This window comes from Salmo salar, chromosome ssa27 (genome assembly GCF_905237065.1).
Source record: "Salmo salar chromosome ssa27, Ssal_v3.1, whole genome shotgun sequence".
NCBI classification, from domain to species: domain Eukaryota; kingdom Metazoa; phylum Chordata; class Actinopteri; order Salmoniformes; family Salmonidae; genus Salmo; species Salmo salar.
Window position 1 is genome coordinate 9285921 of NC_059468.1, and position 52515 is coordinate 9338435.

General features: G+C 43.7%; 3 protein-coding genes across 11 annotated transcripts; 2 read left to right on the forward strand and 1 right to left on the reverse strand.

The window, feature by feature from the left end:
- Window positions 1-4258: 4258 nt before the first annotated feature.
- On the forward strand, window positions 4259-23204 carry LOC106588439 (solute carrier family 2, facilitated glucose transporter member 1). Of its 2 annotated transcripts, XM_014177444.2 has the most exons (11): window positions 4259-4716; window positions 5161-5347; window positions 14229-14330; window positions 14633-14793; window positions 15590-15830; window positions 16606-16768; window positions 20601-20788; window positions 21244-21348; window positions 21438-21536; window positions 21816-22019; window positions 22163-23204. In XM_014177444.2, the coding sequence occupies exons 2-11, from the start codon at window positions 5333-5335 to the stop codon at window positions 22439-22441; spliced, it is 1557 nt and encodes a 518-aa protein (XP_014032919.1). In that variant the 5' UTR covers window positions 4259-4716; window positions 5161-5332; the 3' UTR covers window positions 22442-23204. The 2 variants fall into 2 exon arrangements, with proteins under 2 accessions (XP_014032919.1, XP_014032920.1); XM_014177445.2 differs by lacking the exon at window positions 5161-5347.
- Window positions 23205-25718: 2514 nt separating this feature from the next.
- On the forward strand, window positions 25719-37388 carry LOC106588438 (polyhomeotic-like protein 1). Of its 6 annotated transcripts, none has more exons than XM_014177442.2 (15): window positions 25719-25798; window positions 26834-26952; window positions 27190-27300; window positions 27550-27627; window positions 27869-28006; window positions 30560-30724; window positions 31021-31102; window positions 31195-32207; window positions 32315-32438; window positions 32726-32901; window positions 33139-33253; window positions 33337-33424; window positions 34058-34211; window positions 34508-34718; window positions 35093-37388. In XM_014177442.2, coding segments are annotated over exons 1-15 (2727 nt in total). In that variant the 5' UTR covers window positions 25719-25797; the 3' UTR covers window positions 35245-37388. The 6 variants fall into 6 exon arrangements, with proteins under 6 accessions (XP_014032917.1, XP_045565804.1, XP_045565805.1 ...); XM_045709848.1 differs by having other exon boundaries at window positions 33139-33229; XM_045709847.1 differs by lacking the exon at window positions 25719-25798 and adding an exon at window positions 26052-26322.
- A 2020-nt stretch (window positions 37389-39408) lies between these two features.
- On the reverse strand, window positions 39409-52308 carry LOC106588437 (tyrosine-protein kinase STYK1). Of its 3 annotated transcripts, XM_014177437.2 has the most exons (11): window positions 51932-52308; window positions 48442-48497; window positions 45827-46042; window positions 42448-42681; window positions 41845-42026; window positions 41196-41273; window positions 40655-40869; window positions 40521-40561; window positions 40281-40377; window positions 39898-40123; window positions 39410-39805 (listed from the first exon to the last, which is right to left on the reverse strand). In XM_014177437.2, coding segments are annotated over exons 1-10 (1317 nt in total). In that variant the 5' UTR covers window positions 51934-52308; the 3' UTR covers window positions 39410-39805; window positions 39898-39927. The 3 variants fall into 3 exon arrangements, with proteins under 3 accessions (XP_014032913.1, XP_014032912.1, XP_014032911.1); XM_014177436.2 differs by having other exon boundaries at window positions 39411-40123; window positions 51932-52306; XM_014177438.2 differs by lacking the exon at window positions 51932-52308 and having other exon boundaries at window positions 39409-40123; window positions 48442-50832.
- Window positions 52309-52515: the final 207 nt, after the last annotated feature.

The window sequence follows — 52515 nt, forward strand, 5'->3', positions numbered from 1 at the left end:
AAGAATAGCATAGTCAGTCAAGCGTTTTCACACATTCACACGTGTAACCCCACTTCCCCTGTTATTTCACGAAAAAAAAAAAATGTATGAAATGTATGCATTGTAAGTCGCTCTGGATAAGAGCGTCTGCTAAATGACTAAAATGTAAATGTAAATGTTGATACGGGTAACTGTGGGAATGCTTTGTTAGGATTAGCCTAACTCTAGGCCTAACCCAAATGCTTAATGGGCTCCTGCTTTTGAGTATTTTTTTATCCTTTGTGATTCGCATTTTGGATTTATTTGGGCCATTCACAACATAATTTGCAGTGTGCACAGTATAAGGCCTCACCTTCCCTCTGTATTATGTAGCCTAGTACAATGTGAACACTTTAATTGTCAACAGACATTTTCAACTGTCACTGACCATAAAGAGCACTCATCTACTCAAAATGCTATTGACTACTGTTGTTCCCTACTAACTTGAATACTTGAAGTATCCTTGCATATAATCTGCAAAATACTGGCACTGTAAAGGCTAAATTAATGAAAATATCCCCTACATCTGTTCATATACATTTTGTTATTCCGCAATATGTCCCTTCCTCCGTCCAGACTTCCACAGATCTAACAAGGCTCTGTCAGACCAAGGCCAGGATGTTGCACCCTGTGAGTGGTACCAGAGAGTCTACAAGAGCCTGTGCCCGTTGAGCTGAGTCCGTCTCCCTCGTTCACATGTTCTCTCTGCACCATACTGCCTTACAGTTAGCTTTGAACACTCTAGTGTATATTCGCTTTCAATCATGTACCCGCTGAAGAGACTTCTATTCAAATCAGTGGTGCCAGTCATCAGTTCTAAAAAAACTTGCTTGTTAATGGAAAGTTAAAGGTGCTGTGGCTGGTCACAAATTTCAAGATGAACTCCCCCTCTTCCCTTCTCAATTGTCATATTTTATCTGTCATTGTGTTGTCTACCACGGGACATTTACTGAGTTTCTCTCTCTCCATTTGGCAAAATGGGATGATCAGATTGAAGCTGGAAGTTTCCCCGGAAAAATCTAAATGGACACATTCCATGACCTCTTCCACTGATCTCGCGCCCATTCCCCCGACTTCCCTTATGCACATCTTAATGTCTCTGTCAAGCATTTGGATGTTTCTGTAAAAATGACGAATAAATATTTAATGTTATGATGATATTTGGTCATGTTGACTTTGGTGGTTTAGTGTTGGACAGTTCCATTAGATCAATCCACTAGACAGGATAGGTCTGTGTATTAAAAAGGTACAAGAGAATAAAAGAATTGCTGACATTCACAAAAGAGCTAAGACTGGTAACAGAAGATAGTTCTCATTGAAGAATGTCATGAATATAGATATACATACTCTACTTCTGGGACCAACATCTATAGCATCATTTTTGCCAATTGATTTCTAGTCTACGTACTCTCACATGGTTGGTCACCAGGTGTCATTGTACTATGTGGGTTGTTCACATTCTCTCTTCATCCCTGAGTAGTCCTGGATGTACTATACTACGTAAGAAGAATGAATAAGCCTCAGCCACTTCATCCCTGAGTAGTCCTGTTTAATGTAACATTAATGTAATGTAACACCCAGTTTAATGTAACATGGATAGGTTTAGGCTACTACATGATACTCTAATTTTCCCTATACCCATCATGAGGTTGCTACAACCTAGCCTACGAATTAAATTGTCGTTGAAATTCTTATACAGGGACACTCGAAGTCAATCTTAAATGAATATTTGTCAACGCTCTGGAGAGGTTCCAACCAACTCATTGCACCAAGTACACATGTCGATCAGGAGCTCCACCGGGGCAGTCCTGTTAGTTCCCTTGGTTACAGACACGTTACATAGGCATAGTTCATAGAGTTGCTTCCTACATATGTCTGGCACCATCTCCTATCTTAACTTAAAGAACATATTCTGGGCGTTCTGCCAGATGGTCCTTGGGAGGAGGTCATGACGCCCCCCCCCCATACCTTCACCTGGCAAAGGCAGGAACCAAGGATTGTTTATGAAATCAAAGACAAGATGAACATTTTCAAGACTGTTTCTTCACACAGTAAAATTTCCTTCACAAAAGTTCACAACATAGGGGCACAAAGGTTGAGCGAAAAATTTGAGGTGCTACCCACAGAGTGCTGTTGAGGCTACTGTAGACCTTCAATGCAAAATAGTGTGTTTTAATCAGTTATTTGGTGACGTGATAATATTTAGTATAGTTTTATCTAAAATGGATAACTTTTTTAATGTTTACCAATTTTTATATTCTGAAAATCACTGAGGAGGATGGTCCTCCCCTTCCTCCTCTGAGGAGCCTCCACTGCTATCCACAACCCGGTGAACACATCAAACATATGGAAACCACACGTTTGACTATTTTCCATTTATTCCATTCTAGACAGTATAATCAGCCCATAATCCTATAGCTCCTCCCACCAGCATCTGTCCCAACCTGTTAAAGACATTCTAAAGGATACCACTATTTTCTTCCACTAACCCATCATAGCATGGGTTGAAAACAGTGTATTCAGGCCTATGTGGGCCTATGGTTGAACATTGATTGGCATGTGCATTGCTAAAAAATATGTGTTCAACAGAAACTACAAAATGAAGTTGTTAGAACAATAAAATTAAATAAAATCCCTAAATGATGCAACTGACCATGAGGGTTGTAGGAAAGGAATTGCAATGAGGAAAGGGTCAATTACAAAAGAAAAGTGGTCAGAGACTAAATACAAGCACAACCAGCGGTGGTTTTAGGTATAGGCGACATGGGCAGCCGCCAGGGGCGGCATCTTGCCGGGGGCGGCACGGGGCGCCCACACCAAAAAAATGTGGAACCGTGACATTTGCGCGATCGGTTTTCTATTGCTCATTTGCACGTCACGTCAATGATATCATGTCACCATGTGGGACTGTGGGTCAATTAACCTTGTCGGAGTGGGCGCCCTGATTCTAGTTTGTGAGCTAGGCAGGCTACTGCCTGGGAAGGTCTTCCACTCAGAAGTACGAGATGGGGAGGGGAGCGGGGGTAGGTTGACTTCAGGTCTCCCCACTGGAAGCCTGAGGTAGGGGGAGCGGGGGAATCTATCAAATAGCGCACATCTAACTTTGTACAATACTAATGCAATTAGTAAAATCAGTCACACGATCAAATGCTACCAAATAAACCACAATTCATTCATAATACTGTGAATATATAGTTTCACAGACATATTGTTGCATTTTCTTCTGGTTTGTGCGAAATCGTTAAGAATAATATAAAACCAGTCTGCACACCACCAAGGTGAATTGGTTTAGTCTTGACTCGTGGTTGACAGTGTGGGGTGATGGGTAATGTATTGATGCTGGAGTGCCAAATCAGCACAAATTCGTTTCTATTTGTCTTTGTTACTTCTTTTTGATATTTATGAGTCTTATTTTTGTATATATTTGTATATTTATATCGTTTTAAATGTTAAGATTATTTATTTGTGTTGTTCCAAATGTCTGAATATAAATGACAGTGCAGAATGGGGCTTTTCTTTTGTTTGTTGGGGTCGCTGAAGGGGGAGGGGTTCGACCAGGGAGCCACACAATCTTGAACCGCCACTGGGCTCAACCTTTATTAAATGACCAGGATGATGAAAGGACACAACCTGGGCCAGTACCATCAAATTCAATTGACATTGATGCTGCAACATCAACTGTTTGTGCCATGTTACTCCAACACACATGTCAAAAGTCTTTTTGGCCTGTATTGGCCATAATATTGTAGGCCTTCTTTTATATTGAGAATAATGGGGCACTGTGTAAGGGCGCATTTATTTTGGCCTATGGTCTGCATAATTACTAAGAGGTTTGCTCTTTATTTGGGAACAAAGCCTACAAGTTAACAATGTAAACACTTATGAACAATATTTGTTTCATTCTGCTTGTACATGTTGACTGAATAACCCTGAGGCATGGGCTACTCTGTTATTTTCCTCACACTGGGTCACAGATTACTGACAGCCATGTGATGTAAAACCCAATACAGTTATTTCGTTTCAGACCCACTAGCTCTTACAAATTATGCTTGAGAACAAGATACGGGAGTCAATTTATTCAGCATATGTCTATAAACCTTATTGTCGAACTGGCCTATGTTACAACTTAATCCATTTAAACAAATATTAGAAGGAGGAATAGGTCGCACGAAAGCGCATCCAAATGGATGGATTTACTATCCGTATAGCGTTCGGTGACAGGCGCGTGATGCGTTGCTTTGGTACACGGGTAGCTGCAGCAGCATACATCAGCTGATCACTCTCAAGGTCGACTTCGCAGAGCATCATGGGGAGGACACTGAATCCACTGGTTCTACCCGGGGACCGCTACATCCCCAACAACTAAAACAACGCTGGTTCACCATCACCACCATAATTGGAGAATCACGCCTTTGCCCGTGAAGGCATAGCTGTCACGAGATGTGATGCAAAATAGCGAGTCACCGATAAATCAGAAAGGAGGTTGGTTACGCAGAGAGCACCTCGTTTTTCCTAGGTTGATGGAAGCTGGGCTATTGTCAAAGGGGAACGTGCGGATTGTCGCGCATCCACTCCACGAACCTGAGCTATAGGAAACGAATAACGTAGACATTTTCAAGAGGCTGTTTTTAAAGTGCCGCATTGGTGCCAGTGGAATCGTTAAGGGTGAGAGAGGAATAGCACGTCTGGTCACGACAGGTGAATTGCGCAAATTGCTTGATTTATACTATTGTATAACATATGTAGGGCATTGTTGACAAATCGTCCGTATGAAGGATTGATAGTAGGTCAAGTGTAGTGCTTGTTTGCCCGTTAAGAAGGCACCCGGCATCGTGTGGTAATGGCTCCGTTTGACCGCCAAGTGTCTTTTTTGCATTTTATAGTGATTTTTAAGCGAGGTATATTGTTTGCTGCTATCGGATTCATTATTGTCTTTTATGCATTGTAACAATGTAGCCTAACAACTGGACATAAAATAAACAAATTGAATGGAATCGTAAACGATTGAAAACATTGCTATCTATGAAGATGTTATGAAGTAAGCTAGTCAGACATGAAATGATAAAACAATGTTATTTTAGGGCTACTTGAGATGAATTCGTACAAGCAGCAGGGCAACGTTGTTGTTCTACTTGTGATCAGTTTCAGCACCAAGGACAGCGACGTATCAGTTCCTTATTTCTGAAGCTGCAGCTTGGAAGACTGGGCGGTTCCGCAAGCCTTTTCCACCTGAAGATCTTTTCTCTTGTCCTCCTGTCCTGTTTGTCAACTTCTCATCAAGAGCTGCTTTTTGTTATTGAATATCGCACTGAACATGGTGGAGGAGGAGGTAGGTGCTGCTCCCTAATATAATAAGGTGGACATAATAGTAGCCTTTGCTGCTGTTACTATATGCCGACCAAGCACTAGTCAGCTATACTATACTTTGACCATACAATGTGTGGCCCCTCAAAAGGTCCCTTAACCTTTTTATGAGTACAATCCACCAAATTATTTCCAATTCTGTTGCATGCAGTCAGAATGTCATGTGACTGTTCAAAACCCACTTCATAGTGGTGGGTGTTGTACTGTCTGATGCTGTATATCAGTGAGTCATCCTCATGTTCTATGCTGAGTTTCCATGAGCGAACCAGTGATAGAATTGGACAGTTTACTGTTCTATGAATTATAGGGTCCAGAAATAGCTTTTTGTTGTTGTTTTGTTATGCCTTTTCTATAATGCAAAATGGATGTCATTTAATTTAGTTGAGAGAGAGAGAGAGAGAGAGAGAGAGAGAGAGTATTTCCCCTTCAACAATGCATTGGTGCAAGGACCAGCAATGCCATGTTTTATCGCTGTGTGTTTTTGGTCTATTTTAGCAAGTGCCAATTTAACCATCACCTCCAGGCAGTTGTTATGACAACGAGGAAGAGACAGATTCTCTTGGATGAAGGGGGCTATGGAAGAAGCCATGTGTGCATCCTTAGAAACAGGGAGGGTGAAAGAGATGCAGTCTGGGAGGGGGCTGTGGAAGAAGTAGTGTATTATATCATTAGAAAGAAAGGGAGGGGAACAAAAAGAGGGACAGAGAGATGAAGCCCTGAGACAGAATCAGAGTGTACAGCTCACTCAGATCAGATGGATAAGTTCCACTTCTGTGACTCTGAAAAGGACTACAGCCCTGTAGCATGCTTATTTTTTAACTGAGCGTTTGCTCACTTTGCAAACAACCCTATTTCTAGGCTAATAGCACGGAGTTGCATTGTAAACATAACTGAGGTATGTGTAATGGCTGTCGGGAGAGAGAGTTGACCAAGGTGCAGCGGAGTTAGTGTTCATCATTGAATATTTAATAGCAGAAAGAACACTATACAAAACAAAACGAGAAAACTGACAGCCAAACAGTCCTGTCAGGTGCAAAACACTAACAGAAACAATTACCCACAAAACCCAAAGGAAAAACATGCTCCTTATGTGTGACTCCCAATCAGCAACAACGAACTTCAGCTGTGCCTGATTGGGAGCCACACACGGCCCAAAACAAAGAAATACAAAAAACCTAGAAAACGAACATAGAACGCCCACCCAATGTAACACCCTGGCCTAACCAAAATAAAGAACAAAAACCCCTCTCTATGGCCAGGGCGTTACAGTATGACGGTGCGTAATCGTGGAATGAACACCCAGCATTTGAAGAGCTCTTTTACCACAGTCTTATTTTAAAACTCTCTCAACTCTAATCTTATTTCATGACTTGGGTGTTCTTTTAAAATGACACATTCAATATTGATCAAATTATTGTACTAATCAAGAGAATTTTACAGATTAGTTCACTGTTTTGAATGCATTTCATGGCTGCTTGTTTCTACTGAGTAATTGGGACTTGACAGGCAGCGAGGGGGGTTAGGGTAAGAGAAGAAGGGAGATGGGGAGTGGTAGAAGGTGCACTTCAGTATATAAACAGAGTGATAGGGGGAGGGAAGAGAGAGAGAGAGAGAGAGGGGGGAGCGGGTATGGTGGGAGCTATGGTGTATTGCTCCTCTTTGTTTAGAGTGTGTTAAAATACCACAGACTGTCACAGTGTACGTTTTGCGGACACACACTTTGCCTTGTGATGCATCCCTGCCTACTTCAGTTCCTGTTTTTCCTTGGGATGTCTGTTAGTGATTTGTATGGCTTTTGTGAAAACAGTTCCACTATTTAATGGAGCCACCATCACTTTGGGAGACCTTCCCGTCAAAACAGAGAGGTACAAACACAGCAAATATATACCACCATTTTGGAAATATGACAAATGGTAATGAGTAGGAGAAGAGATGGAAAGGCAGTGTTTATAATGGACCAGAATTGCATCATTCAACTATAGTTAGATGTAAGGTGATGTAAAGATCAAATAAATTATACTGATGCCAAGAACATTTTTATCAGGTATGAAGGGAAGACAAAGGGCTGTGAGAAATAGGTTTAACTCGGGACACATGAAAGCTGGGGTGTATACGAAGGGTACCAGGCAGCAGAAGATGAACAGCAGAGGGACTAATCAGTTTAGAGATGGAAAACGGGCCAATTAACGGGGGATAGAGTTTGCGGGATTCCACCCGGAGGTGCAGATCCCGGGTGGATAGCCATACCTTCTGTCAGAGACGATACCAAGGAGCCAGGGTCCGATGGCGATCCGCTTGTCCTCCAGGTACGACGACAGCGGCGTACAAACATCTGGGCAGAAGGTACGCCGACCTCTTCCTCCTGCTCGGAGAAGAGCGGGGGCTGATACACCAGGGAACACCAGGGCGAATGGCCCGTGGCAGAACAGGGAAGGGTGTTGCATGCGTATTCCACCCACACAAGCTGCTGGCTCCAGGTGGTGGGGTTGGCGGAGATCAGGCAGCGTAGAGTTGTCTCAAGGGCCTGGTTGGCTCGCTCCAACTGCCCATTGAACGCAAAGGACAGCCTGGCCGACGACCCAATGAGGGTGCAGAACGCCTTCCAGAACATTTTGGTATCCTGCATGTACCCTTATGTATCTGCATAAGGCTATAAAGTGGTCTGCTGATGTTATAATGTATACTCTAACAGGGGTGGGCAACTCCAGTCCTCGAGGGCCTGATTGGTGTCACAGTTTTGACCCAGCCCCAGTGAACATACCTGACTCCAATAATCACCTAATCAAGATCTTCAGTTTAGAATGCAATTTGATTAATCAGCTGTGTTTGCTAGGGATGGAGAAAAAGTGTGGTGAAAGACTGGTGAAATACCTTTTGTATAGAAATGTCCCCGAGTGAGCCCTCTTCATAAAGGTGGAAACTCCTTAGACCCAAATAACTATAGACCTATATCAGTAATATCTGTTCAATAGCAAAAATCTTTGAGAAATTAATATATTCCCAATTTCACCCTTCCAATCTGGCTTTAGACCCAACCATTCTGCTACTACAGAATTAGTGAAACTTACTAATGATATCAATTCTTCATCTGACCAAGGCAAACGAACTGTTGCCATCTTTGCTGATTTTACAAAAGCATTTGATTCAGTCAATCATTCTATTTCACCAGGAAAACTTTAAACATCGGTTTCACTAACAGATCACTAAACTGTATCTTAGCAATATATACTGCTCAAAAAAATAAAGGGAACACTTAAACAACACAATGTAACTCCAAGTCAATCACACTTCTGTGAAATCAAACTGTCCACTTAGGAAGCAACACTGATTGACAATACATTTCACATGCTGTTGTGCAAATGGAATAGACAACAGGTGGAAATTATAGGCAATTAGCAAGACACCCCCAATAAAGGAGTGGTTCAGCAGGTGGGGACCACAGACCACTTCTCAGTTCCTATGCTTCCTGGCTGATGTTTTGGTCACTTTTGAATGCTGGCGGTGCTTTCACTCTAGTGGTAGCATGAGACGGAGTCTACAACCCACACAAGTGGCTCAGGTAGTGCAGCTCATCCAGGATGGCACATCAATGCGAGCTGTGGCAAGAAGGTTTGTTGTGTCTGTCAGCGTAGTGTCCAGAGCATGGAGGCGCTACCAGGAGACAGGCCAGTACATCAGGAGACGTGGAGGAGGCCGTAGGAGGGCAACAACCCAGCAGCAGGACCGCTACCTCCGCCTTTGTGCAAGGAGGAGCAGGAGGAGCACTGCCAGAGCCCTGAAAATGACCTCCAGCAGGCCACAAATGTGCATGTGTCTGCTCAAACGGTCAGAAACAGACTCCATGAGGGTGGTATGAGGGCCCGACGTCCACAGGTGGGGGTTGTGCTTACAGCCCAACACCGTGCAGGACGTTTGGCATTTGCCAGAGAACACCAAGATTGGAAAATTCGCCACTGGCGCCCTGTGCTCTTCACAGATGGAAGCAGGTTCACACTGAGCACATGTGACAGACGTGACAGAGTCTGGAGACGCCGTGGAGAACGTTCTGCTGCCTGCAACATCCTCCAGCATGACCGGTTTGGCGGTGGGTCAGTCATGGTGTGGGGTGGCATTTCCTTGGGGGGCCGCACAGCCCTCCATGTGCTCGCCAGAGGTAGCCTGACTGCCATTAAATACCGAGATGAGATCCTCAGACCCCTTGTGAGACCATATGCTGGTGCGGTTGGCCCTGGGTTCCTCCTAATGCAAGACAATGCTAGACCTCATGTGGCTGGAGTGTATCAGCACTTCCTGCAAGAGGAAGGCATTGATGCTATGGACTGGCCCGCCCGTTCCCCAGACCTGAATCCAATTGAGCACATCTGGGACATCATGTCTCGCTCCATCCAGCAACGCCACGTTGCACCACAGACTGTCCAGGAGTTGGCGGATGCTTTAGTCCAGGTCTGGGAGGAGATCCCTCAGGAGACCATCCGCCACCTCATCAGGAGCATGCCCAGGCGTTGTAGGGAGGTCATACAGGCACGTGGAGGCCACACACACTACTGAGCCTCATTTTGACTTGTTTTAAGGACATTACATCAAAGTTGGATCAGCCTGTAGTGTGGTTTTCCACTTTAATTTGAGTGTGACTCCAAATCCAAACCTCCATGGGTTGATAAATTGGATTTCCATTGATTATTTTTGTGTGTTTTTGTTATCAGCACATTCAACTATGTAAAGAAAAAAGTATTTAAGAAGATTATTTCATTCATTCAGATCTAGGATGTGTTATTTTAGTGTTCCCTTTATTTTTTTGAGCAGTGTAAAATAATGTGTTTTCATAGGACACAAATCACAACTTCTTGTACTCAGTATAGGTGTACCTCAAGGCTCAGTATTGACCCCCCCCTTATTTTCTCTATATTCATTCAAATTTTTCAGAATACACATGTTCACTGATTCGCTGATGATACAGTGCTCTATACATCAGGTTCAAAAATTTTGCAGATAAAAGCGACTCTCCAAAATGATTTTACCACTTTACAAAAATGGTTTCTTGCAAATAATTTGGTTTTAAATCAAACAAAGTCCTATATCATGCTGTTTGGTACACAGCAAAGAATAAACTCCACAGCTGACAATTTCAAAATTCATGGAACAATGCTTGAAAGTGTTGAAATATCTGAATTATCATTTTGAAAGCATATTGATTATATTGGAAAAACAGTTAACAATAAGCGTGATTTACTGTATCCATTAGAAAGACTTTAGTTAGCCCAACTGCTGCTTCCTATCCTAGACTCTGGTGACATTATCTATCAAAACACCCCCAAGACCTTACTTTGTGAATTAGATGTCATTTATAACCATCTTTGCAGATTCATTCTTGGATGCCATTTTAAGACATCATTACAATAAATGGTCTGCCACTCACAAACAGAAGACAACTGCATTGGTACCACTTTATTTTTAGATGTATCAACTTAAATGTCCCTGTATAGGAACACCTAACTTCACAAGACTCGCACTGCTCCTTTCGACAACAGCAGCAATTGTAAGGGCTGTCGTCGTAATAAAACCAAGGTGCAGCGGAGGATGTGTGTTCATCTTGATATTTAATGAAAAAAGGAGAACACTATACAAAAATTAACCAAAGACAGCAAAACAGTCCTGTCAGGAAAAACTCTCAACAGAAAGCACTAGACAGAAACAGAAAACAATCCCCCACAAAAACCCAAAGGAGCCACACACGGCCCAAAACGAAGAAATACAAAAACATAGAAAAATGAATATAGAACGCCCACCCAATGTAACACCCTGGCCTAACCAAAATAAAGAACAAAAACCCCTCTCTATGGCCAGGGCGTTACAGTACCCCCCCCCCAAAGGTGCGGACTCCGGCCGCAAAACCTGACTCTGAAGGGGAGGGTCCGGGTGGACCTTCTTACGCGGCGGCTCAGGTGCGGGACGTGGCCTCCGCTCCACCCTCGGCGTCGCCCACTTAGGTGGCGCCCCTGGCCGCGCCGGAGGACTGGTGGGCGACCCTGACTGCGCCCGGCTGGCGATTCTGGTTGCGCCCGGCAGGCGGGCGACCCTGGCTGTGCCCGGCTGGCGCTCGACCGTGGCTGCGCCCGGTTGGCGGGCGACCCTGGCTGCGCCCGGCTGGCGGGCGATTCTGGTTGCGCCCGGCTGACGGGCGACCCTGGCTGTGCCCGGCGGCACTGACCCAGGATTCACCAGGCTGGGGAGACATGAAGGAGGCCTGGCCCTGGGCACAGGCACAGGACTCACCAGGCTGGGGGGCTGCTCTGGCGGCTCCGGACAGGCGGGCGGCTCTGGCGGCTCCGGACTGGCGGGCGGCTCTGGCGGCTCTGGTGGCTCCGGACTGGCGGGCGGCTCTGGCGGCCCAGGACAGGCGGGCGGCTCTGGCGGCTCCGGACAGGCGGGCGGCTCTGGCGGCTCCGGACAGGCGGGTTGCTCTGGCGGCTCCGGACAGGCGGGCGGCTCTGGCGGCCCAGGACAGGCGGGCGGCTCTGGCGGCTCTGGCGGCTCTGGCGGCTCTGGCGGCCCGAGACTGGCGGGCGGCTCTGGCGGCTCTGGACTGGCGGGGGGCTCTGGCGGCTCCGGACTGGCGGGCGGCTCTGGCGGCTCCGGACTGGCGGGCGGCTCTGGCGGCTCTGGTGGCTCCGGACTGGCGGGCGGCTCTGGCAGATCCGGACTGGCGGGCGGCTCTGGCGGCTCCGGACTGGCGGGCGGCTCTGGTGGCTCCGGACTGGCGGGTGGCTCTGGCGGGAGACATGAAGGAGGCCTGGCTCTGGGCGCAGGCACTGGACTCACCAGGCTGGGGAGACCCACTGGAGGCCTGGTCCGTGGAGGAGGCACAGGACTGACCAGGATGGGGAGACCCACTGGAGGCCTTGTCCGTGGAGTAGGTACAGGACTGACCAGGATGGGGAGACCCCCTGGAGGCCTGGTCCGTGGAGGAGGAACAGGACTGACCAGGATGGGGAGACCCCCTGGAGGCCTGGTCCGAGGAGGAGGCACAGGATAAACCGGGCTGTGGGGGAGCACTGGAGTTCTGGTATGTAGGCTCTTTACCCACACTCCAGGCTGAATGCCCACTTTGGCCCGGCACGGGCAGAGCGCAGGCATTGGGCGAACTGGGCCCTCCCAGCGCCCTGGAGACACAGTGCGCAGAGCCGGTGCAGGATAACCTGGACCGAAAAGGCGCACTGGAGACCAGACGTGCTGAGCTGGCACAATCCGTCCTGGCTCGATGCCTCGATGCCATGGCACTTGCGGGGGGCTGGCCTATAGCGCACCAGGCTATGAACGCGCACTGGAGACACCGTGTGCTTCACAGCATAACACGGTGCCTTACCAGTACCACGCTGCTTCCGGTAAGCACGGGGAGTTGGCTCAGGTCTGCTGCCTGACTCCGCCAATCTCCCCGTGTGCCCCCCAAAAAATGTTTTGGGGGGGCTGCCTCTCGTGTCTGCTGCGCTCCCTCGCTTCATACCAGCGCCTCTCAGCTATCGCCGCCTCGATCTCCCACTGCGGGCGGCGATACTCCCCAGCTTGAGCCCATGGTCCTTTACCGTCCAGCAATTTCTCCCAATTCCACAACTCCCAATAGCTCCTCTCCTGGTGCCTCTCCTTCCTCCGCTGCTTGGTCCGTTTCTTGGTGGGTGATTCTGTAAGGGCTGTTGTCGTAATAAAACCAAGGTGCAGCGGAGGATGTGTGTTCATCTTGATATTTAATGAAAAAAGGAGAACACTTTACAAAAATAAACCAAAGACAGCAAAACAGTCCTGTCAGGAAAAACTCTCAACAGAAAGCACTAGACAGAAACAGAAAACAATCACCCACAAAATCCAAAGGAAAAACAGGCTACTTATGTGTGACTCCCAATCAGCAACAACGAACTACAGCTGTGCCTGATTGGGAGCCACACAGGGCCCAAAACAAAGAAATACAAAAACAGAAAAATGAACATAGAACGCCCACCCAATGTAACACCCTGGCCTAACCAAAATAAAGAACAAAAACCCCTCTCTATGGCCAGGGCCAAGGGTACATCCTGAGATTGGAGTAAGATCTTTCAGATACAAAGGCCCAACTGACTGAAATACTTTACCTATAGAAATCAGGGCATTAAAATCCCACAGTGAATTTAAGAAAGTTATTTTTCAAATGTTAAGAACAAACTGTTTGTGTTTTTAACTAATAAAAACATCACCATGTGAATATATTTGTAAATATATACCTGTCTGTATGTATATATTATAGGTACTTAGTTGTATTAGTAGTTTTAGCAGTAGTTTGTATTAGTTGTAAGCCTATTAGTAGTTGTACAACAACTTGTTGATGTTGTCAATATATGTTTTTATTGTTGTTATCTCATGGTTATTATTATTAGACAATAGTTGACATATTACTCTTGCTACTAAGTATAATTTGTTTTAAATATTTTTTTCATTTGGACACAAGAGATTTCATCCTGCAAAATATTGAATAAATAATGAAATATTCAGTGGTGGTACAGGTCAAGAGAAGAATAAAGGTGGTTCAGTAAACATGTGTAAACTTGTCTGAGACTTCAGGAAGTTTAGGCTTTACCTCAGCGAGCTAATGCTGTATGAAGTCACGTAGGCTGCAGATGACTTGGGTTTGACACCCCGGGCCAGAGACATTTAGAATAGCTTAACCTTTAACTGTATGATGTCATTCCCAGACAGTGCATGTACAACAGCATTAATGCCTCTGACAGAGTTTTAGTTTTACACTGTAGGGGCTCCTTGATCCGAATGTACTGTGCATAATCCCCTGATAACATACACTCTCCCCACTCTGTCTCTAACAGAAAAAGCAGGTGACAGGGTACCTCCTTTTCTCCCTGGCCACTGCAGTCATTGGCTCGCTGCAGTTTGGCTACAACACAGGGGTCATTAATGCACCGGAGCAGGTTTGTAGGTTTATCTTGTGTTTTCTTATAGCAGTGAAAGCATGTGTGGGCTTTGGTTTTGTTCAACTGTACGTTATGTTTACGTTATGTTTACGTTATGTTTAATCACTTTCCATCGTTGCCTGTGGATATTGTACTATTACACTGCGCTTCATCAAGCGTTAAATCAAGAGATAGTATCTTGATAACGCTTTATCTCTCTAATCATTCTCTCTCTCTCTCACTCGCTCGCTCTCTCTCTCTCCCTCTTCTTTTCTCTCCCTCTCTCTCCCTCTCTCTCTTTCTCCCCCTCGCCTGTTTAGAAACTGCGGGCGTTCTTCAACAACACGTGGGTGGAGAGGTATGGCGAGCCCATCAAACCAGGAACGTGCACCATTGTGTGGAGCTTTTCGGTGGCCGTCTTTAGTGTGGGCGGCATGGTGGGCTCCTTCAGCGTCGGAGTGATGGCAGACAGATTTGGGAGGTGAGGGGGTCACCCAGTATTCACCCATTTCACCCCGGTGCCATTTTTCACTGACTATTGTTTGTTTTCTAACGTTAACATTTCCGAACAGGGTAGCAAGTGCAGTTCTCAATGCAAAAACCAAAAACGTTGACATGTAGATTAAAAACCAGTGCACCTTCACACAATATAATATTATTTGAGTCAGGATACTTAGAATAACATTGCTAGTGAATTGTCAGTCATCTGCACTGATTTTAAAAGACACAACCATTTATCAGCTATCCACACGTTGTCGATGGTACAACAATCAGCTGTGAATAAGGTTTATTAAAAGTATTGGGAATGTTTTCCTCAGGAGTGAATTTAGTCACTCTCCAGTTCTGGTCCTTTCCTTCGTCTATTTCTGTTTCTACCTCTGCTAAGCTGTCAGAACCAATGAGTCTCCAAGGAGTCAGCGGAGTGTGATTGGAATCGCTGCAAACTATTAAACTATTCCTCTGTTTCCTTCTCCCACTACTTCCCTCTACATCTCACTCTCCCTCCCTCTTAACCTCTCTCTCTGTCTATCTCTTACTCTACATGTTGTCTCTTAACCCTCCAATCTCTGTGTGTGTGTGTGTGTGTGTGTGTGTGTGTGTGTGTGTGTGTGTGTGTGTGTGTGTGTGTGTGTGTGTGTGTGTGTGTGTGTGTGTGTGTGAGTGTGTGAGTGTGTGTGTGTGTGTGTGTGTGTGTGTGTGTGTGTGTGTGTGTGTGTGTGTGTGTGTGTGTGTGTGTGTGTGTGTGTGTGTGTGTGTCTCGGGGTATTGGGATAAAGGAAATTGTCCATGTTCCTGGTCAACATCCTGGCTGTGATTGGAGGCCTCCTCATGGGTTTCTCCACCCTCTGCTCCTCCTACGAGATGGTCATCGCCGGACGCCTCGTCATCGGCCTCTTCTGCGGCCTCTTCACCGGCCTTACACCCATGTACGTGGGGGAGCTGTCCCCCACCCCTCTACGGGGCGCTTTCGGCACCTTGCACCAGCTGGGCGTGGTGATTGGCATCCTCGTGGCTCAGGTCAGTCCTCGATGGCTGCCATCTTGATTTCTGCCCATTAACTTAGGAATAGTCTTAACATCTACATTACCATACAATATGTCTACTTGTGATGCTGGGAAAAAAGTCCCCATATAAGAATACTATGTTTTATGTGCGTATTGGGAGTATTCTTATATGCAGTGATGTAGTGGTAAAAAATTTGCTGGGTAAACGCTGATCGCCATTAGCGATAATAAAGTTATGGCCCCTATACTTTCAATGCATTTTCCCGCGAAAGGTGGGTAAATGCTCATGCTGAATAAAAAAAGGTGCGTAAACGACGTTTACTTGCGTTTACTCTCCACTACACCACTGCTTATATGATTAAGTTGTAACCGGCAGACATTCTGACGTCTGATCACGCACCCTTGCCTCTTAACATTGGAGTAATGTCTTTGTCTAATTATATGCTAATTACTGTAATTATTTAATGAGGATTAAATTATATTTTAATAGGCGAATACATCTTGCTCTAAGAATACAATTAGTAATATTCCTCCCCTTCATTTTCTCCCACACACTGTCATGAAACCTTCTCCATTTGAATCCCTTTATAGAACTGCCTCATCCATTCCATACCACCAATGGATTAGTGTATTGTTTATACTATCAACCATAGTGTATATCCCATCAGTGCTTCCCATCCCATCAACGTACAGTATATCCCATTGATGTTTGCATGTAAGCTGTGGTGCTGGGAATGAAACATTCCTGGTAGTAAAGTTAATCCTATCTAAACCTCTCTGTGTTGTAGATCTTTGGCTTGGAGTCTCTGCTGGGGTCGGACAAGTTGTGGCCTCTGCTGCTGGCTCTGACGGTCGTCCCGGCCGCGCTGCAGTGTATCCTGCTGCCCTTTTGTCCCGAGAGCCCTCGCTTCCTCCTCATCAACCAGAACAAGGAGGAGCAGGCCCGCAAAGGTGGGTGCTCCACACCATAGAAACCATCAAATTGTTGAGGTTTGAGGGGCTTTGCACATTCCAGTAATTCTATAGCTACACTCCAAACGCAATCATTTACTCTGGATGGTCAGGAAGATAAATGGAAATGCTTCATTTAATACTCCTATTTTAGCTTGATACCTGGTATTGTATCTATTTGAGGAGAAATAATGTAGTAAAATGTAGTAATTTGGCAAGTGGTACATAGACGCCAATACCAACATACGTATGTCACAATAAAACATACACTCAGTGGTCAGTCTATTAGGTACACCACCCTGTTCATGAAAATGGTTTGCTCCTACAGACAGTGAGTCACGTGACAGTGGCTTGCTATATAAAGCAGGCAGACAGGCATGGAAGCATTCAGTTACTATTCCACTGAACGTTAGAATGGGAAAAACAAATGACCTAAGGAGCTTTGAGTGTGGTATGATTGTCGGTGCCATGCAGGCCGGTTTCAGTAACTCAGAAACGGTCTTTATGCTTTTTGGACACGACAGTGTCCAGGGTTTACCAAGAATTGGTGCGACAAACAAAAAACATCCGGCTTGTGGGCGATAACAGCTTGTTGATGAAAGGTCGGAGGAGAATGGCAAGAAACGTGCAAGCTAACAGACAGGCAAATAACGGCACAGTACAACAGCGGTGTTCAGAGCTTCATCTCGGAATGCACAACTCGCTGGTCCTTGTCACGGATGGGGTATTGCAGCAGACATCCACACCGGGTTCCACTCATCAGCTAAAAACAGTTGGCCTGCGATCACCAATACTGGACAATTGAGGAATGGAAAACCATTGCCTGGTCCGACGAATCCCGGTTCCTGTTGAGTCAGGATTTGGAGTAAGCAGCATGAGTCCATGGCCCCATCCTGCCTGGTGTGAACGGTACAGGCTAGTGGAGGTGGTATACTGATTTGGGGAATGTTTTCCTGGCACACTTTACGTCCCTTGATAACAATTGAGCAATGTTTCCATGTCCTGAAGAATTCAGGCTGTTTTGGAAGCAAAGTACTATATGGGTGTACCTAATAAGCCTTCATTGGACACTATATATACAAAAGTATGTGGACACGCCTTCAAATGAGTGGATTCGGCTATTTCAGCCACAGCCGTTGCTGACAGGTGTATAAAATCGAGCAGACAGCCATCTCCATAGACACATATTTGGCAGTAGAATGGCCTTACTGAAGAGCTCAGCGACTTTCAACGTCGCACCATCATACGATGCCACCTTTCCAACAAGTTAGTTTGTCAAATTTCTTCTCTGCTAGAGCTGCCCTGGTCAGCTGTAAGTGTTGTTATTGCGAAGTAGAAACGTCTAGGAGCAACAACGGCTCAGACGTGAAGTGGTAGGCCACACAAGCTCACAGAACGGGACCGCCGAGGGCTGAAGCTCGTAGTGCATAAAAATCGTCTGTACTCCGTTGCAACACTCACGACCGAGTTCCAAACTTACTCTGGAAGCAAAATCAACAGAGCTTCGTCGGGAGCTTCATGAAATGGGTTTTCATGGCCGAGAATCCGCACACAAGCCTAAGATCACCATGCACAATGCCAAGCGTTGGCTGGAGTGGTGTAAAACTCGCCACCATTGGACTCTGGAGCAGTGGAAATGCGTTCTCTGGAGTGATGAATCACACTTCATCATCTGGCAGTCCGACGGACAAATCTGGGTTTGGCGGATGCCAGGAGAACGCTACCTGCCCGAATGCATAGTGCCAACTGTAAAGTTTGGTGGAGGAATAATGGTAAGTGGTTCTTTTTCATTGTTCGGGCTAGGCCCCTTAGTTCCAGTGAAGGGAAATCTTAACGCTACAGCATATAATGACATTCTAGACCTTTCTGCGCTCCCAACTTTGTGGCAACAGTTTGGGGAAGGCCCTTTCCTGTTTCAGCATGACAATGCCCCCATGCACAAAGCGAGGTCCATAACGAAATGGTTTGTTGAGATCGGTGTGGAAGAACATGACTGGCCTGCACAGAGACATGACGTCAACCCCATCGAACACCTTTGGGGTGAATTAGAACGCCACCTGCGAGCCAGGCCTAATCGCCCAACATCAGTGCCCGACCTCACCAATGCTCTTGAGGCTGAATGGAAGCAAGTCCCCGCAGCAATGTTCCAATATCTAGTGGAAAGCCTTCCCAGAAGAGTGGAGGCTGTTATAACAGTAAAGGGGGGACCAACTCCATATTAATGCCCATCATTTTGGAATAAGATGTTTGACGAGCAGGTGTCCACATACTTTTAGTCATATAGTGTCTGTTAAATACCCTTGAATGTGAATTGTGCATGCCAAACATAGGCCTGTGGCATTATTGCCCTTCCTCTGACTGGGCATGAATTTAACGCATACAGTGACAGGCTTAGACAGGCCAGGCGAGACAGAAGCTTGTTGAGCCAAGAAAAGAGTCCTTGACTGACGCACGGCATAGGCCAACAGCAGGTTTTGAAATCGGTCCCTGCAGTATTTCACACTGTGGGGGTCACCTGAGTGCATGTCCTAATCTCCTTTACACTGTTTTGTTTCAAACACACTGCTTTGGTGAATAAGATAATAAAAAAGGGAACATTTGTTTTGGTCAGTCTTTTATGTGATGGGTACCGTAATGAAAGAACTGGCAGGACCATGGACAGCTACTGAACAAACAACTACAACGCTGGCCGGTTTTAGTGTTGGTGCTGCTGTCTATTCTGCTAGAAAATGTACTCAACTAGTGTTTTTAAAGGTCCAATGCAGTTTTTATCTCATTATCAAATCATTTTTGTCTGACAATTAAGTATCTTACTGTGATTGTTTTAAATTAAAATGGTCAAAAAGAAACAAAATAGCCTCTTGGCAAAGAGCAATTTTTCAAGCAATAATTTTGCAAGGACTGTCTTGGAGTGGTCTGAGTGGAGAAGGAAAAATTTAAAACGAGCTGTTATTGGCATAGAGGTTTGAAACTCTCTTATTGGTCTATTAACTCATTTACCTCCTGGTGATGTCACCAGACAGGCCAAAACTCCATCCCACCAAAACAGGCTGAAATTTCAGGCGGTCTTTTCAAACAGCTCTTATGCTAAAAGGGCATTATCATAATTTTCACAATTTAGGGGCCTCCTGAGTGGTGCTGCTGACTAAGGCACTGCTTTGCAGTCCTGAGGCGACACTACAGCCTCGGGTGCGATCCCAGGCTGTGTCACAGCCTTCCGTGACCGGGAGCCCCATCGAGCGGGCCACAATTAGACGGTTTGGCGGGGGGATTTCCTTGAACCATTGCGCTCTAGTGACTCCTTGTGGTGGGCCGAGTGCCTGCAAGCTGACCTCAGTTGTCAGTTGAACGTTGTTTCCTCCGACACATTGGTGCGACTTGTTTCCGGGTTAAGCTCGACTCGACCTTCACCTCTCCCAAGCCCGTTGGCGAGTTGCAGTGATGAGACAAGACCGTGACTACCAGTTGGGAGGAACAAGGGGGTTATAAACATAAATATGAATAATTTTCATAATTTCACAGTATTAATCCAACCTCATAGTGTGGAAATATAAATAAAACACAGGAAATCACATTTTTGATCACGCTGGCCCTTTAAAGATGCTTTGCGCTACATTTCTTACTTCAGTCCTCAAAGAAAAGGATATCTGTAGGATATCTTGTACAAAACAAAGAAGGTTTTATGCACCTAAAGTATTTCAATATTTTCTTTAACATTTTCTTTAACACCTAACGATTTTACAAATACATCCTCTCCTTTTACAACTTGTATGTCCTTCACATTAAAGTGTAACCTATCGGGCTCTCTCACTCTGCCATTTTCTCCCCCCAGCTCTGGTGCGTCTGCGTGGCACAGAGGACGTGAGTAAAGACATGCAGGAGATGAAGGAGGAGAGTTCCAAGATGGCCATGGAGAAGAAAGTGACCATCCCTGAGCTGTTCCGCACCGCAGCCTATCGGCAGCCGCTCCTCATCGCCGTCATGCTCCACCTCTCCCAGCAGCTCTCCGGAATCAATGCTGTGAGTGAAAAATGACTCCCAGGAGGCCACAGTGCAAACACATTCTAAATAGTTGAAAAGTCACCAAGGATATCTCAGAGGACAGCTTAACAATACAGGGTCGCATTCACTAGGCACGGAACTGAGGAAAAAAGGCAGCGACGGGGAGGTACTATCTGAATTTATCCAATAATAAATGATGTGCTACGGTGTGCCCTTATGAAGGCGACCCAGGCCTATGTAAAGTTGAATAATTGAATAACAGCTGCGTTCAACATGCCTTATACTCTCAATGATTGCATGTTTGGGAGATTTGTTTGGATTATTCGATGGATTAAACATAATTTAATGGACGTCCGTTTTACAGTATGATAAAAATACCACTTGGATAAGATGTGGCTTCCTATTCATGGATTATGGCCTTGTTGCAGATGAAGAACCTAATCTTATTGTCGCCCTCCACCAACCCTGTTCAGGTGTTCTACTATTCCACTGGTATCTTTGAGTCAGCCGGTGTCACCCAACCCATTTACGCCACTATTGGAGCAGGAGCTGTTAACACTGTCTTTACTGTGGTATCTGTAAGTATAACATGCTGCATTTATTCGGGTTTTTGTGTTTCTGTAATGTATGTTTACGGTACGGTGACTCCTTTCTCTGTCTTTGTCAGCTTTTCCTGGTCGAGAGGGCGGGACGAAGGACTTTGCATCTCGTCGGATTGGCCGGAATGGCCGTCAGTGCCCTGCTCATGACTATTGCCCTCCTGTTGGTGGGTGTCAGTTTCTATTGGTTGTCACTCAACATAACAGATATGTTATTAATTACAGGAATTAATTTTCATTGCTATTATTGATGATTATCCTTCCCTCCTTCCCTCCCTCTCTCCTTCCCTCCTTCCCTCCCTCTCTCCTTCCCTCCTTCCCTCCTTCCCTCCTTCCCTCCTTCCCTTCCTCTCTCCTTCCCTCCTTCCCTCTCTTCCCTCCATCTTTCTTTCTTTATTCCTTCCTTCCCTCTCTCTCTCTCTCTGTCTCTCTCTCTGTCTGAGTAGAAGGGCTACTCGTCTCTGAGCTACCTGAGCATTGGGGCAGTGTTTCTGTTCGTGGCCATGTTTGAGATGGGGCCTGGTCCTATCCCATGGTTCATAGTGGCGGAGCTCTTCTCCCAGGGTCCGCGGCCTGCCGCCATAGCAGTGGCCGGCTGCTGCAACTGGACCGCCAACTTCCTGGTGGGAATCAGCTTCCCCAAACTGGAGGTGCGAGAGGTTTCTCTTGGTTTCCCATTAGGGACGAATCCTAACTTCCACTTAAGTCAAAATTTAAATCAATCATATGCTGACTAATTAGGTTAATTACTGACTTCCACTGTTTTTCTCTCTCTTTGTTTGTAATTCTGTAGGAGCTGTGTGGGCCTTACGTCTTCATCATCTTCATGATCTTACTGATCTTCTTCTTCATCTTCACCTTCGTCAAAGTTCCAGAGACCAAGGGCAAGACCTTTGACGAGATCGCCCGTGAGTTTGGCGGGAACCCCCTGCCCCCTGCCACCTCTGTGGAAGCTCCTCCCACTAGTATCAGCGTAACACTTCCTTCCTCGCCCATCAAGGAGAAGGTTCCATTGGTGGAGGCGGCAGCAGCAGAGGATAAGTCCAACTCAACTATACAGGAGAGCTTGTAGATTCCTGTGTTGGGTCAATGGTTAAAGGTCAAGGGTTGGGGGTCAGCTGGTTCAAAAACAGATCAAAGCTTCATTCTTGTTGTTCAGGTTACTCATTTAGTACTGTTGTTCAGGTTAATCAGGAAGTTCAGGTACATGGGGACGTGTGATTGACGTGAAGGGAAATATACCGTTCGTGTACATGGAAAGCCACAACACACATATTTTGGTGGATACAGTAGCTAGGATGAATTAGTGTTATTTTTTCACATTTCTTTCTGTCGTGTGTAATATATTTCTCAACCTGTAGGTCAAAATTTGTATTTGAATTGTGTTGCCTTCTTATACTGAGTGCATCATCATTTAAACAGCTTTTAGTAAAGCCAAAGTGGGTCTAGTCAAAACAATCCAACCTCAATAGTGTTTCTGGTAAACAGTAGTTTTAACAGTGAAACAGTAGATTAGGGTCAATTGCATTGGTTGGTTTTCATGGTTTAGGAATAGCTTTTTTAAATAACCCAATAATCCCAGAATGATCGTACTTGACATTTAATTTCAACAGTTGTTGAATTTGAGAATAAAATAATATGCTTATACCCTCCTCAACGTAAGAATCCACTGCTAAAAATCACATTCAGATGGTTGCATAATAAAGAGAGAGAGAGAGAAAGACAGAGGGAGAGAGAGAGAGAGAGAGAAAGAGACAGCGAGAGAGAGAAAGAGAGAGAGAGAAAGAGGGAGAGAGAGAGAGAGAGAAAGAGAGAGAGTAAGAGACAGAGAGAAAGAGAGAGAGAGTAAGAGACAGAGAGAGAGAGAGAGAGAGAGAGAGAGAGAAAGAGGGAGAGAGAGAGAGAAAGACAGAGGGAGAGAGAGAGAGAGAGAGTGAGAGAGAGAGAGAGAGAGAGAGAGACAGAGGGAGAGAGAGATAGAGAGAGAGAGAGAGAGAGAGAGAGAGAGAGACAGAGGGAGAGAGAGATAGAGAAAGAGAGAGAGAGAGAGAGAGAGAGAGAGAGAGAGAGAGAGAGAGAGAGAGAGAGCGAGAGAGAGAGAGAGAGAGAGATGGTACTTATTTCACTTTATCTTGCTTTAGGTGCACCTTATTAACCAAATAGAAATCAATAAAAATTCCACGATTGCTAATATACTCTTCAAAAAGCGATTCATGTCAAATGAATCAACATAAGGAATAATTTGTGAAATATTTACCTGAGGGAGTGCTTTTACAGCAAGCCTATATAAAAAAAAATACTTTAGGATAGCGTAGAATTACATTAACTATATTGTCTAAGGGGACTGCAATAGAGGTTTCAAATTAAAAAGGGTTCAACTTTATTCAAAGGATGGGTAACTTTAATGCAGATAGTTATTTTGGATATTAGATTATAATAGATTGTGATATGAGTCGCGATATTATGAACTTGGATTCGATAAGAATCAACCATAGAGAGCAAAGGACTCCAGCGGTTTTCTCTGTGGAATTGAGTGCAATTTTGAATTGTTCTGCTGTGAGAGCATTCAGTCAAAAATGTTGAATATAATTATGATGGTTATCTATTCAATCTGTATTTGGAATAACACAATGGGAATTTAGTTGTGACCAAATGTGAGGATTTGTGCAAAATGCTTTTTAATGACTCCATGTGTATGTCTATACTCTACTTTGTGACACTTTGTCTGAAGATTAACCTTGTGGAAAATTGTCAAAAATATACATTTATTCAAATATTTTATTGTATAGATATACTGTGTTACAAAAAAAAAGAAAAAAAAGATTTGTGGTTGCGTAAATTAGATGTAGTAATTTTTCTCCAAGCACTTTCACAATTTATTTTGCCTAGAAAGATGACAGGGTCATGGCTTTGTTCTTTATTCATATAATATATTGTGGATATACCATATGTATGTGTTGCACTGGGAAAATACATTCCTTTGATGGTAGTATTCAGTATTTGACCTCTCCTCCAAGGAAAAAACGTTCTTCAATGGCAGCCCTCCCTCACTACTGTTAACAAGACTGTGGTACTTTACTAACTGAACCATACTCAGTTACCTTATGCACATTCACTTATTGTACAAAGTTAGGAGAGAATTTATTTGTAAATATGTATTTTCAAAATTATATTTATATGTTGACTGCAGTGGTTGAATGTGGGCTTGTTCTGGCTTATGGGGTGCCCATCGTCCAATGAGTGAAAAAGAGAAGGAAAGAGAGAACAAGTATTGGATTGTTTCTTAGTAATACACTGAAGCATTGATATACATTGCTCTATTAACTTTGTGTTAAAGTATTATTTATGTCAAAATGGACACTGGATAATAAAAAACCCAGTTCCCTTACCACTGCTCCACAACACTGCTTCCCTCACTCTCCCTCTCTCTTCCACTTTCAACATGCCTTCCACTTGTTCAGTATCTACGTTATGCTGTACCCAAGTGTGTGCCTAAAAAAAGTGTATTTATTTTCAGTTGATGATCATTGTATCCTATATTGTCACAGAGATCTATTCCATTTTACATCAGAAAACCATATTGTTTTGAAATGGATTTTTACCAATGCGGTTGGTATTGCTTTTATGTTTTTTCCCCCTGACCTGTATTTCATGGCCTTCCGTTTACTTTGAGTGATTGTGTTTGTGGGTTCCTTGTTTCTGCTGCTTATTTGTGTCTCTTCTTCAGCTAATGTGTACTGTATGTGTGTGTGTGAACACGTTCTTCCTGCTTCCAAAGTCTTGTACTCCAAACAAAGGGCATTTAAGCAAGGTCTATAGCCCAGCCATAAACAATTAAAATGATAAAATAATCAATGTTGATATTGAATTCCAAAATATGGTCTAATTCATAAATATCGAGATCACGTGAAGTGCAGAAAAGCACACTATTGAATCCATTTTGTCATTTTCCTGTATTGAAAAAATGTATCACACAAACAGTATAAATCTGGCTTTGAAATGCCCTATGAGGCATAATGAAAAATTACAACAAACTAACAACAATCATACAGCCCTATATGTCACATGTATTTGTTTCACTTGTGTTTGTATATATGAATATACTGTCGTTAAATAAAATATCACACATCTAACTAACACACAACCTTTGATACCTTCTGTACATATACTATCCTTGGCAAATACAAAGTCAGCATCTTGCTTGGTTTAATCAATCAGTGTACTGTGTCTGTGTGTGAAAGTGTAATAAATGTTTTGTTAACCTACTTTTTGACATCCACCAGCTGGCATTACACCGCAATACCTGTTCGTTTGTTTGTGTGTTTCATTTGGAAATTGTATTTCAACATGACTCGGACTAGGTGATGCTGGGAGAGACCATTTTGAGTGACAGGTTTAGAGCTTGAAGCTTGGGAGGAAAGCGGCCAAAGTAAGTACATTTTTAAACCTTGTTTTAAAATCAAAACGCAACGGTAGCTTTACTTACAAACGCATCTCAGTTAATGGGAAGGTAAAAGGGTTTCTTTCATTTTACACACATGAAACAATGATTTCTGGGAAATGTGTTTATATGATCGCAAAATTGGGGTAATCAAGTTCATAGTAGCGGATGCAGGAGTATTTTCGAGATGCAGCTACAGTGTAACAGGGAGCATCACATACATTGTTGCAATTACATGACATATTAACCGTGTTGCTATTGCAGGTAGAGATGACATTGTAACTATGTTGTTGTTAATAACATTTTGGCACGCGTCCCATGTGTGCCGTCATTCCTTTGCGCCGGAAAGGTACAAACATCAAAAGGAGGCGTTGTCCTCCACACAATTTTATGCAAAATATCAACAACCTAATTGAATGTACTGTAATATCGTCGTGCAAAGGGAATTGTTGCACACTGCGACGCACTGAAGTCGAGAGAGAAACAAAGGTGGCAATACACCGACGTCCACGGTGAGCAATGGATTTGCAGCATACGATGGGCACGGGTAGCTAACTAGTCACAGTAGCTAGCTTGTGTGCTAGCACTGGCTGCAGCTAGGTACTGTAGCTAGCTAGCAAACTACTGTAATGGCTAGCAGCACTCAACTTGCTCCTAATTATAGTGCAACAAGTGAGCTGTGTAACATGTTCATAGCTAGCTAGCTAATAATGATTTACCTTGCAAGCGACTAATAATGTATTTATTACTAGCTATTGAATTTATGTTGCATGACAGTCAAATGTTTGCAAGCACAGCCAGGAGAAGGGTGAAAGGAGGCGTGACATTCTTGATTGATGGATACAATTTCGTGTCAACATGTAAATACAGATGTTAGTTATCCAGGCATGACAGATATATTCCACATCTCCACAAAGCTGCAGTGTGAATAATCCTTTACCTTCCACCAGTGACTGATAGCCATGTCTTTTGACATTGTTTTCTAGTCGGCATTTGATTGAACGCTTCTCTTCTTTTCCTCAGTGATGGAGACAGATGGGGACCAAAACCAGGGCTCTACCAATGGAACCACTCCATCAGGGGTGAGCTCCCGCCCCTCTCAAATGAACTCCATGTCCCTGTACGAGAGACAGGCTGTGCAGGTCAGTAACTGTGGGTGGGTGTGCATGCATATGAATGGGGATATTATGTATAGCCTAATGCCTTTTTCTGACATGGCAATCCCAAGTTGTCCTCAGTGTCACACAGGATCATCTGTAATCCTGCCTGTAGTGTAGTTATCTCATTATCACTGTAAGCGCTCGTATATCAACCTGTAGGCTATTGACAGTGCAATGGCATTACTCCCTCTCCCTGTTTTCTATCTTGTGCAACTGAAGGCCCTTCAGGCACTGCAGAGGCAGCCCAACGCGGCGCAGTACTTCCAGCAGCTGATGCTGCAGCAACAGATCAACAATGCCCAGCTACAAAACCTGGCTGCAGTACAACAGGTAAAGAAGCATCTTTATGAACCACCCCTACTAATAATGCATGCTCAGAATAGGGGACATGGGTGCTGTTTTGACATGGTCAGGTTGCGAATGTTTAGGCTATAGGATGACAGTACACTATGTTGAAACGTCATCATGAGGTTTGCTACATAGTCCGTTTTTACTGCTCTAAACTTGACCAGGATAGAGCTTCTGTCCATGCAGTATGGCAGTGGCTTTTGACATTAGTCCCTGTTGTCCCTGTTCTAGGCCACCCTTGCTGCCAGTCGTCAGTCCAGCCCTCCCGCCAACAGCACCTCTCAGACCACAAGCACAACAGTCACATCTGTACGTTTACACATCTATGAGAACTAGTAGGCGTGCTACCCAAAATCACTGATAAGAATACAGCTTCAAAGAGGCCACTCCAGTAATATTTACTTAAAACCACAATTTGCTGTTTGAGCATGTTAATGACATTCTATATATTTGAAATCACTGGCACCTGCATTGTTTGATTGTCTCCAAACTAGTCAATACAGTTAGCTTTGATTGTTCTCAAGTCCACTTTTTTTCCTTTCCTCTTCAGATGAATGTAACCACTTCTGGGGGAGGGGCCGTAACCAGCACCCGCGCTATAGGCCCAGGCTCCTCCGCGACATCCACTATAAGCCAATCAGTGCTGCTGGGCGGAAACGCGGCAGGACAGGGACAGATGTATCTGAGAGTGAGAACCCATGCACTGTTGCCTGATTCACACTATAAGGCCGACCCGAACAAAACTTTGCTGGCTTAGTTCCAATTCCATAATGGTGGATGTATAACCAGGTCAGCACAGTACAGCTTAGGGCTGTGACGGTCACGAAATCTAGTCAGCCGGGGATTGTCAAGCAAATAACTGTCGATCTCACAGTAATTAAAGCCAGCATCTCCTGGCTTCCACACACAGCCTACAAGCCACTGAGGCAGACCTTTGGAACATCTACACTTTAAAAAGTCTAATAAATCCATGTAATATAGCCTACACCTTCACAATAAATCCATTATTTATTTTAGACTGGTCTAAAGAAACATGATATGAAGAAAATGTAGTCTATTTCAGAAGAACAGAATAGCAAACTCTAGGGCCTCCCTAGTGGCGCAGCGGTCTAAGGTACTGCAGTGCTTGAGGTGTCACTACAGATCCGGGTTCAATCCCGTGATGCATTACTTTCGCCTCTCCCGAGTCCGTACGGGAGTTGCGGCGATGGAACAAGACTGTAACTACCAATTGGATATCACAAAATTGGGGGTAAAAAGTTTTTTTTACATTTCGAGAATAGCATTCTCTGAGTTGTCCTTATGTTAGGCCCTGATCTGGCTATGGCTGTGGGCTACACTAGTTCATTTAGCAGACAAGATTTGCTTAGAATTCCATGGCATTATTTTATAGTCTGAAGTATACAATTGAACAAAGCTGAATAAAATAGAAAGGATATTTTTGCCAAAGGATTTGAGGGAGTGCGCACATGCGACTATTCTTTGTTGAGCGGTTAACATAGATATAGGTATGCTTAATTTAGAGTTATTAATGTATCTTTAATTGTTCTACCAACTAAATGTTTTGATGTGACTAATGATGATTTGAAAAAAGTCACTTGAAAGGCATGAGCTCTGCTTTGTTTTTTGCGCAGACTGCACACACTTCGTCAGTCTCTCATTCACAATTTGAGAAACACTTGATAATGCCTCGAATTTCCGGCAGGATCCCCTTTGTGTGGCCATAATGCACCCTAAAAAATCCATGCCTTTTGCACCCCTTCTCACTGAGTGCTGCCTGCTCCGAAGCACTTTTCACTCACACCACTCTCCATCATGTGATCTGGTCTTTCTCACAGGCTACAAGTGAAGACAGACACATCGGGGTGCGTATTGAAGATATTGGAAGAACTGTCCACATTTACTTTTTGTCAGCCAACAAGTTGAGTAGGCCTAACAAACAGAAAAGTACTAGCTTATATCAATCTACTGTCCCCATAGTACAAAAGTTGACCTATTCTGTGCGAGAAAGAAATATTCCAAACATAGTCTGGGACAGTTGTGGGATGTGATAGATGCCAAATTAATTAACTGCTAGCATCAAAAAAACGTTTTATGCAATTTGGCTGACGCAACAGATCAGAACATTTAACTTAAAATGTTGATCAACTATTTGGCTATTTCTTCACATTATAAGCGCAGCAATGCGCACACAGCAGTAGGCTATAAGCGTGAATGTTCCATTAGTGGGAAAACACCATTATCAAAAGTGCTTTTATTATAAAGGTGCATTTTTATGGTTATCTTCCCCAAACTTGAAACTCGAAACTCACGCGCTGCTTATGTATGCCAGTTAAGCTCTATTTGGCCACGTTAGTTGTGATACAAACCTTATCAAAACATATAGGCCTATGGGCTACATGAGGTGTGGACTATGATTCGAAGAGAAAAAAAAGGCATTGTTTCTTGCCTTAAGATGGGCATCAAGTGATAATATATAATTCACAAGTGATAAGCTAATATTGTCACCCATAAGACTATTCTTTAATCTTGTCTTTACATATACTAAATAATATATGTGTGAAATCCGTTTTGATTTAGAATGGACCATTATCATGCACATGTCTCGAAACAGGGGCAGGGGAAAAAATACATGTCATCTCTGCACTTAAATAGCGAATGGAGGACACTCATCCCAGCCAGGTAGGCTATACTCCTGTTGTAAAGATAAGCAATGTGCTTAATATTTGCTTAATATTAGGAAAGTTGAGAAATAAATATAGTAGGCCTAGCCTATGGAAAGCTGATGGGATCCTCCTCTTTTTAATAGAGGCCATCACTTTGTTTTCTCGCGCAATTGCATAGCCTATAGAAGTGTTGCGCAACATGAGCTCATGGGCCCTCATTAAGTGTTTCATTAGATTTTCGATTACATTTGCATTGATGTCAGAATGATTAGAGGGACAATAGAGTGCTGAGTACCAGGCAGTTAGCAAGTGTGGTAGGCTACTAATAACTAGCAGTAGCATCAGAGCTTGGAGAAGCCTAATTAGTGACTAAACGGTCACGTGGAATTTGACTGCCTTCATGACTGGTAACCGCTGGTGTGGTGGTAATACGGTCACCACAACAGCCCTAGTACAGCTTAGCTTGGTTTGGTTTGGGCTTGGCTCAAGAGTGTGAGTATAGTGTAGTATCAGCTTTTGTCATTTGCTTCTATGAAAGGACTCTTTGATTGACAGTCTCTTTTGTTATACTGTAGGTGAACCGGTCTCTGAGGTCTCCCCTCTCCTCCCAGCTCATCTTTATGCCTGGCAGCACAGCAACCACTGCCATGGCAACAGTCACCCAGCAGCCACAGACTCAGCAGCAGCAACAACGGGAAGATACACCTACTTCCTCCAGCAACCAATCAGACAATGACCAGGTATGGATCAACTTTGTATTCGTGACTGAGAACATTGGAGTGAGTCCTGCTTTAGTGATGTAATCTAGAAGAGCTCGTTCCCAGTCCTGTTGGTGCTGTCTTGCCTGTTCCTGTGGCCATTACAGCACAAACAGATCTGGGACCAGGCAAAATCTTGAATATTTGTGCGTTCAAACTACAGTATTGGGCTCTGAAATTGGTGAAACTCTTGCTTGTTCTTCTCTTGCATCCCTCTCTCTGGCCTCTTCTTTCCATCAATCATTATACACTCATCTCCCCCTTTCTTTCTGGGCCAGGTACAGAACCTGGCTCTGCGATGTGTCGGCAGTCCCAAGGGGGTCGGGGTCAAGACTGAAACCCCAGAGAGGGGTGAAACAGGTGGGGAGTGAAATCGCAGCATACCTAGCCTTACATACTTAGCATACTTCCTTACCTGTTAGTTATTAATTTCCTTCCTCATTCTTTCCCAGCGACCTACTCCCTTATCCAGTCATCTCACCAGCAGTTCAACCAGTCCACTCCACAGTCTACCACTAAACCAACCCAACTGCAACAGTCCCACATCAAGATCCCCACCTACATCCAGAGCTCCAACACCAACCTGTCCTCTCTCAACCTCAAGACGGGCAACCACCACTCCAACGCCTCCTCCTCACCCTCCACCTCACAGCTCCTCCTCTCCGGACCCAACTTTGGCCGGGGCGGGGCTATCACCACGGTAACCTCCGCCGCCACGGCGACGCACATTCTGGTGCCCACCTCCAATGCGCCCACCCAGTCCCACAGTTACCAGGTGGCTGCTGCCACCATCAAGCCCAATGTTAGTGCTCAAACGCTGGTGGTTCAGCCTCTGCAGAAAAGCACTGTTAACGACAAAGGAGGCCACGGGAACGGTCCCGTTCCAATCCAGCCGAAAACTCAACAGGGTCTCCGTGTGCCCCTGCAACTGCCATCCCGCAACCCGCCTCCCATCCTCCCTGCACCCCCCGCCAACAATCAGACTAGTGCCGCCCAGCCCCCGCCGCACATCCCAGTCCAGATAGTAGGAGCCAGGCAGAGCTCCATAGGAAGCCCCCAGGCTTTGGCCTTGGTCCAGGCCCGGAACACCTGCTCCCAGGATGGAGCTACTCTTCTGAGTAGTTCCAGCAGAGCCAGCATTCTCACCATGGTGGCTTCCATCACTTCCAGAGAGGGAGGGGTGATAAACCGACGGACGGATTTAAAGAGCCTTCAATCAGCCCAGGAAGCCCTCCCATTGGCCCACATCTCTCACGTGCACGCGCAAGCCAATCAGAATCAGAGCCCTGGGCTGAAGCCAAATCCAAATTGCACCTTGGCCAGCAGCATCTCCTCTCAGTCCCAGACAGCCATCTCTCCTCCCACCCTCTCCCATTCCTCCCACACTTTACCCCTGCCTTTGGTTGAGGCGAGCAGCACCGTAGTGGCTGCCAATGGAGAGTCTATGTGTTCTCAGCCTCCCCAGGTGAGTTATTCATTACTAATAGCACTGATAACACTACAATTTACTGATGTTTCTAAATGACGTAGTGGTTGTCGATCCCATTTGTGAAGTAATGACATTCCTCTCAGGGTAAGTCGATGAAGAGGAAATCCGAGTCAGTCGCAGCCAATGACGAAGATGGTCCCCCTCCTCCCCACCTTCTTCCAATGAGTGAACACTCCCCTGCCCTCTCCTCCTCCGCCATGGAAGCAGGTAAGGAATCAGCTAATAAATGGGCCCACTTGTCTTCAATACTTTGCCTTTCTCATTCCTCTCGTTTACGACCACTGAAAGGAGGAAAGGATAAGAGTGCAAGGAGACAATTTTCCACCTTGGCCCAGCCACCAAGCTGACAAATCCCCTTGGATCAATACCTATGCATGATTCCAAAAACCTCACGTTTGCACAGATTTAGCCACTGTGGCCAGGCAGACTTGTTTAAAATTGTTCAAAAATAAATGAAAAAATCCTTTCTCTCCCCCCACCCTTCTTTTCTCAAGGCCCTGGTCCACTTTCTCCCTCCCCCTCTCCCTCTCTTTCCCCTGCTCTCTCGATGTCCCGTATGGGGGGTGGCCAGGGGGAGAGAGCCCCCCCTCAACAGGCTGTGGTCAAACCCCACGTCCTCACCCACCTCATAGAGGGCTTCGTCATCCAGGAGGGAGCTGAACCTTTCCCTGTACATACAGTATTCACCTTGGGATTTGTAGTTTTTTGGAGAAGTTGTAGCTCTCATATACAACATTCATTCATACCCTTTGGGGATATATACCACCTGATATAAATAATGACATGTACTGTAGATGTACTGACATGTACTGTACAATAACGACATGCACGGTAGACAATATTCTCAATTCCCTGTAATCAGTATTGTTGAACACAACACATTTTGTTCCTGTATTTTGATTGACAGGTGAGTGGGCCAGTGAAGGAGCCAGCTGGCGAAGATTTGGCCATGGACAATCTAGACACTAGTCAGCCTGAGACTGTGAATACACCTACAGGTTCGGCTCAGACCACAGTCCCAGGTCACGTTTCCATCAAAGCCTCTGGTTTGACCACAAACTGCAATTGGTATCGTTCTTTAAACCTTTTCCTGTTCTCTTCCCAGTGCTGAAGTGTGAGTACTGCAAAAGCTTCGCCCCGGCCAGACAGTTTAGAGGGACCAAGCGCTTCTGCTCCTTGACCTGTTCCAAGAGGTACAGTCATAGTACAAATTCACTGCAGTATGCTGTATGTCTACTATATATCATTATAAGTCTACTATATGTCAGTATACACTGAGTTTACAAAACATTAGGAACACCTTCCTAATATTGAGTTGCTCCCCCTTTTGCTCTCAGAACAGCCTCAGTTCGCCGGGGCATGGACTCCACAAGGTGTCGAAAGTTTTCCACTGGAATGCTGACCCATGTTGACTCTGCTTCCCACAGTTGTGTCTAGTTGGCTGGATGTCCTTTGGGTGGTGGACCATTTTTAATACACGCTGGAAACTGTTGAGCGTGAAAGCAGCGTTGTAGTTCTTGACACACTCAAACCGGTGCGCCTGGCACCTACTACCATACCCTGTTCAAAGGCACTTCAATATTTTGTCTTGCCCATTCACCCTCTGAATGGCACACATACACAATCCATGTCTCAATTGTCTAAATGGTTAAAAATCCTTGCACCTATCTCCTCCCCTTAATCTACACTGATTTGAAGTGACATCAATAAGGGATCATAGCTTTCACCTGCATTCACCTGGTCAGTCTATGTCATGGAAAGAGCAGGTGTCTTTAATGTTTTGTACACTCAGTGTATGCCTACTACATTCCTCCATGTTGCTCCAGGTATAATGTGAGCTGCAGCCAGCACTTCCGCCTGCGACAGGGGGGTCACCTCTCCCACTCTGACGAGGACGGGGTCCTGAGGAGGAGGGTTCCCCACAGGACCAGCTCCGAAATCGCCAGTGCCAAAATAGCCGGGAGACCCTTACCAGTCAAGGTAATGGTCAGTTGATCATTGATAGTTGTACACTTGTTTGTGAACTGACATGGATGACTGAAGAGACTTCTGTCACGTGTATCACTGTCTGTCCAAACTAAAAAGGGTGGAAAGTATGGCGCTCTCTAGATGGGTTTAATTCACTAACCCTAATTTAAACGTTTACCTTTCAATCCTCAAATAGCCTCAAAATCTGCTTGACGGTAATGCCATATTTGTCGTGTTCAAGCGTGGCCATGTTGTGACTACCCTGTTGCACACGTACCTCTCACACAGTCCTGGTTCATTGTCTACAGTGCCGCTCCGAGTCCAGCCGATCGGAGGACGTCTCCAGCTGCGGGGAGGAAGAGGACGACCCCATGTCCCTCTCCCCGGCCTCCTCTTCTTCCTGCCACCAGCCTCCGCCCACACTCCGATTGGAGGGCTCGGAGGTGCCCCACTTCCTGCCCGTCAGCCCCGCCCAGTGGAGTGTGGAGGAAGTGTCTCAGTTCATATCATCACTGCAAGGTTGGTACCACAGAGATGAGCTCTATATTGTACTTCAGTTACTATAGAAATCATTGGTTGATACCATCAGCTTAGAAGGACATGCGTTGTCATGCAACAACACCCAAATGCTACTCTGTGTTTCTGTTGCTTTTGAAATCTAGAATTACCGTTATCTTACATGTTTTTTTTTGTTGTGCTTTTTTAAATCCCTCTATTATTCTATGGTGTTGAGGTAGCAGGCCATTGCTATTAGATTTTCACCATTGTAAATGCTATTCATGTTATTGTCTTGCTTACCGTCTCCCCTTCCCTCTCTCTCTTTCCTGCCCTCTCTTACTCCCAACCTCCCTTTTTCTCTCCCTCTCTCCTCTCCTCCTTTTCTCCTCTCCCAGGCTGTGAGGAGCTGGCGGACCATTTCCTGTCACAGGAGATTGACGGACAGGCCCTGCTGCTACTCCGAGAGGAGCATCTCATGTCCACCATGAACATCAAGCTCGGGCCCGCCCTCAAGATCTGTGCCCACATCAACAACCTGAGAGACTGAGAGGAAGAATGAACGGAGGAAAGGAGAGGTACTCCCAAGAGAAAAAGAAGAGATGGAGAGAGAAAGGTGACAATATGGCTGTTGAAATGCATTTGAACCGTATTAAGTGGGGTCCCTGTTGATTTTACTATGTTTTGTCACAAACAGAATGAAAAGCGGAAAAATGAGCCTTCTATCCACAAAACGTGGACCTTAAATGTGGAGTATTATGTTATATTATGTGAGTGAGTGAGAAAACCCTTTATATGTGTGTAATATTTGCCTATATATTTAAATATACCTTTGTTGGCTGGACTGCCTTTGTTTACGCTGTAGAAAATCATTGTGGAAATTGTGGCCTTTAAGTAGTTTCGACGATCGAAAAATAGTACTAGAACGGAGTCGTCCGTAAAAAAAAAAACGTGTTTCATATCATTCCTTATTTTTACGAGTCGTTAGGAATGGTAAGGTCATGTAAAGCAATGGACCATTGCCTTTGCCAACCATTACTGGGGAGTAGCAAATATATTGGCCTAAGAAAACTTGATAAATAGAGGGAGACATTTTCTGTCCGCTGAAATGAGCAAGTAACTCACAATTGGTGCACAGAATTTATATTAAAAACACATCCTTTTTAAAATGTTTGTGAAGTGGCAGCAATAATCTATGTGGATCTAAAGTACAGGGATACCTGATCCAAGTGATACCATCCCATAGGCTACTGCAGTTTTCCAAACATGTTTCAGATTATATGCCCTCATGCCTATTTGAAATGTTTGTTTTTTAACCTCAACGGGATCGGTGTCCCTTAACCAGGACGGTTGTTGCTCAATATGCGATAATGTGACTAGAAAACATTGTATACAATAGCCAACTTTCCGGGACATAGACATGTCTTATATGGGCAGAAAGCTTCAATTCTTGTTAATCTAACTGCAGTGTCCAATTTACAGTAGCTATTAAAGGAACAAAATACCATGCTATTTTTTGAGGATAGTGCACAACAACAAAACACTTTTATCACAGCAACTGGTTTGATACATTCACCTCTGAAGGTAAATAATGTACTTACATTCAGTAATCTTGCTCTGATTTGTCATCCTGAGGGTCCCAGAGATAACATGTAGTTTTGTTTGAAGAAATCAATTTTTATATTCAAATGTAGGAACTGGTTTCTACAGTTTGACCCCACTGCTGTCTCTAGCACCACACCCACCCCGCCCGGCCATCTAGATGTGTGAAGCTTAGGGTCTTGATCCGTGATCCATCATGTATGACATTCCTGGGAGTGTGTAAACTAAATGTTTTATTACCATAGCATTTTTGTATGTCCTCTATAGTTATGTACTTGAAAATGTATAAATTGACCAATTCGGCACATTGGGAAAACTCCTGGCAGACTTGATGCAAAATATTGTGTAGCGAGGTAATTCTTCACCGAACACGTCTGAAACTTTGCATACACACTGTTGCTATCTTGTGGACAAAATCTAAATTACACCTAGGATCTTATCTTAATGTATGGCCTTTCTCTTGCATTTCAAAGATGAAGGAACCAAACAAAAAAATGAAAACGCATGTTTTTAGATTTGTATTATCTTTTACCAGATCTAATGTGTTATATTCTCCTACATTAATTACACATTTCCACAAACTTCAGTGTTTCCTTTCAAATGGTATCAAGAATATGCATATCCTTGCTTCAGGTCCTGAGCTACAGGCAGTTAGATTTGGGTATGTCATTTTAGGCGAAAATGTAAAAGAAAGTTCAGATCCTTAATCTTAAGTAAGGTCTTTGCAGATTTACACACAGGAAGAGCTATTTACAGTAGTGGACAGAAAAAAGTCACCAAGGTCGTGCTCATTAGGCATCAAACGGAAGAAAACTGACTGAAACAGAGAGGGACTACCTGGATTTATCCAATAAGAATCAGTCATTTTCATGCTGCGTGCCCTAATGAACATGACCCTGGGTTGTGGTCTTCCTCATAGCTTTCCTCATAACTTGCACCTATCCAAGGCTCTTGTTACAGTAGCAATGACTGTGGCTATTATGAATCATCTTATGATTAGGTGCTCTGTTAATTGTGTGTTTACATTTTAAGCTTGGAGAAGGCTAGGCCAATATCACGCAACACAAAAATAAAACGACTACTAGGACAACACGCAGAAGTGGTCGTTCTTTTATTTTGCAACTGAAGTGAGGAGTGTTGTGGATACTTAACTGTTATGTGCAATAGCTAGTTGGGCTCTTTACGTGACAGTCCTACGGCTGGTTAAGACTTCTGAGTTTGTCAAGGCATATTTGTTAGGCAGGGATCCCAGCTCAACTAAGAAAATAAAGAAAGGATTCACTTTGCTTTGTGGTACGGCAGATGCCTTAAAGGGAAAATCAGGTGATTTATGAGATACATGTACGATGCAGCATCATGATGGTGTGGCTGGTGACACTTCTTGAATATGTTCAAAACTGCTGACATGCAAAACATTTTGGGACTGTATTAAAAGTGTGGGGGGGGGGGTAATACCAAAAGATTGTTCGAGTGGATTTTCCCTTTAACTTACCTTCCCTGCTGGGCTAGATTTTATGATGATGAAATACTCAGCCATTTCTATTTGATTAAATGGTAGACTGATGGCACAGTGGTTGTTTAAAGGGTTTTAAAGTGTGAGTGACCACAGTTTACATGTAGAATTATATATCTGCTAGTGTGGGATAGAGACCGAAGTAGGGCCTTGGAAGACACTGGCATTGTAGCCTGCAGGGAAGGTTCATTTGGTTTTCCGTTGGAGCCACATAGATATTCAGTATATAGACAGTGGATAAATATAGAAATACACATACATACATACATACATACACTGAATATAGCAAACATTAGGAACTCCTTCCTAATATTGAGTTGCACCCACACCTTTTTCCCTCAGAACAGCCTTAATTCATCAGGTCATGAACTCTACAAAGGCATTCCACAAGCATGCTGGCCAATGTTGACCCCAACAAGTTGGCTGGTGTTCTTTGGGTGGTTGACCATTCTTGATACACACGGGGAAACTGTTGAGCATGAAAAACCCAGCAGCATTGCCGTTCTTTTATTTTTTTGTAATCTTAAAAAAAACTTTTACCCCTTTTTCTCCACAATTTTGTGGTATCCAATTGGTAGTTACAGTCTTGTCTCATCACGGCAATGGATTCCGTATGGATTCGGGAGTGGCGAAGGTCGAGTGCCGTGTGTCCTCCAAAACACAACCCGACCAAGCCACACTGCTTCTTGACACAATGCCCGCTTAACCCGGAAGCCAGCCGCACCAATGTCAGCGTGCACTGCACCCGGCCCACCACAGGATTCGCTAGTGTGCGATGGGACAAGGACATCCCTACCGGCCAAACCCCCCCCTAACCCGGACGACGCTGGGCCAATTGTGCACCGCCCCATGGGTCTCCCGGTTGCGGCCGGCTGCGACAGAGCCTGGACTTGAACCAGGATCTCTAGTGGCACAGCTAGCACTGCAGTGCCTTAGACCACTGCGCCACTTGAGAGGCCCAGCATTGCCGTTCTTGACACAAACCAGTGCACCTAGCACCTACTACGATACCCCATTCAAAGTCACTTACATTTTGTGTCTTGCCTATTCACCCTCTGAATGACACTCATACACAATCCATATCTAAATTGTCTCAAGGCTTAAAGATCCTTCTTTAACCTGTCTCCCCTTCATCTACACTGATTTGAAGTGGATTTAACAATTGACATCAAAGAGGATCATAGCGTTCACCTGGATTCACCTGGTCAGTCTGTCATGGAAAATGCAGGTTGCTTTGTATATACATACAGAACAAAAATATACATTTGTTTACATCCCTGTTAGTGAGCTTTTCTCCTTTTCCAAGATAATCCATCCACCTGACAGATGTGTCACATCAAGAAGCTGATTAAACATTAGGATCATTACACAGGTGCACCTTGTGCTGGGGACAATAAAATGCCACTCTAAAATGCGCAGTTTTGTCACAACACAGATGTCTCAAGTTATAAGGGCACGTGCAATTGGCATGCTGACTGCAGGAATGTCCACCAGAGCTGTTGTCAGATAATTTCTCTACCATAAACCACCTCCAATGTAGTTTTAGAGAATTTGGCAGTAAGTCCAAACGGCCTCACAACTGCAGGCCACGTGTACCCACGCCAGCCCAGGACCTCCACATCTGGCCTGTTCACCTGCGGGATCATCTGAGACCAGCCACCCAGACAGCTGATGAAACTGAGGATTATTTCTGTCTGTAATAAAGCCCTTCTATGGGGAAAAACTCATTATGATTGGCTGGGCCTGGCTCCCTAGTGGGTGGTCCTATGCCCTCCCAGGCCCATCCATGTCTGTGCCCCTTGCCAAGGGATGTGAAATCCATAGATTAGGGCCTAATTAATTCATTTCAATTGACTGATATCCTTATATGAACTGTAACTCAGTAAAATCGTTGAAATTGTAGCATGTTGCGTTTATATTTTTGTTCAGTATAGTTATGTCCTGATACCTGAGTGTTTCTTCAGTCTCTCACATTGTATTGAGGATAGTATGGCACCTAAAGATAAACAAGATTTAGTGTTTTGACATTTGAAACGCTCATCCAGCAGTCTTCACGATAATGTGAAAAAGCGACACTGCATTTAAGACCTTGATTTAAACAAGAAGCCCAGGAGCCAGTCAGAGAACAGTGTAATTGTAGGCCTCTCCATATCCCGCCTCGTGCAGGTACTTCTCAATGTCCAGTGGCCCAGGCACTCGAAGAACTGGCCTATTGTTGGCACTCTTCTCTCCTGATTGAAGCTTCCGGATCACCTCAGCCAATGCAGGGCGCTCGTGTGGAGCGTACTGGCCACAGGACTTGATTATGGAATACCTGAAAAAGGTACAGTAGCTTTTGTAACCAATTTTAACTGGTTTTGTGGGGATCATTGTGGCCACCTCTACCAATGTCTAAGAACTAGTACTGTTATGTGTTTCCTGTGGTAACCTAGGTCATTATTAACGGATTATTACTTAATGTGGTCGCTTACAGTGAGTTAGAACAATTAGCTGGTCTCTTCTGAGTCTTTCCCCTTTGGAGGTATTGAAGAAGGTCATTGGCCATGACTTTAGGGAATGGTGGGTCACCTACAAAGTGGAGGATTAAATGAGATTATTAGGGTGTGTATACATGATAAACATATCCATGAGATAAAAGTTCAACATTTGTGATGGTTATAACAGTTCAACAGACCAGTAATGATATGTTATTTATTTAGAAAAGCATTTACCTAGTGTCACCATTTCATGGAGCAGGATACCAAAAGACCAGCTGTGCAAAAAAGGATGGTTGGAAAGATCACTGTCAAAGCAAAAAGTCTGATGACTTTTTCGTATTATATGGCCAATCAGATTGGCGACTTACACGTCACTGCTTTGACTGACAAGTCTCCTTGCCAATACTTCTGGAGCCTGCCACTTCCTCGTCTCAGTGTTCTCCAGCTCTCCTGGAGTTCCTGCTTGTGTTTTCCTGCGGTATGCTGGACCCAATCCCCACAGTTTAGCCGTCAGGTCTCTGCCAACCAACACGCTCCGAGCTCCAACGTTGCCATGGATACAGCTCTGACCATGCAGGTATTCCTGAATACACAAGAGAGGATGCTGTGTTTTACAATGGCTATGGGACATTCAAGCATGTAAAAGCCATTCATACAGACGAATCAAGTAGGTAAGGCCAGGAGTTTTTCCTAAACACATGACTTGATCAGGTAAAACTATTGGCTCTACTTATAAATTAAAATGATATGCGTGCATTAACCCTTTTACATCAGTTGTCACAAAGTGATGGAATCGTCAGATCGACATTTTCATAGCATATGCACTCAACTTGAACTATCATTTTCAATTGTAGACATACGGACAGAGATAGATGGAAAGGAGAGAGAGATGGAGAGAGAGGGACCAACCAGAGCAGAAGCCACTTGTCCTCCCATGGTGAAGATGTGCTTCTCTGTGATGTCGCATGGGGACTCCCCACCTGTGTCCTGCCAAGAAACAGCACTGTGAGTCTCCATTCACACTAGCACTAATGGTCATGTCCATACTCACTGTAGTCTATATGATTACAGAGTGTTTGCTCAGCCTCTTGAGATCCACGTACAACTCGAATGTTCAGGCAAACCTGGCGACAATTCACGGTTTACGTAAAGGTTGTGCAAGGCAGATCTCTGGCTAAGACCCGTCCCTAACACATCAGGATCATGTTCAGTATACTCCAGTCTGTAGCAAAATGTTTTGGTGACACAATCATCTTTCTTCGGACAAGTTCAAGTAGCCTACCTCTTCGTTTCACTCTGTTTAAAAAAGTGTTCTCCCTATTGAACATCCCCAGCCATTTGGCAATGTAGGAGTACCCATAGAGATATATAGAGGACTCATCATGGATATAAGCCATTTAAGCATGGACATTGCCATTGAAAGCTGCCACCATGCTTCACCCATTTTAAAGTAGTCAACTGGGTGGGGATTCCTATAGGTCGTAGCCTCAGTGGCACTGCCCATGCGGTCATAGATATAAAGTGGAGTCCTCTATCAATCTCTATGGGAGTACCATACCTGTCGACACCTCCATAGGAACCCCAGCAGGTCCCTGTGCTCCAGTTCCTCCATCACAGTGATGAGGGGGGTATGTAGGGAGAGCACGCCTATCAGACAAGGCAGGAAGGGGTGGGTCCCCAGCTCAGACAGGAAGGAGGCAAAGCCCAGGAAGGACTGGCCCTCGCTGGCATCAGCTGTCTCTGGGGGAGAAAAGGTGCATGTTGAGATTTACTACATTGCAGTTGGACTGCGTAGAATCACTGATCTACAAATGACCTAACATCCCTCATAACTACTCAATATGTTATCAAGATTAGTGATTCTGTGCCTCGCCTTGCTCAAACTGATCCCCTCAAACACACCGAATGTGTTGTATTTTTTTTCCTTCTATACCTGGCAGTAGGCTACTGAAGGAAAATGTAGTCATTTTTGTCATGGGTTGGCCTAGGTCTGTTGATTTGAATATCGAATCAAGATGTCATAGTGACACCAAGACCAGGTAACATCCCCAACATTTCATGTTTTATACTCACAAGCCTGAAGGTCTTACAATACACTGACTGTCAGTCTCTGGATGGGAGCGTCTATTTTATATCTCCAATGTATATCAAAGAATGTTACCTTTAAGTGTCCGTAGAATCACATCTCTGTTGTCCATCCTTGCCCGGTAGAGGGTGACAGAGTCGTTCGGTTTGACAAAGAAGGACAGGGGCAGTGGAGTGACTAGGTTGAAAGAGCCATGCTGCCTCTCTCTGGGCGTCTCCGGTACTGCAGACAAGGTGTCTGGGGCATCATGCGGGGTCGGAGTGCTCATAGGTAACTCCTCATGCTCCAGTGGGTTCAGCTCAGGAGGAGCTGCAGGTGAACAGATGGGTATTACGCATATATGAAATTATATATATGAAATTCCTCAGACCTAGAGATGCAACTCATGCAATATAAAACAAAAATAAGTCTCTGCCTATGTAAGCTTTTTAAAGTAGATAAATACACCATAATCCAGTACATAAATATATGCCAGGAGTTAGTCTAGTTTTGGCAAACATTTACATTAACACAGTGGTGGAAAAAGTACCCAATTGTCATACTTGAGTAAAAGTATAGATACCCTAATAGAAAGTTACTCAAGTAAAAGTGAAAGTCCAAAAAGCAAAAAGTAAAAGTCTAAAAGCATTTGGTTTTAAATATACTTAAATTATCAAAAGTAAATGTAATTGCTAAAATATACTTAAGTATCAAAAGTAGAAGTAAAAATTACAGTGGTGGAAAAAGTACTCAATTTTCATAGAAAGTTACTCAAGAAAAAGTGAAAGTCACCCAGTAAAATACTACTTGAGTAAAAGTCAAAGCATTTGGTTTTAAATATACTTAAGGATCAAAAGTAAATGTAGTTGCTAAAATATAAGTACTACTAATAAAAATTCCTTATATTAAGCAAACCAGATGCCACAATAATTGTTATTTATTTATTGATAGACAGGGTCACACTCCAACATAATTTACAAACAAAGCATGTGTTTAGCAAGTCCACCAGATCAGAGGCAGTAGGGATGACCAGGGATGTTCTCTTGATAAGTGTGTGAATTGGACCATTTTCTGTCCTGCTAAGCATTAAAATATAACGAGCACTTTTGAGTGTCAGGGAAAAATGAATGGAGTAAAAAGTACATATACTTTTCTTTAGGAATGTAGTAAAGTAAAAGTTGTCAAAAATATAAATAGTAAAGTACAGATACCCCCAAAAAACTACTTAAGTAGTACTTTAAAGTATTATTCCTTAAGTACTTTACACCACTGCATTAAAAGTCTAAAATAAACAATATGGCAATCATTGTGCTTTAGCAATTGACTAAGTATGTGCTTTACAAAGTTTGTAAATGCTTACTACTGTAGTTCTAGTACAGAGTTAGTCTCGGATATCCCAGACCTTAGAGCATCATAACCCACTGGGCACAAACTGGTTGAATCAATTGTGACGTGGAATCAACGTGGACAATACATAGAATTTGAAAAAGTAATCAACGTGAACTGTTGTTTTTTGAGGGTGAAATTTCAACCATAGGATTATGTCATCATTGTGGCCAATTTTCAACATAGACAAACCTAAAATATGTTGCATTTGTACCTTTGAAACAACATCAGCTGTTCTATATCCATTATCATAAAAATAAGAAAAACAATAGGCTGGGCAGCACCTCCTAGTGGAGAGTTGATCTATCTACAGCACCTCCTAGTGGAGAGTTGATCTATCTACAGCACCTCCTAGTGGAGAGTTGATCTATCTACAGCACCTCCTAGTGGAGAGTTGATCTATCTACAGCACCTCCTAGTGGAGAGTTGATCTATCTACAGCACCTCCTAGTGGAGAGTTGATCTATCTACAGCACCTCCTAGTGGAGAGTTGATCTATCTACAGCACCTCCTAGTGGAGAGTTGATCTATCTACAGCACCTCCTAGTGGAGAGTTGATCTATCTACAGCACCTCCTAGTGGAGAGTTGATCTATCTACAGCACCTCCTAGTGGAGAGTTGATCTATCTACAGCACCTCCTAGTGGAGAGTTGATCTCCAGCTATTCATTTGGTCTCCCATCCAGGGTTTTAACCAAGCCCAGCTTTTATATTTGTCACTGACTACTTCCAATGAGCTATCGTGAGAATGATTATTGAGAGATCCCTTAATAACTGAATATATTCACTGTTGCTATTCGTCATTCCAAAGAGTAGGTTTAACAGAGCAAATGAAATGTAGCCATACTTCATAAGTTAAATACAGTGTCATCAATTAAACTATTTAGACTTATATAGCGTTTGCAAAGTCGTCAACAGCTATTGTTTCAATTCAACCCAGTGTTCAACTACAAATAGACAGTACATATAGGCCTAGGGTTTCAAACTTTGAATTCAAATGTAATCTTCAAGTTAATCATGAATACTTCGGATTCACCTCTCCATCTCAACCCAAAAGTAAAGTTAAAGAATAGTGCATTTAAAGTTTAATTAGATTTAGTCCTATTCTTTAACTCAGATTGTTGGTTGAGATGGAGATGTGGATCCAACATATCAAGGATTAATTTGTAGACAAACTGGATAGTTCCATCTGTTCCACTGACTTAGTCTGCCTTTAATTCCAGTTTGTCTACAAATGAATAATCGATACTTTGGATTCACGTCTCCATCTCAACCAAAAATACAAGTTAAAAGATTATGACTAAATTAAATCGAATTGAACTTTAAATGCACTTTAAATCAAGTTTGATTTGATTTAGTCCTATTCTTTAACTTTGATTCTTGGTTGAGATGGAGAGGTGAAGCCAACATATCCATTTTTAATTAGACTAAACCAGACTAAATCAGTAGCACAAAAGATACAGTGCATCTCCTTCAAATGTTGATATTTGATACACAATTCAATTACATTTTCTCAATACAGTAAATAGCCTATTAAATAGACGACAAGTTAACAAATAATATGTTACGACCTCTTAATGCTCGGCTATGAAAAGCCAAATGACATTTACTCCTGAGGTGCTGACCTGTTGCACCCTCTACAACCACTGTGATTATTATCTGACCCGTCTGGTCATCCATGAATGTTTGAACTTCTTGAAAAACAATCTGGCCTTAATGGAAATGTACGCATATAATCTCTACCCGACACAGCCAGAAGAGGTCTGGCCACCGCTCAGATATTGGTTCCTCTCTAGGTTCCTTCCTAGGTTCCTGCCTTTCTAGTGAGTTTTTCCCTAGCCACCGCGCTTCTAGCTTCTACATCTGCATTGCTTGCTGTTCGGGGTTTTAGGCTGGGTTTCTGTATAAACACTTTGACACTCTGTCCCGACTGACAACACAACTTGTAAAGACGTATTCAACTGGAGCGTCAATACATTGCCGGAAGCAACCCATCTGTCTAGAAAGACTTGTACAGAGTGGGAAGATAAAAGTATGCTGACTCATCAGTCAAGCTCATTGGCATTACATCAGTGTGCACACCAACTTACCCTCAATGCCCTGTAGGTTCTGTCTGGCACTTTGCCTCTGTGTGTGTCTGCTCAACCTTCTGGTACTGTCTGGTCGGGCTAGGATTATGCTGGGTCGTCCGCGGATTCCCTTTCCAGGGCAGCACCTCATCAGGAGAACGATTAGCAGAGTGACCAGGAAGCTCGCAAGGAGCAGGATGGGCACGATGATGACTTCCTGTTTGTACACTGTGATCTCTGAGAGACAGAGAGCGAGAGAGATCAATATCAGAGTTAGAGTATTACTACCGTTGGGCACTTTAACAAGGCACTTAACGTCTAACCTGCTACAGCTGACCCCGTGCTGCAAAAGGACAACATTTGTGAATCACATTGGGCAACAATAGAGTGTAAAAGAACCAGAGAAATATAGAATGGACATTTGAGGATGGCTATGAAGAAGCTTATTTTACAATACTATTCTTTGTCTGTCTCCCAGAAATGGTGATCTTTGTGTTCTGTAATGTCTATGTCAACACTATAGTACATGACATTTAAAAGCAAGCAGGTGTGGTCTGGCATTTGTTTTGATAGTCAGAAACATGAGTAGGATACACTTGAAGTGGCAAGAACAATACATGCCAATAGGAATGTACAGTATCTGTCAAAAGTTTGGACACCTACTCATTCAAGGGTTTCGAAGAATCTCAAATATAAAATAGATTTTGATTTGTTTAACACTTTTTCTGGTTACTACATGATTCCATATGTGTTATTTCATAGTTTTGATGTCTTCACTATTATTCTGCAGTGTAGAAAATAGTAAAAATAAAGAAAACCCCTGGAATGAGCAGGTGTGTCCAAACTTTTGACAGGTACTATATGTCAGACACGTAATTACTGTTTGTCAGGGATGATTTAGTGCTCCTCATTCATATCATCTTATTTCATAAGCTACTTACAATATGTACACTGCCTTCATTTAAAGGTCCAATGCAGCGGTTTTTATATCAAATCATTTCTGGGTAACAATTAAGTAACTTACTATGATTGTTTTCAATAAAAGAAATTGTCAAAAAAGCAACACATAGCTTCTTATTAAAGAGCAATTTCTCAAGCAAGAATTTAGCTTGGACTGTCTGGGAGTGGTCTGAGTGGAGAGGGGTGAGAGGTTTGGAACTCTTATTGGTCAATTAAATTATTTACCACCTGGTGATGTCACCAGGCAGGCCAAAAGTCCATCCCACCAAAACAGGCTGAAATTCCAGGCAGTCTTTTCAAACCGCTCTTACACTAAAAGGGCATTATCATCATTTTCACAATATTATTCTAACCTCGTAGTGTGCAAATATATTTTAAAGCACAGGAAAATCTAGTTGGACTGCACTCGGCCTTTAAGTGCAACGGAAATAGCATACTGAAAAAGGTGTAGATTGTGGTACAACATGTTTGCGCCACACCTTGATTGTTTGGCTGAGTCTACCTACAGTGTGCCATCTAAAGTAACTGGAATACTTAAAGCCAATTGTTATGAAATTAACAGTCTGGTTTTTATTCATTCTTCTTGTTCCTTAAAATCTTCTGGAGAGTCTGAACTATCTTTCCTCTAACCTGTGCTGCTCTGTAGACGTGACAACGTAGCGGACAATGCGGCAGACCCTGTGTTGTTCCCAGCCTGTCTTGTGTGCATGCTGGATATGAGTACTGTGACAGCAAATGCAACACATTTCTGTTATCTCTGTATAACGGATCAAAAACTATTGTATAGTGTTTTCATTAGGGAACGCAGTGGAAAATGGGTGTTTCTTATTGGACAAATCTAGGTCGTTTCCTTTATACTCGTTTGGTACCTAATAAAACCAGTGCCTCTAATCTATATTTCACAGGTCTGATGCTACCTATGTAGCGTTATCTATCCAAAATGTTTTCTAGACGGTTGAAGTGGCTTCATCGTGTTGGTTGCAGCTCCTTTGCTACAGCTCTGTTTGGTAAAGGCTGGGAAAGGGAACAAGTCTCCACCATAGGCAGATTTCCATATTTATTCAATTTGACAAATTATCTTTACATAGCATAACCATATATGTTTGGTTAAAACACAAAGATGTTGTGTAAAAATTGACTGTGATGTTGATCATATGTCAGCACAAATAGAATCTCAGTCAATGGACAACCAGTTTGTGACAGAATGTCAAAGCCCACTTTTTACACTGGTGGGAAGATTAGCAAAACTCCCCAAAAATATATCAGTGGACAGCTAAATGTAACCTGGTTAAACATTTCCTTATTATTTCCATAACATTGTCTATCGCAGTGTTTCCCGACCCTGGTCCTCGAGTATCTCCATCATTACACATCTTCGTTGTAGCCCTGGACAAACAGCTCATTGAGGGCTTGATGATTAGTTGACGAGTTGAATCAGGTGTGCTTGTCCAGGGTTACAATACAAAATGCGTACTGTTGAGGATACTCGAAGACCAGGGTGGGGGAAACACTGGTCTATCAAATCTTAAAGAGTCCAAGATCATGGCGTGTTTTTAGTCAATGCCTTTGGCTTGGAGACCCAACAGCTAATGGGTATATAAGTTATAGAAGGTGCAAGACAAGGCGACGCAGGAGAAGTAGAGAGAAAAAAACGATCATGAGAGAGGAGCACTTACCACAGACGGTGTCCCCCGGTTGACACTGATTATCAGCATCAGAGTAGGACGACATCCTGAGGAGTGGGAGCGAGCAAACATACAGGCATCATCGTTAGATTTACCACCGGTCAGCGGCCTCATAAAGCCCTCGGCTGTAACGACGCAGCGTGGAGTATTCAACACCTTCTACTGTCACACAAGACACATAAAGACATCTGGAGTCCATTTTCTCCATCTCGAAGTCGGTTCCACTGCATTCTTTCATTGTTTCCCTCTAATCGGGGACTGATTTAGACCTGGGACACCAGGTGTGTGCAATTAATTATCAGGTAGAACAGAAAACCAGCACGCTCCGGACCTCGTAGGGTAAGAGTTTAGTGCCCCTGATCTAGACTAATCAATGTCTACTTTAGGAAAAGGAAAAATAATGTACACTTGTACAAGTGTCATACAATTTCCATGTTTTGCACTTTTTCCCCCATCGATAAAGATGTCAGTGTGAGTATTTTGAACCCCGGTACATGTTTTTGTTATTCTGTCTACATATGTTTTGACTGCGCTAGTATAATTGATGTAATCTCAGAGAGACTGCTTCCTGAATGAATAACCTAGATTAACTCTAGATATTGGAATCCCGAGTAACTATGGTATCTGGGTAGATCTGATGCTGAGGCAATTTAAGATACAGTAGTGTGACTATGGCTATAGTATAATCACACTGACTGCAGGAGGTGTACAATATGGCATACCACGCTTGGCATTAAGGATGTGTCCTAATCACGTAAAAGCCTGGATGGGTTGGGCATGCCGGTTGATGTAAAACATCTTCCCAGCGTGAAATTGTTCTGATTGTGTTGTGATTGTGACGTCATGTTGTAAAACATTTCACAGCGTCAAAACGTTCCCGGTCAATAATTGCACGCGCATCTGTGTGGATGGCTGAGCTCGTGCAGATGTTTCTCACACGCCCTTGATTTAGCTAGCTAGCATGATTAGCTGTAAACTGGTCGAGATGGGTTGTTCTAAGAAGTGTGCAGTTAACTTTTTTTGTTTAGCTACCAAACAAACAGATATATGCACTGTCAAATGAAAACATAGCGCCCAAGTCTTTACAATCGCCAAAAAATATATTTCACGCGCGAGTCCGGGACCTCACGCCTCAACAAACCTCTGATTGGTCAGAATCAATAATCCTGGCCACCGTTGATTGGCAGATGTGTGAAGCAAATGCGTGTGCCCACAGAAGTATTTTTTTTAGGTCTAAGGAGGGTGTGAGAGAAACATACGCACGAGCTCAGCCACATAAAGAGATGCGCGTGCAAATATTGAACCGGGAACATTTTCACGCTGGGAGAATTTTTTTTACAGCATGACGTCACAATCAGAACACGATCAGAATGATTAAAAACTATTTCACGCTGGGAAGTTTTTTTTTTTACATGACACCGGGGCATTGGTGCCGCGTCATTGGTGGTATTTAGTCTCATCACACAGTCTGACTTTAATTGGTCGCGATTCATTCTCTGATGACACTGCTGTTTGAAGTTATTTCCATATGATTTGGGCATGACATTTGAAAAATGCTAACACAGACTGGCTGGCTGACTAGTATTCTCCAATGGAATCGTTGATAACCTCATCCTATCAACAGTGGAAGTGGACAGAATATCATTGTTCAAATTCAGTAGGCTGGTTCAGGGCAGGTCAATGTGACAAGTAATTATTAGGGGCTATAGTAGGAAGAGACTGGGTGTATCTGAAATGGCACCCTATGACCTATATAGTGCAGTACTTTTGACCACAGCCCTATGGGCCCCACTACATAGTGAATAGGGTGACATTTCAGACGCATCCCCTGTTTTCGTTTGTCACCACAGAGATACATTGACAGTTCCCTGGACATTTGTTTCTTAAATGGAACTACAATTTTGAATCAACTTGTGAGGACAGGGATTGGGCCAATTCTCTTTCCGCTTGCTTGAGGATGGATTTACTGCTGTGCAAATGTCAAATGTAAATGTTCAAAATGGCAAAATTGATCAAATACACTGTCACCTTAAGAACCAGTTGTGTTGTTTATGCAGCCATATTTAGGATTATAATACTATAATAACATCCTTTACTTACAACATGGCTGCCTAGCTTGGGGGACCTGTATTTACTCAACAATGTTATCATTGTCTTGCCAAATGATCATACAAGACGACAAGTTGACTATGGTAGAAACAAATTGGTTAGCCATGCTATGTCCTTCTCACCTTACTTTATTTCAGGTCACAACCTGTTTAGATAAAGGATAAATCAAAGGAAAAGTGAAACTCAACATGTGAAAGTTACCTGACTCTACCTACATTTACATTTTAGTCATTTAGCAGACACTCTTATCCAGAGTGACTTACAGTAGTGAATGCATACATTTCATGCATTTTTAGTTGTTGTTGTACTGGTCCCCCGTGGGAATTGAACCCACAACCCTGGCGTTGCACACACCATGCTGGCGTTGCAAGCACCATGCTCTACCAACTGAGCCACAGGGAAGACTAACCTGGATGTGGTTATACCAAATTTGATATAGGCTTAGGGTGTGTTTTGTTTTGTCACCTAATTCTGTCACTGTCCTCAGGTAACAATAATGAGTCGCGGTCACAGTACACTCCTCCACATAGTGTTGTTAGGAAGCACATTCTGACAGCATTTCTGCGTTTTCCCTCCCTCACCTCTTTACAAGTATGTGTGTCACTCAACCAGCCTGGCTGCATTTCTCTTTGACATGCTTTTCTCACACACAACCCCCACACACATACACAGCACATAATACAAAACATTCAACTTTTAAGTTAATACCTGCCTGGCGCCCGAACAAAATATTTATCTTTACCCCTCTCTAATAAACACCACTACAATATATTGGACCTTGTATTTTAGTCGACAATGTATTTTACCCATTTATTTTAACCGTAACTGTACATTTCTTCACAAATGTTGTGTCAACCTACGTGGCATGCTCCCTGTGTAAGGCTGAATCTCATTTATTGTGTAATGGTATTACGTCCTCAGCATCCAAAGCTCCTCATAGGAAGCAGTAGTATTATCCCGTTTTGATATGAGCTCCTCATAAGAAGCAGTAGTATTATCCCGTTTTGATATGAGCTCCTCATAAGAAGCAGTAGTATTATCCCGTTTTGATATTAACTCCTCATAAGATGCAGTAGTATTATCTTGTTTGATATGAGCTCCTCATAAGAAGCAGTAGTATACTCACATTTGATATTAACTCCTCATAAGAAGCAGTAGTATACTCACGTTTGATATTAGCTCCTCATAAGAAGCAGTAGTATACTCACGTTTGATATGAGCTCCTCATAAGAAGCAGTAGTATACTCACATTTGATATTAACTCCTCATAAGAAGCAGTAGTATACTCACATTTGATATTAACTCCTCATAAGAAGCAGTAGTATACTCACATTTGATATTAACTCCTCATAAGAAGCAGTAGTATACTCACATTTGATATTAGCTCCTCATAAGAAGCAGTAGTATAATCACGTTTGATGTTAACAATCGTCTATTATAATCCCCATGTGATAAATCCAGTTTGTGATATTTGCCATCTCCCGCTTTCCCAGCCTCTCTGTCAATCTCTCTCTTCTGTTGTGTGTTTCTTTCCTCATGTCTCTCTGCTTTGTAACTCTCACAGGTTAGCCCTGCCCTTTGCTGCACCTTTTCCTCCTCAACCTTATCACCTCTACCACGGTGAGTTCTGTTTTTAGACTTTTGGTGTGTGTGTGTCGTTTTATTGTGTAAAGTGCTACGGTGTGTGGGTTTGCGATGCCCTCACAACTATTTTAGTCTCCTCCTAATCACCGGTGTCCATCAAAGGTCAAAGGTGTTGTCGATTCACAGTGCCTCCAAGTGGCCAGTCAACACCTGCGATTTCCATTACTTTTCTCAAAGTGAAACGGCTCTATCCACCCCTATCAACAATCACAGGCACTGAGGGCGTTGGGGAAGTAACTTAGGTAGTATTAGGCTTTTGGTGCACTGTCACTAGCTCATGAATGAGGCAATGGAAGTTTGCCCTGCCTTACA

What these genes read in the sequence shown, in the direction of transcription:
- LOC106588439 (XM_014177444.2), top strand. An exon ending in GGAGGAGCAGGCCCGCAAAG is followed by an intron (nt 16,769 to 20,600) that starts GTGGGTGCTCCA and finishes TTCTCCCCCCAG; the next exon opens with CTCTGGTGCGTCTGCGTGGC. An exon ending in AGCTCTCCGGAATCAATGCT is followed by an intron (nt 20,789 to 21,243) that starts GTGAGTGAAAAA and finishes AACCCTGTTCAG; the next exon opens with GTGTTCTACTATTCCACTGG.
- LOC106588437 (XM_014177437.2), bottom strand. An exon ending in TCCTATGGAGGTGTCGACAG is followed by an intron (nt 41,274 to 41,844) that starts GTATGGTACTCC and finishes GTTTCTTGGCAG; the next exon opens with GACACAGGTGGGGAGTCCCC. An exon ending in GCTAATTGTTCTAACTCACT is followed by an intron (nt 40,124 to 40,280) that starts GTAAGCGACCAC and finishes TACCTTTTTCAG; the next exon opens with GTATTCCATAATCAAGTCCT.
- LOC106588438 (XM_014177442.2), top strand. An exon ending in ACCTGGCTGCAGTACAACAG is followed by an intron (nt 27,301 to 27,549) that starts GTAAAGAAGCAT and finishes TCCCTGTTCTAG; the next exon opens with GCCACCCTTGCTGCCAGTCG. An exon ending in TGTGTTCTCAGCCTCCCCAG is followed by an intron (nt 32,208 to 32,314) that starts GTGAGTTATTCA and finishes CATTCCTCTCAG; the next exon opens with GGTAAGTCGATGAAGAGGAA.